Raw genomic sequence first — 72,089 nt, 5'->3', positions numbered from 1 at the left:
ACCCGTGATGCCCGGCCCGTTGTACCCGTGTGCCCGTGACGCCCGTGACCGTGGCTACCTGTGCCCGTGCCTGGGTTTTGCCCGGACCGCCCGGCCCGGCCCGTTTACCAAACACTATGTGATATGGGTGGGGACTTGTAGTTGTCCCTAGGGGTGCAAACAGTCGGATGTGCACGACTTGGAAGTTTCACTAGTACAAAAAACCCCTTCACTGACTGCTCAAATACCCCTACACTGACTGTTACAGTGGCGTCAGTAAAGCCGGCGCCAGTGAAGGTGACCTTTTACTGACTCTTTAAAAACAGTCAGTGTTGAAACCAACACTGACTGTTTTTAGGGCGTCAGTGTTGGATACCAACACTGACTGTTTTTAAAGCGTCAGTGTTGGTGCTCAACACCGACTCTTTTGCAAAAGAGTCGGTGTTGAGAACCAACACTGACTCTTTTTCAAAAGAGTCGGTGTTGAGCATCAACACTGACTGTTTTTAAAAAGAGTCGGTGTTGGTGCTCAACACCGACTCTTTTTAAAAACAGTCAGTGATTAGAATTCAACAGTGACTCTTTAAAAATAGTCAGTGTTGATATTAAAAACGTCAGTATAGACATTAAAAACAGTCATTGTTTGCTCTATAACCGTCAGTGTTGATATAAAAATTTTGGCATGATGCTGCTTATATTTGGGCTAGCCTCCATATTTTTGCTAACCATATATTACTATTTAACATTTATTGATGTTAAACAAAGTATCATACAAATAATTTAGACAACATAATATATTCATTCATCAAAAAACACACAACATAATAGATTCATTCACCAAAAAAAACCAAGCACACCTAACCTACACATCATTCTTAATCCCACCTAAGATAAAACAATATGGTACTGTATGTTATCTCAAAAAACTAAATGGTCCTCCACCAAAATTGAAGACAGAGAGAACCTGCAACTGTTTCTCTGCACATGCTCTATAGTTCAAGATGTCATCAATGTCACATTCTTTTCTCGCAGTGCATACCTATACAAGTATTTAATTAGTCAAAATAAAAGAAATGACAAGGACTATCTTGCATAATCTCAGACTGACAGAGCATTTGCTTATGAATTTTATCTTCAAAAACAGTGATTTTCACAATTAAAAGCTCTGTCATATCTAAATTGATGTAAATAAATTAAAAGGGACTTGTTAGCATAACAACCAGACTTACAACATGTGTAACAGTCAATGTCAGGTGTTGTACCAGTCAAAAGAACAAATGAACCAAGTGAGGCACTCAATTGGTACAAGAGATGCACAAAATGACCAGCATCAGAAAACTGAATAGAACAATCAGCTACAGGGACCAAATGACAAAATCAAGGATACAGTCAAATAAAGGACTTCAAAACACACAATTAGACCAAAAAATTTATATTTTTAGGATTTTCTAAGTATTTATTAAGCATTTTTAATTTTCACATTCTCAAAATACAAAAACTGCTTATTTACCAAATCTGCCCGTCTTTCAAGCACTGTTAAGTGCTGTTCTGCATTTCTAAAAATTCTAAAAATTGGCAAAACCACTTAAATAAAGTATGTGCAGTTATCAAATAAAGTACCTCGTCTCCTGGGTTTCATATTCGGGTGAAGTCGCAAGGCTAAGTTTTTGTATGCCTTTATCTCTTACTGTGTTGCTGTTCTCTCTACCCCTAAAATCTGTTAATAAAAATAGCAATTAATTAGTAATTAATTCACCTAGAGTTATGATGCTATGTAAGTTCAACTGAATTTCAGCTAAAACAATTTAAAAAAATGCCCTTAAACTTTTTTAAAGCACTACAGGCCCTTAAACTTTTTTAAAGCACTAAAGGTACAAACTAAACGTACAGCCCTCAATTTTATCTACCCATTAAATAAAATTCATTTCACCATTAAGAAAGATAGAATCAAAGTTGATTATTTAACATGCCTTGACATAGCTGACACCTAAATCTTTTCTTGTATAACCACGTGCCAGATTTCGCATTATATATTGATTGTAATCCTTTAAGATTCTCATTATGAGATCTGATGTGGAAACCCCATCTGTCCTTTTAGTTTCCATGAATTTACCAATCTTCTTCACCTGTAAGAGAAGCCAAATTTTATTATTGTTAATAAAACTTGAAAATCACAAGTCATTTATTCATTACAATAAAAGAAAAGAGAGAGAGAGAGCATACAAATTCATAGACATCATTTCCAGCACCACTTGCATCAGCATATCAAAGGAGGGCAAAATGAGAAACATGAAGCAAGTTAAAAAGATTTGATATATAAAATTATTATCTAATAAGAGATGTCTTATTATCTAACAAAAAAATGATAGCTATTAATGGAACATAAACATACGGGAGTGCATCATGAGCAACATAACAAATTTTATGCTTGTCAATGATCTCCTTTGTGACAACCCATGAAGCATCAGGAATTACCTCATCAACCCACCTAAAAAAACAAAAAGAAGAGAATTTAAAAGCAAGAAAAGCCTTTGTATATAACTCGAAAGTAAACCTCAATTAAGTGTCGATTGTTGAACATAAGCCTCAAATAAGTAATTGTTATCAACCAGAATGCAAATCAACTTTCTTTGGAAAATCATGACCAGCAAAAGTGACTGATTCTGACAAAGGGTTTCATCAAGCACTAAACACTGATTATAGAGCGGGATTTTGTTCAATTTTGTTTGTTAAAACAGGGTGACATGGCTAACAAAAAGAAAAACGACAAGAAGATAACATTCTTTTATTTGTATTCTTTAATGAATTTATTTAATAGAAGAAGCCTCTTATGCTTGTGCTTTATTAGAATGTTGCTTACTAATTTCTCAATATGACAGTACAATATGGAATAACAGTGAACAAAAAATCAGTAAAGAGAACCATACTCATGGTATATGACCAAGAGGTAAACACCTGAAACAAGAAAATGAATAATCATGACATTAGCTACCCTTAGCAGAATGCAAAAGTAAATAAAAAAATGAAATCTGCATCCAAAAATGAATAATCATGATTACAGTGGCCAATTTTCTTAACAAAAAAATACATTGATTACAGTGGCCAATTTAGGTTGATTCCTTGAAAATTTGACAGATTTTTGGGTTGAACTAAAATCCAGCAAAACAAATTCAAAACTTGGCTCAAGTTGCTTGGAGCTCGTCATCATATATTTGATTTAGTCAATATGAGATTTCGCGAGATATCCTCAGATTTCTCAAGTTAAGCCATTGACTTCTAAAAGACCCAAATATTCATTGGTCTAAGTTGCTAATTTAAGAAAGTTAATTGTAATTTACAATAGAAGTACATATTGCTCTAATTTACAATTACAAGTAAATTTAACATATTATAGAGAGTGCATCAAACCAGTAGACAGACGGTAAGGCGGAGATAGAGGTCTGTGCTTGGTAGAGGTAGAGGTTTGTGCGGAGGTAGACAGACGAAAGGCGGAGGTAGAGGGTTGTGTTCGGATGCTCGATCCTCAGAGGGAGTCGGCGGGGGAGGGTTTGTGCTTGGATGCTCGGTGCTCAGAGAGAGATAGACATCAAGGCGGAGGCATGCTCGGAGGTGTGCTTGTGCAAGGCGTAGGTAGAGCTGTGCTCGCCGAACCTTCTCGTCAAAACCCTAGCTCAAAAATTGAAGCCGAAAAGTACAGCTAAAAGAACCCTAGATTCGGAAGTGGAATCGGACCTAAAATTGATCAGTGTTGGTTCCCCTGTCGTCATCTCCGGCCAAAGAGAGGGAAGGCAGCGGAGAAGGGAGGAGGAAGTGGAATCGGCCCCCCCAAAAACAAAAAGAACGGAGAGAAAGAAGAACAATAGAGAGAAAGGGGTAGGCTGGGCTCGGCGAGAGAAAGAGGGAAATGAAATTTAGAAGGGGAAAATAAGTTTTTCGCGGCTAAAATCGAAACATATAACCGGGAACGAAAATTTCAGCGGAAAAAATCACCGACGGTTTTAAGAAAAAGGGTCACTGTTGAGAGCAACACCGACGGTTTTATAAAAAAGGGTCAGTGTTAAGATCAACACTGACTGTTTTTCAAAAAACAGTCAGTGTTGAGAGCAACACTGACTGTTTTCGAAAATAGTCAGTATTAGTGTCAACACTGACTGTTTTTTGAAAAACAGTCAGTATTGATTATCAGCACTGACGGTTTTTCAAAAAACAGTCAGTGTTGAACACCAACACTGACTGTTTTTTTAAAAACCGTCGGTGATTTTTTTTTGGCAGAAAGTTAAAAAAATTTGCAAAATAATTTTGTATATATAGGATTATATTATATAGATTGAATTTTATTTAAGAGATATATTCTTTGCAAAAGTTTATGAGATAAAAAATATTAAACATAACCAAAATAAATTTTTCGAAGTTCGATCATGTCTAAGCTTCAATCCAACTAGAAGTGTTTATAGTGCTTCGATGTTTCAATATTTCATCCTCTTGATTGATAGGTAAATGAAAATAAAATTTCATTTCATTGCACATCAACCGTTGATTGATTACGTAAAAATGAACGATATGAAATTATTGGCTCAATTTCAAGAGACAAATAACGATAAAATTATATAAAATTGACATTTATAAGCATTATTTGACATATAAGATGTAAAAAGAGTATAAAATATTTATTTTTAATTCTTTTCATACTATTTTCTGTACAATTATTACCTAAATTTAGATTTGTAAATTTATATCCGTTTGATAGGAGATGAATGGTCTTGATTTCAAAGGAGGTGTCCATTTTTGAGATTGTGGGTGGGAGTCCATATCCTCTCAAGTAACTTAATGTATTACATGTGTTCAATGAAATGTTCAAGCCAAAATAGTATATTTTTAATTATTATATTTGAAAAAAAAAAATTAAGGAAAAAATATAAATTAGAATGGAAAATGAAACAAACAAAAATATGAAAAATATACATAATTGTTAAATATCTTCCAAATTTAGACAGATTTATAAATACAAATTTATTATGTAAAATAAAAACCATATTGTATACGATAAAAAGCTTAATAATTAAAGTCAAAATTTCATGTTAATATAATTCTTTTAGTATGTTATACGAAAGATCATACTACTTAATCAATTTAAACAATTTAAATAATTAAATAATTAAACAATTGTACTAGTAATTTAAATGGTTCCAATCGACCCACGGACGACATTTGGGGTGAATCCAATTTGAATGGTAATTCTTTTAGCATGTTCTCTGTTTTGCTTGTGTTTGACATAATTTCAACTATTGGCTTCCCTTTGAGGTGAATCCAATTTTTTCTGCAATAAATATATACACAACATTAGAATAATTTTATGCAAAATTTGAAGTTAGAATTAAATTGAATTTAGAACAACCCACCTTAATTTATGCAAAATTCATATATGCAACATGCATGTAATGCTATCTAATTTGATGTTCATTTACACATCCATCCAAGCGACATAATATAACGAGATCGTAAGGCTATAAACATTACACATTGGATCGAAGCTTACAATTGTTGGAACTCCAATTATTTTTTTTTGTTTTTAAGGTTCCTGGTACTAACATGATCATTTTAAAATAAATTAGGAATTATTTGATTGCAGATCACCCGTTGATTATTCATAAGAAAATGAACGGTCCACAGTTATTAGCTCAATTTGTTTGAACAAATATTGATGAAATTATATGAAATTGATAATTACAAATATTATTTGGTCACAAGTTATGTATAAAAGTAGGAAATATTTTTTTTGGAATTTATTCATATTATTTGCTGTACAAAAATCATAAATTTCATCATCTGCTGATATTGCTACCCAACACTGACGCTTTACCAACAGTCAGTGTTGGTACGCAACACTGACTGTCTTGATAAACAGTCAGTGTTGAGTACCAACACTGACTATTTTTAAAGAGTCAGTATTGCTACTCAACACTGACGCTTTACAAAGAGTCAGTGTTGAGTACCAACACTGACTGTTTTTCAAAAGAGTCAGTGTTGGTACTCAACACTGACTGTTTTACAAAAGAGTCAGTGTTGAGTACCAACACTGACTGTTTTTCAAAAGAGTCAGTGTTGCTACTCAACACTGACTGTTTTTCAAAAGAGTCAGTGTTGAGTACCAACACTGACTGTTTTTAAAGAGTCAGTGTTGCTACTCAACACTGACGCTTTACAAAGAGTCAGTGTTGAGTACAAACACTGACTCTTTTGAAAAAGAGTCAGTGTTGGTGCTCAACACTGACTCTTTTGAAAAAAAGTCAGTGTTGGTACTCAACACTGACTGTTTTTCAAAAGAGTCAGTGTTGAGTACCAATACTGACTGTTTTTAGAGCGTCAGAGTTGGTAATCAACACTGACGCTTGAAAAACAGTCAGTGTTGGTGTTCAACACTGACTCTTTTTTGAAAAACAGTCAGTGTTGATAACCAACACTGACTGTTTATAAAGCGTCAGTGTTGAATAACAACGCTGACTGTTATTTAATAAAAGGGTCAGTATAGTGTGAGCAACACTGATGCTTTGCTTAAAAGAGTCGGTGATTAAGGGTCGGTGAAGGGGTTTTTTGTACTAGTGTTTAAATTTTAATTCCACATGATGTGCACGACTTACTAATCAATTAACTTATTTTATTTTACTTTTAGAAGCGTTAAAATATAAAATTGAATTTAAATTTGTATATAACGGGCTAGTTTATTTAATACAATAGGAAATAGTGCCTTGTAGGAAATAGTATTATGTAATTAATAGGAATAGAGAATAGTGCATTCCATCGACTAATTTTTTTTAATTCTTGTAACTATAAATAGGTATATATGTAAAGCTGAAAATAAGATTGCAATAATACGTTGTTTTCTTAAATCTCTTCTCTTTTACAAAAGTTAACATGGTATCAGAGCAAAAGACTCTGTAACCGAAAAATTCAAAAATCGCAACAAATTTCAGCAAAGCAAAATGGCTCAAGAAGAAGCAATGAACTTCTCGAAGCTAACAAATACTTTTTGCAATGGCAAAAATTACGTATCATGGGGAAGGGCAGCATCCAGGGCCATGAGTGGTCAAGAGATGTTAGAATACACCACTAGTGAAAAGAAAAGGCCAGAAATTGTAGACGCAAACAAACTAACTCCTGACGAAACAAGGGCAAGATAACAATGGAGAACAACAAATGATAGAATCATCACCTCACTACTAAACTCCATGGAGCCGGTTATATCCGACCTCTTTATGATGGCCGAAACAACACATGCTTTGTGAGAAGCGGTAAAAGCTATCTATGGTTAGCAAAATAATTTCTCACATATTTATCAACTTCTACAGGAGATTCAAAAAGAAAAACAAGGATCGAGATGCCATACTAAGTATCTTAGTGCTCTTGATAAGAAACACAATGAGCTTCGATCAGATCGGCCAATAACAATAGATCTGGCTACACTTTAGAAGCGAGCTGAAGAGGATGATATTTTTCAGTACCTCGTGGGTCTAAACTCGAGCTATGAAGCCATAAGATCTATAATTATGACCACGGTACCTCTTCCCTCTTATGCTCAAATTAAAAGTTTAATTCAACAAGAGGAAATTAGAAGACTTGAGATGAATGGTCCACAAACTACAAGCCATGAGGGACACGAGAATCATGTCTTAGCAGTAAAAAATCTCAATTGTAATCAAAACTCTAGGGTTTAGGGTTTAGGATAAAAAAATCCCAAATTTAATCTAAAAATGAGAAGTATATCCACTTTAATAAAGATGGTCACACTCAGTATAGGTGTTGAGATGAGCATAGGGCTCAAAAAATAAAATTATAATTCTCTAATGCCCCATTGCTTCATGCTCAAATAGATGATTCAAACCGCTCAACATGATATCCTCGTTAAAATATGGATGGAGACCAAAATTTATATTTTTTGGAAATTGTTTACTATTTTTTAATATTGGTACAAAATAATTGTTTTTAGATGATACACAATTTCCTGAAAAATAGTGATTTTGTACCTATCTTAAAAAATAGTAAATTTCTTTTACGAAAAATATATAATTTGGTCTCCAATCATATTTTAACATGGATATCATATTGAGCGGTTCAGATTGTCTGTTTAAACTTTCAAATTGAAGATAAAGATGTTGGAGTACGACTGGGGCATGAAGCAATGGGGCATTTGAGCCCTCTAATTTAAATCACACGTGTTTAAAATTAGAGGAACTAATGTTCCTTTTGATAATTAGTAGACGTGAAAGATCAACTAGAGCATTATCAAATCACGAAAATTAATTTTAAAAATGTAGATAGTACATGGTTATAAATACCCCTCTCACCCTCTCTCATTTCTCTCAGCATAAAGAAATTCTTGAAACCTAGCTTGATTCTCTCCTCCTTGTACCCACAGTCCTATATAGCCATGGCTAAATCCACGTTCAACATCGCTCCTGTTTCTGCGCTCCAGAAAAATGAGCTCTACTTCCACTTGTACTTGCACCACACGCCTCTTGGACCAAACAAAAACGAAGCAGATATAGTAGACCCAAAACTTCCTAATTCATTTGGTTCATTGTCTGTTAATGATTGGGCCTTGTACGATGAACTCGGCACCGACGCGAAGGTCATTGCGCGTGCACAGGGTCTGCATGTTCAGACTGGAATGGATGACTCACAAAAGTATCAAAATTATTTGAGCATTGTGGTCGAGGATACCAGGTATTTACTTAAGTTAGAAACTTAGAGCTGATATGAATTGCATGAATTAATTTTCTATTTTCAACTTTTATGGTGCCTTCCTGAATGCGATATTGTCAGGCTGTACATACCTCATGATTTGAATTCTGACACACAAGTACAAGTAGTGTAACTTGCTAACCTATATATGTATGCATGACATATCAAACAGGTTCAAGGGGTCGTCGCTTCAGGTTATGGGGCCTGATGTTGAAGAGGGTGAGTGGGCTATTGTCGGAGGGACCGGAGAGTTCTGTCTGGCACAAGGCGTCATATACAAAACGTTCCTGAAACATCAAAGCGATAGGAATATTATGGAGCTTGATATCCATGCGTTCTACTCCGCGGTGAGTCCTTGGACTCTAGGGGCAGAGTGAATGTTCATCACCAAACTTCGTTCTGGGATTGTTTCGTTATGTCAAATGGGTGTTAATTTGTTGTTTCCAATAATACTACTTCCCATATTGTTGTTTGTGATCTTTTGTTTGTTTTAGTTTGTTTTTATTTCTTGTCAGTTTGTATGATCCCAGTATCCTATGATAGTTTTTATATAATTATGTGGTCTATGTTATTATTGTGCAGCAATCTCATTTACAGAATTAACGAAAAGGTGTGAATAATTTTTTTTTGTTGGAAAAAAATTCAGATTGCAATCATAGACGTGTTAGAATCAAGCAACTGCAAATATAACCACATATAACCTGCTGTCCATTATATTTACAAAACGCAGCAATATAAACTATATCTAAGCCTCTCATAATAGGGCTGGGGTTAGGGTAACTTGGCAAAAAGTGTTTCTGTTGTCGTCATATGTTCTTCAGAGCTCTCCAGTTTCCTCTGGTCCTGCTAAATGAGGTGTCAACACCTCTCCTTCCTCTTCTTCTGGAGCCAAGGTATTGAGTGGTAATGTGGTATAGCATCTAAAGTGTCTGGTAGCCACAATGCTGCTGCTTCCAGCTTCATTTTCTTGTTTAGATTCCATGTTCAATAAATGACATGATTAGCATTTAGCAATATGATGTTTTTTGCAGATTTGTGTGATGCCTGTCTAAAACAAATTTCATTTTTTTAATTTCATATTGTCCAACAGATATCACTATATACAAGTAGAAAATCACTTCCATCAAGTGGATTTAGGGAGAGGGCAAATTGAGTTATATCTTGACATGTATTCCAGTTTGCAGAAAATCTTGACACTCCCTAATTAAAACCATACTTGTTGAATTTTGGGGCATGTAAGGAACAAGTTATCAACGGTTTCATCTGATTGAGAACATAACATACAAGTGGAGTCCACCTTCTATCTATTTTCAATCAAGTTTTCTTTTGTTAGGATTTTCGTTAATTATAGATACAGTATAAATATGTGTCACTAAAAATTGTAATTGAATCTCTTCTCATATTTTAAATAATTTACCTCCCGATTATTTTTGTATAGAATTAAAATAAAATAAAATTCAAAATGTAGCGCGTGGCTGAAATAAACTCAGAACGACCTAGCAGAAATACAGCCTACGTCTGCATATTATCATTTATTTTAGGTAAGACAAATACAAAAGTAGATGCTCTTTTATTAAAAAATGGTAATTTTATTCAGTAATGAGTTCACAAATAAAAAGACTTGCTTATGGCGGAGCCCAAGGTAAGACTTCAAGTAAAAAAAAAAGTAATATCATTTACCTGTAAAGATTCCTTGTGGGGGAGTCGTCTGAATGCGCACCTATAAATTAGGACAAAAGCCACGTGGTTAGGATTTGGAAGTCTAATTTCAACAGATGGTTGGTCGGGCAACAGAACAAAATCAATAAATAGTCATATGATATGGGTGCAAACAGTCGGATATTATCCAACGTATCCGAAATTAGATACGGATATTTGATACTCGAATATTCACGTGGATACGGATATTCCTACTAATGTTAACAAGAAAAGAAAGAAACTTAGCATGTTAACAAGCCAAGTGATATTCCTACTAATGTAGAGGGGCTAAGTGCAAATTAACTTAATATAATTCATGTTTATCCGTTCAAATATTTTATTGGGCTGAAACTTTATCTAAGCTTTTATACTTTAGATTTTTATATCATTAGTTAGTCAAACTATTTTCTACTAGAAATATGACGTAGTAAATTATTTTATTTGTTTATTCGGTGCCACTTATTTCTTTTAAAAGACATATAAAAGACAAAGAACTAATTTTCTCCTTGGGCATATCGGAAAAGGGAAGGAAGCGGTAAGAATACAGAGAAGGTAGATTGAGAGAGAAAATGAAAAACGAAAAAAAGAAGGAAAAATGGTGAAGGAAAGGCAGAAAAAAGAGACAATAAATGAGGGCTGTCAGCAGCCTATGCGGTGGTGACAACAAGGAGACGAAGGTGGATGAAGCTAACAAATTTCAGCAAAGCAAAATGGCTCAAGAAGAAGCAATGAACTTCTTGAAGCTAACAAATACTTTCTGCAATGGCAAAAATTACGTATCATGGACAAGGGCAGCATCCAGGGCCATGAGTGGTTGAGAGATGTTAGAATACACCACTAGTGAAAATATATAATTTCACGTATTTTAAACAATTTACCTCCCGATTATTTTTTTGTATAGAATTAAAATAAAATAAAATTCAAAAGGAGAACCTAGCAGAAATACAACCTACGTCTGCATTTTATCATTTATTTAAGGTAAGACAAATACAAAAGTAGATGCTCTTTTATTAAAACATGGTAATTTTGTATGACTTTATTTAGCATCTTACACTTAATTTTATTTTCTAATGAGTTCACAAAAAGACTTACTTATGGCGGAGCCCTAGGTAAAACATGGTGGAGTCCTCTGAATGTGCACCTATAAATTAGTACAAAATCCATGTGGTTAGGACTTGGAAGTTTAATTTCATCAGATGGTTGGTCGGGCAACAGAACAAAATCAATAAATAGTCATATGATATGGGTGGGACTTGGAGTTGTCCCTAGAGGTGCAAACAGCCAGATATTATCTAACCGTATCCGAAATTAGATACGGATATTTGATATCCGAATATTTTTGTAGATACGGATACGTATATGATTTCAAATTTTAATTATCTGTATTTGATGATCCGACCGTATCCGAATAGCTATTCGAAAATTAATTGCGGATATGGATACATATATGGTTTTAAATTTTAATTTTTCTTATTCAAATAGTAGATATATACTATATAGTTTAATATATAAATTGGGCAGAATTACTCATACTAATTCACACAATTATGACTTTAATTGTATTAGCTAATATAAAGGTTGGGAGTTTGTAGAGAAAACTAAATAGTTGATTTTTTACTAGAAAATTTTGTCTCTAATACATAAAATTTAATGCTACGAGATTAACTGGTTTAATTAAAAATTGCTATAACAACATAAATATCAAGTAAAAAAAATATAATACCCTCTAACTAACAATAACATAGAGCATATACATTGTACTTAAAAAATATTTTAAAAAAAATGTGATACCGCTTATTTACACAATAATTTGATTGGAACTAGAATATTATTATGTAGCTCACTAAGTCTTTTCTCAGTTTAACTCCAAAATTTATTGGATTGACGTCAAACGATAAATCTCAACCGTCGAAACCAATCTACTTTACAAGTGATATGTTTACATGACAAAGTTATAAATTTTTGAAGTAATTTAGTATGAATTCAATCGGTTAAAAGATGATGTAAAATAAAAATATTAAAATTAATAAAAAAAAATTAATGCTTGAATTTATACTATATTAAGTCAAAAAATTATAAATTTGATATGTAAACGCAATTGTGTATAGATAACCATGCATGTAGAATCATTTGAAAGTTGTGAATAATATCAGATATAACATTTAGAGACAGAAAGAGATTAAATTGTTTGTATATATATATTTTATTTCAATTACAAACATTACATGGTATATTAGACTAATTAGCCATTAATGTTTCCTAATCAACTAGTATCAGCAGATTTTATTTTATTTTTTTATGAAAACTCCGTAGATAATTTTATTTATTTTAAGAGTTATAGAGAAGCTGTTACTTGAGATTATACAACATCTTAGAAAATATACAGATGTAAACAAACTAAAAGTACATAAAGATTTGTGCATCCTGTGGACACATATCACTACTACAAAAAAAAAACACTTTTATATCAGTTAGAATCACGTTCCGCCATCGGGTTTCGAACCGTTGCATATCACCCGGATAGGAAATGTGTACCCATATGCCATCGGTATGAGCTGACGAAAATATTAGTTTTTCGGCCGTTAAATATGCCGTTAAAATAGAAACACCGTCATCTCTCGATGTTATTAGCCGTTAGCAAAAGTGTATTATATCATCGGATGTGTTTGAGTTGGCGTTTGCTTGTCGTAGTTTGGCATCTTTTATTACTTTGGATCATTGGTGATTTCTTTTTATATATTTAATTATATATGCCTGCATTAGGGGCTAGCCTCCATTTAGAGTTAGGCTGGGGTGCTATGGATAGAATAGTGGCCTCCCGTGCTACGGCTCAATATTCAAGTTTTCAAAATCCAAACGGTCGATCCGAACCGTTCATCTCATTCTCCATATTAATATCTGCTTGGAGACCAAATTTTATAATTTTCTGAATTTTTTTACTATTTATTAATCCACTTTGAAAATCGCTAATCCAACGGTTTTACTGTTTTGTGCAGCCACCGTTGGATCAACAATTTTGTAAAATACTTAATAAATAGTAAAAAAATTCAGAAAAATGTAAAATTTGGTCTCCAAGCAGATATTAATATGGAGAATAAGATGAACGGTTCGGATCGACCGTTTGGATTTTGAAAACTCGAATATTGAGCCGTAGCATAGAGTCCTCTATGCTATCCATAGCACCCCAGCCTAACTCCTCCATCTATATATAGCAATATATATATAGAGAGAGAGAGAGAGAGAGAGATAGGCTAATGTTCTTTCAGTAGCATATGGGCCGAAATACACACGGTCCAAATTTGAAATTTCAAAATTCAAAAAGTCGATCTGAACCGTTCATCTTGTTCTCCATATTAATATGTGCTTGCAGACCAAATTTTACATTTTTCTTAATTTTTTTACTATTTATTAAGCCACTTTGAAAATCACTATTCCAACGGTTTTACTGTTTTGTTAAGCCACCATTGGATCAGCAATTTTCAAAGTGGCTTAATAAATAGTAAACAAATTCAGAAAAATGTAAAATTTGGTCTCCAAGCACATATTAATATGGAGAACAAGATGAACGGTTCAGATCGACTTTTTGAATTTTAAAATTTCAAATTTGGACCGTGTGTATTTTGGCCCATATGCTACCGAAAGAACATTAGCCTATCTCTTTCTCTCTCTCTCTCTCTCTCTCTCTATATATATATATATAGAGTAAGACTTGGGTGCTATGGATAGCATAGAAGGCTACGGGGCTACGGCTCAATATTCGAGTTTTCAAAATCCTAACGGTTTTGCGCCATATGACATTATCTTTTTCTTGCAATCAATGTTGGCTTCAACTCATGTGTTTTGCGCCATATGTTCAATCTTTAAATTCTCACTCTGAATCTATTTGCATGAGGATTTTTTTCATGTAAAAAAACGACAGTGAATTATATATGTAGATGATTTTAATATTCTGGAGTCACTTCATTCAAAATCTTTAGTACAATTCATTCTCTTTCGCTTTAAACTAAATGTTTGAACTCTCTTCTAGCCATGAGTTTATTTCGATGATTGGATTCTCTTTTTAGAACAACAGATTTGATTCATTTGAATTATTACATTGATTATTGAATTTACAACCAATTTAATTACAAGTTAGCAACTTTCACATTTGCTACTTGATAGTAAAAAAGAAAGATTGCAGTTCCGTTAAATTTGGATATACTTAAACCTGTAAAACAAAAACAAAAATTGCCAAAAATTTAATATCCAAAGGAAAAACCTAAATGTTGTTAACCCAAATAATTAAATTAGAAAAAAAGAATATAAAATTACCGAATTAACATTTGAAGCTTCATTTCATACCACTTTATGGTATTATTCAGAGCAGACCATGTGTGAGTTAGTTTCTCTACCATATGTGTTTTCTTTACATTAGTTGTCTCTTAAGTGAGCTAATGCAGTAATAACAAAGAGAGAGATAGTCGTGACACCAACAATTCTGCAAACTATTTCAATTACAAGTGATTTGATGCACAATTTTGATACCAGATTTGTTGAATTGTTCCTGAAAATTTGAATTAAAATTAAGTAAATAATTTTAGCTTTATTTTTCAAGCAAATATAAATTTAATACATTTTGAAATACCCCTGAACCCCTCACCCATCTCATAAATCAATAAATAAATAAAACCTGATAGAAAATTATAATAATAAATTATTGAGGTGCCAAAATAATAAAAAATAGTTACATAAAATATTTAATAAACATGCGGAAAAATATTTTACGAGCGCTAGCTCCTATATATTTAAGCATGTTATTTGCTAATTGTTAGCAGTCAAGCTTAAGCATTTCTTTAGGCCCTACCTTCATTTGTTTTCTCCAAGATCTTAAATCTTTTGAACTTCACAACCTTGAAAACTATATATATAAACATAAAATAGTGAGTTACTTATTACATATTATTTAGTATCTCAGCACCACTATAAAAAGAAAAACATGAAATTCTATAAACAACAAATATATATAGATGACCTAGCTAGCAAAATCATTTGAATATTGTGAATTATGTTAGGTATATCACACAAAAGACTAAACAATGAAACTAGACTTCATTAAAGCATGAATAAAATTTTGTAATTAGTACAATCTTAAACAAACAAAAATGATGATTTTTCCAGCCTTTAGAGGTGAGACTGGCCTGGATTTACTTAAATGGGCCATGAGCCTTCCCTGTTTTAATTATTATGTACTTCTATTTCTTTTGTGTTTTTTTATTTATCAGAAATTAGTTGTTATTTCCATTTTTGTCCCAATAATATTCTCTTAGAAATCATACCACATATTTAATTTAATTGAGAAGGTATGTCAACCATAGGACAAACACAAATTATAAAATGATCTCGTCTCATTATCAAAATATGAAGATTTAGTATCTGAATGAAATATTAAAAAATTACCAGAATTAAGGGAATTCTTATATATGAAAAAGAGAAGAAAAACATCTAGAATTACATAATCATAAGATTCTGATATTGCAACGTTTAGGAGAAGGTTTTTGTACCAAGGCTTTTTATCATTTGCATTTCATGTTTTCCCCGTATGTAACAAATCATCTCCGTTTTGGTACTTAAATTGAAAAAAAAAAAAACTGTAATAAAGGATATTTTATTGTTTGCAGATACAAGAGAAATTTGGCATAATTACTCATACTGAGGTAATTCTTTTAATTTAGAGCTTAATAATTTACAGAGCAAAAAATTATTGTTTGTAGATACAAGAGAAATTTGGCACAATTATTTTTTTAATTTAGAGCTTAATAATTTACAGAGCAAAAAAAATATCAACATCCATTTTTTATATTAAAAAATTCATTAATACTAAGTAACCAATTTCAAAATATCATGTATGTGTTTTAACTGTTTCTCTTTCCGTATCATAGCAAAAAAATTATGAACATCTACTTTTATATTAATAAATTTAATTAATACTAAGTAAATACGAATTTCAAAATATCATGTGCGACCAAATCCGACCAACAAAAAAAAGCAGAAGACCCAAAACTATCACGAACCAGTAAAAAATTAAAAAATGCTTACAATGTTTAATACCAAAAAATAAACTTATATGTTGTTAATCCAAAATATATTTGAAAAACATGTAAAATTATCTTATTAACATGGGCAACCTCATGGGAGACCAGCTAACGAACCTAACGACATCCTGAGCAGTTAAGATCATCGCCATGTTTCGCAACCAGATACTTTTCCTTTGCAATAAAAAAGAAAGATACAACCGTGATACCGTGAGTTCAACAAGGTAGGTCAATTACATGTGGTTTCATGCTCAACTCCACTATTAGATTTGTAGAATTATTCCTGAAAATTTACATTAAAACGTAAATTAATACATTTTAAAATAGCTCTGCCCCCCCCCCCCCCCCCCCCCCCCAAATAAAAAAAAATTAAACATGATAGAAAAATATAATAAGAAATTACATATGGTGTCAAAATAATCAAATATAATACGAATATAGATCTATTTTAAATAAAATTTGATACAATGGACTAGAAAAACAAATTGCCTAAATTTTAAAGAAGATTAATATATTCAAATATATTCATCGATCCTAGTCTCCAAAATTTGCATTTGTCAATAAAAAAAATCATATAGATTACTTTTATTTATCATTTGATTTGAATATTTATTCATGTAACGTATTTATAATAAAATTTTATGAGTGCTTTAATATTTAAGCATTTTGTGAAGGCCTACCCTTATTTGTTTCCTCCATTATCTCAAATTTTGTGAAATTTACAAGTGTAAACACTATAAATATAAAAATATGAATCGCTTGTTAGAAATTAATTTATCCAATTCATCAGCACAACACTATATATAAAACACAACATGAAAGTTTATAAATAGCAAATATGTATAGATGACCTGACAAATCATTTAAATGTTGTGAATTGTGTTAGATAGATCACACAAGAGGACTAATTAAACAGTGTCACTAGAATTCATTAAAGTATGAATAAATTTTTTGGAACAATCTTAAACAAACAAAACTAATTAATAATGTTTTTTGCATAATTAGCTCTTAGGGGTGTCAATAGTACCTTTTTAGCCGTTTACTCGACCCGTAACGTAATCGATAAGGCGGATATGAGTAACGTTTTTTTTTCGTTAGCTTATTGGGTATGGGTATGGATAAGAATATGGGTAATGACTATTTTGTACCCATTACCCTATAGGATAATGTCACACCCCGGAACAGGGGGTCGCGCAGTTTTCGCCAGTGTTTTAAAATGCGGTTTTGTTCATGCATGCAGAAGGCCACTGCATGCCGCATATGCGGTATGCGGACGCATATGCGGATTTTCATGCGGATTTATATATATATATATTGTTATGTTTATGTATGTGGGCCTACTTCTAGGAGTATGCGGGGGGTGGCAGGGGGGCGGCAGCCCCCTGCGAGCGTTGTCTGAGGTTACGAAGCCTTTAACCGACGGCCCAGATTAGTCAAATTTCATGAAAATCCTTTAACCGACGGCCCAGATTAGTCAAATTACCGATCAAGATGGACGGTCCAGATTAGTCCTTTTTCACATAAATTTTAATTAAAATACAATCATACTATCATATGATTTGATTTAAAACAAGTTTGGTTCAAATCCGATTTAATTCGGCTAAGTTATACCCAAAACAGCATTTTTCAGAACCCCATTGCGGCCCGCAATAGGGCTGTTGCGGCCCGCAACAAATTCCAAAATTTCCAGCCTCCGCAAATCGCCTCTGCCTCCATTCATTGCGGCCCGCAATGACCTGGTTGGATTTTAATCTGCGAATTTCCCTCTGTCTACTCTCATTGCGGCCCGCAATAAGGGTACTGTTTTTCATTCCTTTGCCCATTTTCATGAAATTTCACCCCGTTTTCAAACCCGATCAAATCCCCGTATAATTAAACAATTATTCCCCATTCACTAGAAATTTTAATGACATTTAACATGCAATTTCAACATTTAAGTCATAACAACAATTTAAAACATACCGTTAGGGTTTTATAACATAATACGGTTCGATAATAACCTATACATCAAAATAACCGACTACGGGTTCAACTACACATTCAAAATGGGCATAAAAGGGTTTGGCATAACCTATTAGCCCGGCCTATACTCACGCGTCGAGCCCGAGTCCCACTTCACTCGCGTTTACCTACACATATCAATACAAAGGGAAAAATTCCCCGAGGGGAGGGGGTGAGAAAAACCTGTCATCCGTTTTCTCAGTGCGGAATTTAAAAGGGCTACTGGATTTGTTAGAAATCCATCACCAGAACTAAATACACTAGCAAAAGGGTATCTATTTATTTATTCACCAATAATAATAAATGCACATGTACCGGGAATAGATTCAAACAGATTTCAATTCACATCTCATCAACATCAATCAACGAATTTCCAGAAAGATTTGGTTTCACAGATATAATATATATAAGTCTGGTTATGAGGTACAGATATCAACTATCGATCACCTCCGGCTTAACAGTTCTATTTTCTGGTTTCAAGTCATACAATCTCATCAATTCATCACTTAAAATATACACGGGCATATTCCGCGAATATGCAACAGAATATCCCTTTTCTCTAAAAGAAATCACTGACACTTTCACTGAATCACTGAACCACAGTTCTACCTAAAATTACACTGCACTTCCCTTACCCAACCGGTACTGGGTTCACTAGGGCCATTCTCCAGATGCGCATAAGGGTCCTGGATAAAAGTCTAGTAGCTAGCTAGACTTTCCACTATGATACACTGTTCACTTCACACAATCAATCCAAGTCATACTGTGGTTCCACTCACTTATTCAAAACGACAGATCAACAATCGATAAACCGTACCAACATGAGAATCATAACAGTTATACAATTCAATTACACTAATATCACAATTAATGCAATGCGGCAACAAATGCTTTCAATCAGAGATTCAACATGCTATGCACAGTTTATTTAAATCAAGCAATCAACATAAATATAATAATATGCACCGTTATTTAGTTCTACGAATAAACCCCAAAACAGATCCCGTGAACCCCCGCACCTGGTTACGTAGGGCACGTAGAGGGTCCGCGATCTCGCGACTCGGTAAGCTCGTCAATCCCGCTAGCCGTGCTCGTTAGGATCTATCCATAGGTCAATTTATTAAATTCCGGCACTTTTACAATTTAAACCCTAATCAATTTTTGGGAAAATCGGTAAATTGGAAATTTGGTTGCACTTTGGAACACGGAATCAATCAATTTACACTATAGAAACAACAAAGGCACGGAATAATCAGTTTGGTACGATTCTACGGGTTTTCACCGAAACCCTAAAAACACGGAATCAAGAAATGAGAGAGAAATAGAAAGGGGAATTACCAATGGAACGGATGGATGTGCGAGGTTTGAGCTCCTCTTCTTAAATCTCCGTTTTCGGGCAATACGGTCACCGGGGGAGGGTTTAGGGTTGTCTCTCTCTCACTCTCTCGTTGTCTTTCTCTCTTGGCGGAAACAAAGGAAAAAAGAGAAGGGATGGGGGCGCAGGAAAGGAAAGGAAGGAGGGGAAAGAGGAAAGAATGACAAGGGCCCCCACTTGTATGTGGTCTTTTTGCAAAATAAACCCTCCACTTGTTCGATATTGATTAAATGATTTATATAACACCTATTGCTCCTCTTTCTTAACACAACTAATTGTATAATTATTGTTCACCATCCACGTCACTAATTTCGTATATACGTATATATATATATTATTCGATTTAACCACTTATTATTTTAATTAAATCTGAATTTTAAAAGTTCACAGTGTTACAGATAATTATAAAATCTAAATATATATTCAATTCATTTCCAACCCACCTAAATATATATTCGTGTTTAGAAATTTTCTTTCTTTATAAAAAACAATTTAATTGAAATTGATTGCTTATATATATTTATTTTTTATTAGAAATACAATTACATTACATATGAATTTTTTTATGTTTAACTTCTAATATAATCTACCATTTGTCCATCACTAGTGGAAAAACTGAAATCAGGATCGGCTGTATGAACCAACCGATACTAATACCTATCTGGATCGGTTTTATCAATAAAACCGATACTAAAAACTAATGAAAGCACAGCACATGAACTAATTGGATCGGTTCCTAGCTAAGAACCGATCCTGATACTATTTTTTTTTTCAAAGATGGTTCTGCAAAAAAAAAAAAAAAAAAAAAATAGTATCAGGATCGGTTGTTTATAAACAACCGATCCTGATGATAACTCCCTATATAACCTGCTTAGGGTTCTTCTTATTTTCATTTCGCGCCTCTCATTTTCAACTTAGCGTCTCTCTCGGTCTCCGTATCTCCCTCTCAAATCCTCTCATTTTCAACCTATGTTGGGGAGGTGTTTTTTCATGCTTTGATGATTCAACTGTGTATGATCAATTGGATGTTGCTAATAAGGAATTCGAAAGAAAACCGGTACGGAAGAGGGCTTGGTCAAGATTTGCAAGGAAGAAGAAAACAGTACCAATCGAGATTGCAGGAAATACAATGGACTGTGAGATGAAAAGGCACAATTCTGATAGAAAAAAGGTTAGTTGTTTGTTTTTCTTTACTGTTTTGCATTGCCTTTATTGTGAATTAATGTATCATCAATGTTCTTAGATTGTTTAATTGACAAAACACAAATACAAGATAGATCTGGTCCAATCTAATTTTTCGAGGTAATTATTTGGAGTTTTTGGAGGGAGGAAAGGGTGTTTTCTGGTTTTTTTTTTTTGGTTTTGCATAGCAATGTGTTTTCTGGTAAGTGGTAACAATATTTTAATTTATATACGTGACAGCGGGAATTCACACAATAATTGAGTTGTACTGCTGGTTTTATGAAATATAATTATTATCAGGAGTCTTAATTCTCTGTTATCTAATTTGTGAAATAAAAAAAAAAAAAATAGTATCAGGAACGGTTGTTTATAAACAACCGATCCTGATACTATATTTTTTTTTTCAAAGTTGGTTTTGCAAAAAATAAAAAAATAAAAAAATAAAAAAATAAAATAGTATCAGGAACGGTTGTTTATAAACAACCGTTCCTGATACTATTTTTTTTTCTTTTTTTTTCTTTTTTTTTTTGTAGAACCAAACTTTAGAAAAAAAAATAGTATCAGGATCGGTTTTTTATAAACAACCGTTCCTGATAGTTATTATCAGGATCGGTTGTTGAAACAACCGATCCTGATAGTATCAGTATCGCCTTCATCAGGATCGGTTGTATTCCGATACTGATATGTGTATATAACCGATCCTGATTCCATATTTTCCACTAGTGCATGTGTATTTCCTAGACGATAATTTGTGTTCAATTAAGTGATGTTCATTGATAAACTTGTTAAATTTTCTACTTATAGAACTATCAAAGGTATCTCCTATTTTATCTTCTTGTTTCCTAAGAGCATTAAAGTCCCCACATAGAAACCAAACATCCGTTGTGGAATCTCTAACAGTTCGTAATTCTTCCCAAAAAGCTTTCTTAAGTCTACTTAATTAGAACTGGACCGTAAACGATAGTAATTTGCCAAATAACACTATCACTTTTATTTTCAATAATAACATTTAAACAAAATCTATGTAGAGAGTGTTGTATTATTTTGATTTTATTGCTATCACAACAAATAATAACTGTTCCAGTGTTTGAGGTGAGACCGGCCTGGATTTATTAAAATGGGCTTCATGCCGTACTTCGGTAAGCTGCTAGAATTAGAAAATAAAGAAGTAATAATAGCAATAACTTTTTCTTTTTTTTTTCAAAAATAACATTTAGCTAGTTTAGGATTCGAAAATAAAGAAGTAAAATAACAAAGTTTGTGAAGTCCTACTTTTTCATTCACTGACCAATTAGTATACAAAAGAAGGAACTCAACTAATTTTACTTTTGCATTGTACGATCAATATCAGGTTGTCTACACAAAATATTTTTTTTATTTTAGAGCTGAAATGTTTACAGAGAAAAACGTTTTCATCCACTTTTTATTAAGCAATTTCATTAATACTAAACAATCAATTTCAAAATATCATTTTTCACTATTTCTCTTTCCAAGATCTAAAGAATTGATCTTCGTCATCAATCTATCATGTTTAGTTCTCTTTTCTTATATGGGATCTCCTCAATTTCTAAGCCTTTCCTTCAAAAAATTCTCCTCATTAATCAACTCTTATAGAATTTGGGTGGCAAACTCAAAAACAACTCCTATTTCTTGGCATTATGTACAAGCACATCATAAGCTTCAGAGAATGTGCATTGATCAAATCCTAGTTTTACAAGTTCATCGCAAATAATTTTGGGTGTATACTTCCTCTGCACAAAAGCACAATCATAAAAAGGTTGAATGAATATAGAGATTGAAACAGGCAACAACATTTATAAAAAATGACAATTCGTGCACAAATTTTATTTACAAATCATACATAAAAAAATAGATTTTATCAAACCAACTTGATTGCTTTGTTTTTTTACAAAACCATAAAAACAGAGATGCCATTTCGGTCTCTCTTTTTTTTTTTGAAACTAAATTGTCATTTCGATCCCAGCCATTTTTATGGATTTCGAGAAAAAAATACATTGAAAAATTGTAAAAATATCTCGGATCAAATTGTCATTTTAGTCCCCCCAAAAAATAATTTTGGACCGAAATAGCATTTCAAATCTTATGAATTTAAAAAAAAAAAATCATATTGGCTTCATAAAAATATTTTTTTAATTATGGTTTATATAAAAAAAATTTCCTACGCATGCTAGAAAGGTGGAATGATACCTTAACTATTTTACAAACATACATTTAAGCCACAATATTCAAATATCAATTCATGTACCCCATGACTTACTTCATTAGTGCGCAGCGTACTTTCTGCAGTGCTATCATTAAAGCCGGTTTGCGCAATCAGAATTAGATTGTTTTATTCGCTTTGCTTCTCATTACGATTTCCATCATATAACTTAAATATATATCCCACACTACAAAGAAGAAGAAGAAAGAAATATACTATAATATCATAATATTACTTTTGCAACTACAAAATTTCTAGCTTAATTATCCTGTACATTCTTTTGCTGTTGCAATAATAAAGGCATATATAGTTCAATTGATTGATTTTTCAAAATTTCATAGAAACTTAATTATGAAAAGTGACTCCTATAAAATGAATTAAATCTTCAGTACCTTCATAAGTTTCTTCCAATGTCTCAAATATTTTGCAAATTCAATATAGATTTGCAATTTTTTTTTTTGTATACAAAGCAATGTGAATGTTATGATTTATGATTCATTTAATGTAAATGTGTGAATAGGTAGAAACGATCTAAAAGTCTATATATAATTTACAATAACTAAAATAAGAGAATCATTTAAAAATTGTGAACATTGTTAGGTGAATCACACAAAAGACCAACCTACGAAATTACATCACGAAAATATTAAAAATTATATCAATTGACCTCAGACTTTACTTCATCATTTTCATGTTTTATGTAATATTTGTAAAACTTTTGTCATTAATGAAATAGTTGGTTGGCATTCCCAATTGACTTTAAAAAAATCCAAAATTTTAATTTTGAGTAAATTACACAAATGGTACTCGTAGTTATTTTCATGTTAATTGTTGTTTGATGACAAAATTCGCAACAAATTCAGTACTAAAATTGATTCAACAATAGATAAAATATATATAAAAATAAAATCGGTGGATGTTAAATTATTGATCAATTTGATACAAATTGAAAAATTTTGATGGTCAAAATAATACTTTTGAAACTATAATGACCTAAATGAAAAGCGATATACTTTAAAGACAAAATAACATATTTAAAATTATAATGACTAAAATGATAATAAAAATTATCAAGATGGTTCGAAAGATGCATAATTGGCTATAAACTACCGTAAAATGGGGTTGAAGTCATTATTTCTCTTTGTGAAATAATTGAAAATCCTGAAATTAACGCTACGGGCTTTTCGCATTATTTCTGGATTAATTAGGCATCAATTAGCAAAATTCTGAATAAATATGACATCTACTTGATCTTAGTTCAATGATCAATGTGCCATTGTTCAATAAAAAAGTTTAATTATTCATAGGTTGGACATCTACTTGTCCTCTTCCTCTTGAATGGGATGAAAAATATCCTGTTATTTGGAGCCATGTTCATGGGAGAGTATCTCTGCAGAGTATTCTCTGTGGAGCTGTGCGGAGCTTTTAATCTGGTCCGTTCGTTTTGATAGGACGGACCAGATCAAAGGAGGCCCAAATTTTGAGATCTGATCTGGTCCGTCCGATCAAAACGAACGGACCAGATTAAAAGCTCCGCACAGCTCCGCAGAGGATAGCGTTCCCCATGTTCATAGGATCTAAAAAATTAAAGCTTCCTTAAGAATTGAAGATTTTTGTTTGATTGACTTTATTAAACAAAATTCTGACAATGAATAATTTAATCAAAAGAGGTTGATGTACAATTGGCAAATGTGTAATATATGTTATAACTATATAAATTTGAGTGATTAGATTGACAAACATTTTTTTTCCCAACAAGACATAATTTGGTGTTTTAATTATAGTTTTGTAAATCGGAACAGAAGCAGAATTAATAATTTGACCGTAGAATCGGAATCAATTGAATCAGAATGTATCGGTTGAGTCAACTCAATAACTCAATATTTTTATTTAAAAGAAATGTGTTACAGAAATAGAAAACAATTATAAAAATTTATTTTGTCCAAAATATTACTTTTGTTCTCTTCGATTCAGTATATTATTAAAAGGAAATTATTGTCGTACATAATTAAGTATTTCTGAAATTAATTTGTGCATTTGATAGAAAAAGTAAATGTAAACAATAACATAAAAAGATGCAAGGGTCATCTTAGAATGTCGGCTTTCACTTTAGATTAAAATTTGACCTGAAATTCGGTTCGGATAAGTTTATATTTATACAAACGGGCCGAGTTCAACGGGCTTTGGAGGGCTCGTTGAACGAGGTTTGGAGGGCCTGTGTGCGTCCAACCTATTATTATAAATCTAACCTGAAATTTCTGCTTGAACCGACCGATTAAACCGAACCCAATGAACACCTCTAAATAGGAGGTCAATTTCATGTCATAACTGAACACTTGCCAACTTTATTTGTTACAAATCCACTGGAATATCAAAGTTCAACCCAATAGCGTAGCCTATAGGTAAATAATTCCAGGCCTAATCTCGAATTTGCTCAAGATAAAAGACCTTTGTTTCTGAGGAGCAATAATTATATATTCAAGGGATCCGTTGATGTTATTTTCTCTTTTTTGTATTCAAAATCTTTGCAGAAGCTGCGAACTCGTAAAAGAGAATCGAACTCTCGATTTTAGAGTAACCAAAAGTCTTAAGACTTTTTTCCTAGCTAATTATGCTACCTCTCTTTTCGTTAGTTTCATTCTTTTAATGAAATATAGTTTTGTTGGATAAGCTTTTTCATGTGATTTATCTAACAATGTTCACAATATATATATATAAATAGTTGTACTGTTATAATTCTTCAAACCTTGTTTATATATATTGACATTCAAATAATTTTAGTTTATAAAAGAAAGACACTCAAATAATTTCTAACACCGTTGTACACATGAGGATTAGATCATGAATAATAAATTATAAAATATACATTTTTTATATTTACAATTTGGTGCTCTATTAAATTTGAAAATATATATATGAGAGCTATTGGAGGAAACAAATGAATGTAGTCTTTTTTATACTTTTTCTCGGAATTCCTTTTCCGTGATCAAGATTTTTTTTTCAATAAAAATAATTACTTAACTATAAATTTGTCGTTCAAACATAAAATGCTACCACTATAGAAATCTGTTTATATCGAAAATCCCATAATTCATGTACATATAATCTTACATTATACTATTAAACAGTTAAATATTTGTGAAATGTAGACGCTAACAATTAATTTGTTTAATTGCACAAAAATTTTAGATCCCCGAATTAGAGACTCCGTTCTATCCGGATTTTGATTTTTTTTGATGATTTGGAAAATGAAGATCATTTTATAATGATGAAAGCATCGGTAAGAGAAAGATCATCCTATCTGGTGGTCTAATTACACTGTAAATCAACATTATTTACGGCATTTGACACCAATTAATGGTGCTTGTTTAATTCTTCAACAACATCGAGTTCAAATAGTTGATTTAAAGGGCTCAACATGTTCTCCATATTAAATTGTGCTTCGAGACCAAATTTTATGTTTTTTGTAAAAATTTTACCTTTCTTTAGAATTTTTGAAAATCATTGTTTGTCAGAAATTTCTGGACCATAAAAAAATAGTGATTTTAAAAAAATATTTAAATGGATGACCGAACTATATCAAGAGATTATACATAGGGAAAATGACCTGGTGCGGCACGATACATTACTGTGGAAATGGCACAAGGATGGACTGTTCACAGTAAAAACTTTCTACAATGGAATGATGCAGGGACCGTATGTAAAGCAAAGGATCACCACAATTTGGAAATATGGAGCACCAACAAGGGTAACAATATTCATATGGTTAATGATGAAAAATAAAATTCTCACAATTGATAATCTGCAGAGGAGAGGATGGAATATGGCTAATAGGTGTAGTCTATGCAAAAGTCAACAAGAAACGGTGGCACACCTCTTCTCAGGATGTGTGTATACCAAAGCGGTGCTGCAAAACATAAGAAGAAACTATGGATCAATACCAAACAACTCAGATTTTGCAGAAGGGAACTTTAAAAATGTTATTCTAAATGGAGCACAGAAGAATATGGCAAGATTGCAGATCACCACGGCATTTGTCATATGGAGAGAAAGGTGCAATAGGATATTTAGTGAAAAACAAAAAGAACCTCGGTACCTGGCAAGTGAAATAATCGGAGAAGTGTCAGCTTGGTTTGGATCCGACAGTTGAAAGGCAACAGTACACCAAAACAAAAATTAGTATCTCAGTTATAGGGGCTCATTCATTATTTTCAGTCATTTATTTTTGGTTTCAGTAATCTAATCGTACTTACTTCTTTTACGATTTTTTTAGTTATTTTTAGCTTTGTTTTATTGTTCCTTTCAAAAATGTAAAACCGACACAACTTGTGTCATGATTAATGAAAATTGGAAGCTAGACTTCCATTTTTTCTTGTCAAAAAAAAAAATTTAAAAATAGCAAACAATTTCCAAAAAATGTAAAATTTGGTCTCCAAGCAAATTTTAATATGGATATTAAATTGAACGGTTTGGATTCGTTGTTTGAAAATCAAAATCAATAATTTATAGTCCAATGTACAAGAGAAACTATACATTGCAATGCACAAAATAAAAAAAAAATATTATAACATTATAGTATGTTGCATTGACACCCCTACACACAAGAGTATAGAACCTGTGTGCCATATATAAAATAAAGTTGGACAAATTAATGATAACGAATTATTAATGAATACAGTAGTTAAAATATGTCTCATTGTTTTTTTTTTCTCTAATTATGTCTTACTTTCTTATCTCTATTTTTTAAGAATATGGCTAATATAACATCAGTGTCATTTTAGTCTATATAACACCAACTCCAAAACCTATCAAATCGAGTTCAAATGGTGAATCCAAACCGTTCAAACCGATCTACTTCATTAGTTGTGCGTTTACATATAAAATTTATAAGTTTTTGAGTTTATTTGATATCAAATCAAGCGGTCAAATGTTTGAGTTTTTAAGTTAATTTTAATACATTCATTTTTCAATTTTTTGCCACTTGATTTGATACTAAAATAACTTGAAAATATAAAAAGTTTGCATGTAAACGCATCACTCATAAAGTAAATTGGTTTGAACGGTTTGGATTCACCATATGAACTCAATTTGATAGGTTTTAGAGTTGGTGTTATATAGACTGGAATGACACTGATGTTATATTAGCCATACTCATTTTTTAAAGTTAAAACAGTCAATCTGAATAGCTCAACATAATCTTCATATTAAAATATATTTGTAGACCGAATTTTATATTTCTTTTGGTAATGGTTTGGTACAAAAATCACTATTTTTAAGAAGATTTTGGACCGACCATTCAAAAATAGTGATTTTGCACCGATCTAATAAACATAGTAAAAGTTTTCAAAATATATAAAAGTTGGTTTTGAAACACGTTTTAATAAAATTATTTTGAGCAACTTATATCAATTGTTTAGACTTAAAAATAAAATACAAATATATGAGACATTATTTGAGTACCGAAACAATGGAACTTTCCCTACTATAATAAATAATATTTTTTGTTGACTGACTCTCTCATGCATATCTTTTATTTAATTAACACGCTACCTGGTTGTCGAATGAATTGATGATTTAAACTTGACGAGTTGACTTGACTAGCTAATCCCATCATTCACACGAAGATGGGGACATATATAACTATATTTTAACCAAATTAAATGATTATTACACATAGGATATATTTTTCCTGTTTTAACCAAATTAAATGATTATTAGACATAAGTATGTTGCATTTCATTTTTTTTTATAAAATATTCAGTAAAATTATGAAATTTTTAAATAATTAGTTTAAGTACGTATTTGTTTCATTGAGTAGTCTGATCAATTAGAGTAATTGGATATAGCTAATTAATTAACAAAAAAATAATACAGGTGTAAGGCAAATTAACTATAATTAATTCTCTATATATATGAAACCCGGCCGTATGAACATGTGATAATTTCATTACAATACATCAAACAGGTGCATGCGTATGAACATTATAATGTGTTGTGATAAGAATCAACTATTTCTAAGTGCTTTTACTCAAAAATAAAAAATAAAAAATAAGAATCAACTACAGCCGTTGCAACGGGAACATATTATAAGATTGAATAGAATATGAACATACATTTTTGTTTGACATTCACACAAAATAAACAAATATTTAAATGAAAATAAAAGACACAAATGAAAAAAAAACGGAAACCCAAATAATAAATAACAATAAAAGAAGCAACATCGATCAAATGAAAAAAACGGATCAAATATAACATGAAACAAATTCTTGAAATATCATTACGATTTAATATCTAATTTTCTTCACAAGCAAGACAAGTCATTAAATGATTTAGAAGAGAAATGATATGTAAAAAAACAAAATTGAAAAATATATGATTGAATGATTCAAGTAAGAATTTTCTCTATATATATATTCTTGATGGAAATTATTTTAACAATAAAAATTTCTCTACACAAAATTTCTAGATATTATTCATTTTATCTCCAGATCAGAAAGATATGATTGTTTCCATCAGCATAAGATCTGCTATTTATCTATTCACAGAGATAAAGTACTCTAAACAAAATCTGAAAAAATATGATTGTTTCCATCTTCATTATCAAAATTATAGAGAAAAAGAAGAAATGAATAAAGAAAATAATAGAAGCAAAGTATGTCCAAATTAAAGTCCTTTAGACTGCATCAATGTCCAAAGGTTTTCTTGACAGTCCGATTAAATTTTAATTGTAATGATGTATTTATCTATGTTTGAAACTTGAAAAGGAAATAATATTAGTTTTATTTTATTATGAGAAGTGAAAAATGTACTAGATATCTCCGGTATCTTTCTTTTTTCCATAAAAGCATTAAAAGTAAAAAAATTAATAAAAAGTATCACGTGTCTCCTTTTTTTTAAGAGAAAGAAGCATAAAAAATTTAGTGGCTATAATAACACCTCTTTTACTTATGGCTTTCGCTTTTTTTTTTTGCATTGTAATTTTCAAAATTTATATCTTCACATTAAATATATTTTAAAAGTTTATAAGAATTTGCATCTCATATTTATTTATAAATTTAAAGAAAAAAAATTAAAATTTGGACGATATATATAATGTTCGTGATTTTTAGAATTGACAACTATATATTTTATATGTAATTAGTTCATAAGGGACATTCATAATAACAAAAAAAAAATAACAATTGATGAAATTGAAAGTTTTATTTACTTAAGTATTAAATTAAAGTAAGTTGTTTTTTTGTCGTTGTTTTTTTCACAAGATTATTTTTTTGGATGCTGATAATTATTCCCATATTAATTTCCATAACTATCATGGGGTACCATAAAAACTCCAACACTGGTTTTTTTTCGAAAGTATTAATATTTACGCACATAAGTATTTATGCTTAAGAACGAAAATATTTATACTTATAAGGTGAACAATTTTTATATAAATAATTGTATCTCCAACCAAATCTCAAACTATATGGGAGAACCATTCACGTTTGTAGAGGTGAATTTTTTTTATCTCATTTCAATCTCGTCCATATTTATGATGATCTATGAAAAGTTTTGCGAATCTAAAACTACGAATGTCTTTCATGTAATTTTCTTTTTCAAATGAGATCAATGATGACATACTTTTGGGCTCGTCGTCATACAAGTATTTATATCTATACTTGCAAGTATTTTTTTTACATATGGCATTGACTAGCATATAAAAGTATTAGAGTGAGTCTATGCATGGTACTATGCATATCACGGGTTGTTACTGTGCTACGGCTCTATATTCGAGTTTTCAAATCCTAACGGTCGATCCGAACCGTTCATCTTGTTCTCCATATTAATATGTGTTTGGAGACCAAATTTTACATTTTTTTGAAAATTTTTTACTATTTTTTTAGATATTTAGAAAATCACTTGATCTGAAAATTCTGGACCATCCAAAAACAGTGATTTTCAATAAATCTAAAAAATAGTAAAAAAATTTCAAAAAATGTAAAATTTGGTCTCCAAACACATATTAATATGGAGAACAAGATGAACGGTTCGGATCGACCGTTAGGATTTGAAAACTCGAATATAGAGCCGTAGCACAATAACAAATCGTAATATGCATAGTACCATAGACTCACTCAAAGTATTAATATCAAATATTACAAATATTTATATACTAGAGTGTTTATATCTAATATAAAAAATACTTGAACAATCACTTCATATACATTTATCGTGATGAATAAATACTTGATGACTAGTATGATTGCCTCCTAATCAAATCATACTAAGCAAAATAATACAAAAAGGAAGAGGGAAACTCAAGTCCCCATTTCGCCATCCATCCAACGAGTAAACCAAAATTATATATTAATTAATAAGGGGTTGCAACTTCTGGGAAGTAACCATATATATATGCTAGAAGAATATAAAACGAAATAAGAGTCCACACGGTGATGTCCCATCCAACATCCCTTCAAAAAAAGAAAAAAAGAAGACTAATTAGTGATTGGATGACTGTCCAATGCTAGGAATGTGAACAGATTAATTAGTGATTTCCACACGTCCATGAGCTATACTTAATCAGTGACTAGATATATTAATTAATGACCAGTATGCATGACTGCCTCCTAATCAAATCATACCAAGTAAAATATTACAAAATCTAAGAAGAAGGAAATCAAAGTCCCTATTGCGCCTTCCACCCATCACCAATGCGGGGTCCATATATAGATCATATATAGCACATTAATTACTTGTGGTAGGTGAAATAGAAGAGACTATATAAGGAGCAGTCGAAGACGGGACCAAGGAAAGCAAACATTAAAATTAAATCCAACATCAGCTATTTAGCTAGCTAGCTTTGCTTTCTCTACCTGTCACTGCCGATCTGACTGATGGACCAAAGAAGCATCAGCAATTCAGTTAGCTTAGATTCCTCTTCCTGCCCATCTGTTATCCTCATGGACCGACAGCTCTTCAAGGCATGCACCAAAGGTGATCTCAGCCTCTGCATCGACTTGATTAATGCCAACCCTGATATCCTTCTCTCTACCACTCCTCATTACAACAACTGTCTTCACATTGCCGCCATGCTTGGCCATGAGGAATTCGCAAAAAATGTCTGGTGCAAAGCCCCTTCCCTCTTCTCCGGCTGCAACATTGATGGCGAGACACCACTGATAGCTGCTCTGATGGCGGCTAATGCTCCGTTGGCTTCTGATATCATCACTGCTGCAGTACAATATATGCAGAATGACGATTTGGAGGCAGGGAGGCCGTTGAACCGCATGCTCTTGAAGGTCGATAGGTGCAAAGAAAATGCGTTGCATCAGGCAATGCGCAATGACTTTGAAGAACTGGCACTGTGGCTCTTGAACCTAGAGCCGAAACTGTCCGAGCAAGTTAGCAACACAGGTGAGTCGCCAATGTATATGGCAGCCCGCAGAGGATCTTCTAAAGTAGTAAAGCAATTGCTAGAAATCCAATCTTCAGCGGAGTGTGGCCCAACAAATGAATCTGCTTTGTATGCTGCTGTGAAATTTGACCACATAGGTTTGTTACTTACAAGCCCAATTCTGTGCATCTTATTTTTCATCCTAATTAATTAGTGACTTCTTATGCAATTGGTATTTGTAGTTAAGTTCTTATGTACATCAGTTGAGAAAACTATTATTTTGAGCTTCTGATTTCACCTAATTTGACTTGAAATATTTGTTCAAATTATCTGAAGTCCACCGGTTCATAGTCAGAAGACCAAAAAGTACTCATTTCGTTTCGTGAAATTAAGAACTCTATGATGCACAGTACCTACCCCACCACTAACCTCACCTCACTATGCCCTCACCAACTCTATACGTTGCTATAAAGGTCCCTAATCCATCTCAGCCCGTTGTCGCACCTTGTCTCCCAGCCTCTGCTCAAACCCTAGATCAAGCTGCTATTGCCATCGCTCTAGATGAGCTTGGAGCCACTATCGTTGCTCTCTCCATGCATTTGAACCACTCACATCTCATCGATTCTAGTTGTTTTAGTAAATTTTGTAATTTTATCGTGACATGTACTGTCAGGTATAGTTAAGGAATTGTTGGAAGGACGGCCCCATCTAGCACACCATGAAAACAACAAAGGACGGAATCCGCTGCATAGAGCTGTAATTGGCAACAATCTCGAGCTAGTAAAGATATTTTTAGATTATGATCCCAATTTGGCATATATTAAGGAGGCAAGCACAGGAAATACTCCATTTATTATAGCAGCGCAAAGAGGTCATCTGTCAATTGCAATAGAGATCATGAGTACTTGCCCAGACTCTATTTATACTCCAGGCAATGATGGAGAAAGTGCACTCATTCATGCTATTATATTTGAGAAACCAGATTTAATCGACTACATACTTAAAACACCCCAGCTTCATCGGCTTATTAACCAAGCCACCAACAATGGCAGTCTTCCCCTGCATCATGCTGCTCGCAAGTGCGACCCAAAACTCCTTCGTTCATTACTAACCCATCGACGACTGGATTACACTGCTGTTGATGTTTGCGGGCATAGTGCAGTTAGTGTAGTTCATATACAGAAACCCTTATGGAAGACTTTAAAATGGGTAAGTTAATTAATTTTCATTGTCCCTAGCTACGCACCACACTTATTAAAATTTAGTATTAAATTTGTACAGTTCCTTAATTCCAATCATGTTGTAGCTATTGTTGGTCAAGAAAGATCATACAAATATTTCTCTTATTCTTTTTTTTTATTTGATGTCACAGAATGAGTCATTCACATTGTTGTCAAATGCAATTCCCTCTGCATCAACTCACCAAATAAGAGATAACGCAAAACAGACAATCAAGAATCAAGCAAAAAAGGAGGTCAAGTCACTTACAGCACAGTACACTTCCAACACATCTCTGGTCGCTGCCCTTCTCGCTACTATCACTTTTGCTGCTGCTTTTACTTTGCCAGGAGGATTCAGTAACGATGCCTCAAATGCTGGGCAACCCCTTTTTGCAAGGAAAGCAGCTTTTCAGGTGTTCCTCATCTCTGATACCATAGCCATGTGTTCTTCCCTTGCTGTCGCATTTCTCTGCATTTTGGTGACATGGGAGGACTTAGATTTCCTTCTGAATTACCGGAAAACAACGAGGGCGCTCATGTGGTGTGCCTATGGGGCGACTGCACTTGCGTTTGGTACCGGTTTGTTCACAGTGATAGCCCCCAACAACTTGTGGCTTGCAATTCTCATACTGGTATTCTGCACTATCCTTCCGTTCCTTTCCAAGATCATCGGCGACTGGCCTCTATTAATGCTTCGCTACAGGCTTCGTGGTCTTTTTCGAGAAGACCTCGTTCCAAATATTTGAAAAAGTGAAATTACTGGGAACTTTGGATTTTTCAATCGTATCTTTGAACTTTGAATTCCAATGCTATGGTTTCAATTTGAATGTAGTAATTATTTTTCCTAAGTCCTAACAAAGGTTGGTTCACCTCTCTTCTAGCTCCTACTCCCTCTCGTCTCATAATTTATAAAGCAAGGTTCTTGGCCCATTTATGTAAACCCATTTATAATTTATGCAACCTAAAATATAAAATTTATACTGTAATTTACTGTTATTCTACAATTTGATTAGGATTAAAAGCAAAATGTTATACCAAATCCTGTAAAATGCTATCAAATATAAAAACACTTTGATGGGGATTAAAAGAAAAATATAATTTCCAAGTATAGGGCAATTCTATCTAGTATAAAAACAAAAAAGAAATAAAATATTTTCTCATGTCCATAGTATTACCATGCAACATGCACCGACATGCTGGAATTTTGGTTGGAAACGAGAAATAAGGATGCAATTTGGAAAAAAAAAAAAAAAAAAAAAATATATATATATATATATATATATATATATATATATATTTAATAATATTTTTTGAGTGCTCCAATATTTAAGCATATTTATTGAAAATCAAGTTCAAACATTTCGTTAAGTTTTATCTATATTTGTTTCCTTCAAAGTCTAAAAAAAATAAACTTTGGATCAAGATGCGAAGCATAATTGAAAAAAAAATCATCATCTAGTATCTGTTCAGCTGAGGAAGATTAAGCTTTCTTAACGTTCCTTAAGTCCTTAATTCACGTTAATCTTGCCGAACAGGATTTCCTTTGACAAGATTAAGAATCCCTCCTTAAAACGAAGATGATTTGATACATACGGGGAAACATGAAATGCAAATTATAAAAAGCCTCGGTACAATCCTGGTCCTAAACTTTGTCATATCAGAATCTTATGATTATTTATTTAAGATTATGTAATTCTAGATTTTTTTTGTTATAATTAAATAAGAATTCCCTTTAATTCTGCTATTTTTTAATATCTCATTCAGATACTAAATCTTCATGTTTTCATAATGAAACGAGATCATTTATAATTTGTGTTGGTCCTATTATTGACATACTTTCTCAGTTAAATTAAATATGGCGTATGATTTCCAAGAGAATATTATTGGGACAAAAAAATGAAAATAATAGCTAATTTCTGATAAATAAAAAAACACAAAAAAGAAATGCTTAAGCTTGACTGATAACTATTAGCAAATAACATTCTTAAATATATAGGAGCGCTTCTAAAATATATTTCCTGATGGTTGCTAATTATATTAAATATAGATTCATGTTTATTAAAAAAAAATTCATAATTTTTTTGAGTAGAACTAGGGTGTTCTTAAGTTCACCAAGCCCTTTGATATCTTGTAACCATTCACCATGTTAGTTATTTATTTCCATTTTATATATCTAATTTTATACCTTGATATATATGTATGTTAGGCCTTGCACTGGATTTGCTGAAGTTCTGACACGATATACAGTTGTCTGCTAATAAATGCATTCACAGAAAAGACTAAATTGTTTACTTATTGTAATAGTTTAGTTTGTTTTATTATACTTTAGTTGTTGATCCTTACTGATAGGTTAGTTGATTACTTAATCATGAATGTGTAATTCTTCTTAATTACACGCAATTTGTGACCTAATTTCTTGTATCATTATTTTAATTTAACCCATTTCTTGCTTAAAATAAGGTTTTGAAAGTTCAAATTATGTTCAGCGCACCTCATAAATTCAAGAGCTGTTCAGCTAGCTTCATATCAGAACATTACTTCTAAAAAGTAATTTTGAAGTAGTTGTGAAATAGGGTGGGTTGCAAAATGCTAGAATAATTTTATAAATTAATTATGTGGATTTTGACTGCTCGAAAAGAACAGGCGAGAAGCAAACGAACCCCAATTAATATTAAATGGTGGCGCTATTAACACTGACTAAACCCCTTTGCACAGTGCACAACCAAAGTTCAATTCATTTTGGATGATTTTGCCTGCTCAATGGATTATTTAAATAATATATAATTACTTCGTGCATGCATATTTTAATTTGTTTTAAATGGAAACAATCAATGAATAATTAGTGCATAATTGTCGTGCCTTTTGATGTTACTATAAATCAGGAAGGTAGTTAATTTAATAACCCTTTCATATTCATATGTGGATCTGACCTTGAAAAAATTTCTTTGGTGAAGTATCGTTTCTTTGGGGAAGCAGCAAGCAGCGTTTTTTTGGGGAAGCACCGAAGCAGCATTCTTGGAAGTGGTGAAGTAAACAGACTGCATTTTTTTTTTTTTAGTGGACCACATTTGAAAATCGCACCATCCTCCAACAGTAATAAAAAAAAAAAAGCTGAAATCTTTATCCCACCCGTGATATATACACATTTATTTCTTTAGACTAGGTTTTCAATCCGCTAACCCTAACCCGCTTTCTCTCCCGTCTCTTCTCCACTGATTTATTGGGATTCGGAGACCACCTCCTCCAGATTGCTCATTTCCTAGACTCCTCCACCGTTGCAGACTGAAGTCCAAGGCCAAGCCCAGGGGGGGATCCGGGAGCAAGACCGGTTCATGCCGATAGCCAATGTGATTCGGATCATGCGGCGTGTGCTCCCTCCTCACGCCAAGATATCTGACGATGCAAAGGAGACCATTCAGGAGTGTGTATCGGAGTACATCAGCTTTGTTACCGGTGAGGCCAACGAAAGATGCCAAAGGGAGCAACGCAAAACCATCACGGCTGAGGATGTGCTCTCTGCCATGAGCAAGCTTGGCTTCGATGATTACCTTGAGCCGCTGTCTGTGTACCTGTCGAGGTACCGTGAGTTTGAAGGGGACCAACGAGGGTCGATCCATGGCGAACCACTCACTCTCGTGAAACACAGGCATCAGATGGCTACTGGACCAATGATGGGACATGTCATGCCGCAGCATGCGTACCCAGGGGCAACTCAGGTGCCACCGCCACATCATCAGTATCTGTTTTTTGGAGAAAACGGGATGCCTGATGGGTACTACAGAGGGCAAGGAGTGCATGAAGACGGCGATTGTGGGACCGACGGCCCAAGCACTCCACATACCCTGCCACTTGTGAGCAACCTTGATAATCATCATGATAGTTCTAACTATGATAATTTCAAGTAATCAGGGACAAACTGCAAGCATGCAAATTGCAAATGCATGCATGCTCTTATGCTATGTGTTAGAGTTGTGTGGTACTTAGTCTGAATTCTGGGTTTGATGTTTTTGGGTTGGCGGTAAGAGAAATTAAATGGAGAGGGGGATTTTACGGGGATGAAGTTTGGGGGTGTCTATCAGTATGGTTGTCTTAGAAGGCGTCGTTCGTACATGTCGAGGTCTCATGTATCAGTTGTGTGTGCTGTTCTCTATTTTGTGTTCTTTTGTGTTGAAGTAATTGCTAATTAACAAAATAACTTGACTGCTTGTTGGTTTGGTTTAATCTGTCAGTGATGATTTCCTTCATTTTCTTTTTATTTCTTTTAACAACTAGTGCATGCAGGTAATTAATTCAAGGAATAGTTATCTGAAAAAATCTGTTGGTATGGCACTTTAGAAGATCTGCATTATTTAAATATATAACGGTAATATTATGATGCCCTCTTTCACTGTATAGAAACTAATTAATGAGCATTAAATCCAATATTTACTATTGCGAATTTAAAATTAAATCAGTTATTTTTAATTTTGTAAGTTAATTTGGCAATAACATTAATTGCAATTTGGAGATATATAATATGTTACTGGTATCGAACCCATGCATTACAATGGAGACATATTATAAAATAACAAAAAATTCTTATACAAACTAACATCTCTCTTATATTAAGTATGTTGATTCGTGAAAATATTTTACTTTAGTTTCTAGCTTAAAAATGAACATCCAATAAATTTAATTTGTTAATTAGTTATTTTAGACGTTACGAATATAAGAAAAATAACTTATGGAATTTTTATAGGTCCACCAAACGTTTTAAAAAAGTATCTTTTAGACATCATTCACTCATATAAATTTGATATTAAAAAAATAATCATGCATCGTCTTTTTTTGTAATTTTAAATGTGTAAGATCCAATCCAAAATAATTTGGCTTGAAATATTTGTAGTTTTAAATATGTAGATAATCGTCTTTTTCTATACCATTTAGATCAAGTTATTTTCTACCTATCTAAAAAAATGTAAAAAATTATAAAAAAAATATAAATTTTGGGTTGAAAGTACATATTCATATGGAGATCATGTTGAACGGTTTGGATCGACCATTAGGATTTTGAAAACTCAAAATATTAAGCCGTTGCACGGAGGTCCTCTATGATACACGTAGTACTGTACATAGCCAACTCCGGAGTGAAGTATTTGATTTGATATTTTACTTTCTGGTAAATGTAGAAGCTATTAAATTTAATAGCTTTGGTAAATTAATGTAATTGTCTTTTTATGAAATAAGTCTGGAAAATGATATAAAATATACAATTGTTGTTTTACTTGCTGTATTTTAATTAATACACAGTTGAATATTATTACTCATGATAATTGATAAGTCATCATGTAATCTTAAATCATTATTCTATTTATTTGTTCTCATGATGTCCCACAAATGTGATGTCATTAATTTTTTCCAAAAGAAAAAAATTGAATATATAAAATAATTACTTTATTAAATATTCACAAAAACTTCTGATCTCATAAATTCACCACGCGTCTTATTTTTCTTAATCTCTCTTCTCCGATTAATTTTCGTTTTATTTTCAAAATTTCTGTTGATTCATTTTTGCCTGTGACAATGATTTGTAGCGTGTTAATTTAACGACTCCAGATTAGTCCAACGATTTGTTTTCATTTTAAATTGGTTGTTTATAGTATTAATGAAAAATTTTAATAAAAAATAGATGTTGGTGAATAATTTTGCTCTTAAAATTTTTCACCTCTAAAATAAAAAATAACTTTTTAAGACAACCTTTATTTTATTGAAAAAGAATTAGCTCAGTGTACCTTTATTTTGGTTTGTTTCTGAATAGGACGAGTTGGAAAATGCTTCTAAATGATAAAAAACGAAATAATAATAAATTTGTGATAAAAAAAAAACACAAAAGAAATACATGTACATAATAAAACAGGGAAGGCTCTTGCCCATTTAGATAATTAATCCAGGCCGGTCTCATGACCTCTAAATATTGGAAAAACTATTATTTTGTTTGCTTAATATATATTGTACTAATTAAAAAATCTTCTTCATACTTTAATGAAGTATAGTTTCGTTGTGTTGTGTTGTCCTCTTAATTGTGTGGTCTATCTAAACACTATTGACAGCTTTCAAATGATTTTACAAGATTATTTATACATATGTGCTATTTATACACTTTTATGTTGTCTCAATTATGTTGTCCTAATGAATCGGAGAAACTGAATAATCTATAATAATTAATTAATTCACTTATTTATTTTTATATTGTTTTTTCACATTTGTAAAGATTTAAGACTTTGGAGGAAACAAATAAAGGTAGAACTTCACAAAATGCTTAAGCCTGATTATTAACAAACATGCTTAAAAATTGGACCACTCATAAAATATTATTAAAAATACCTTACATAAGCAAATACTCAAACCATATGAAATGGAAACTAATCTATATAATTGTTTAATGACAGATGCACAATTTGGAGCTTACGTTTCGTTGGTGACTAATACTGGATTGTATATTTCGGAATTCAATGTGTTAATTTGCATATTCGTCTGTCAGTTCTCACTTTCTAGATATTATAATTATTAAGCATTACTTTGGATTAGTAAAATTTATTATGTTAAACGTTATGTATTTTCTTGAAAAATGTCCCTCAGATGTTCGTATATATATTATCATCACTTATTAATTTCATATTTGTATTTTACAGAATGTAACAGTTGTCCTCTTGTGTGATCTATCTAAACACTATTCACAGCTTTCAAATGATTTTGCAAGATCATCTATACATATGTGCTATTTATACACTTTTATATTGTGTCAATTATCTTGTCCTAATGAATCGGAGAAACTGAATAATCTCTAATAATTAATTAATTCAGTAATTTATATTTATATTTTTTTCACATTTGTAAAGATTTGAGACTTTGGAGGAAACAAATAAAAGGTAGAGCTTCCCGAAATGCTTAAACCAGATTATTAACAATTAAACTGCTTAATAATTGGACCACTCATAAAATATTATTAAAATATCTTACATAAGCAAATACTCAAACCATATGAAATGGAAAACTAATCTATATAATTGTTTGTTGACAGATGCACAATTTGGAGCTTATGCTTCGTTGTTGACTTTTCAGTGCGAAGATGTGCCTCTGTTTCAAAAGGCATCCCGCTGCCCTGCCATTCTTTGTTCCCTGCCCCTGCCATTGCTACTGCTGTCTAGGAGCCAAATATGAAGAGTTTTTTTTCATAATTGTCGTAATTCAGCTAAATATCCAACTTTTCTGTTAGTCATGCTTGAAACATATGTAGCATGATTTTTTCATATTGATGCTCTATCTCTTTGTATTATATCTGGTCAGCAACATGTGTGAAGGTTTATAAAATAAATTATATGTATGCAATTTTTTTTATTGATAATTGATTATCAGATTGATAAATGAAAAGGTCCTCTTTAGTATTTCAAAAAGAACATTATGTTCTATTGTTGTGCTAATTGTGAATATCGTTAACATATTAAGTCATGTTATATATATTATGAAACTTTTTGTTTGTATGTCTTTTTTCAAATTTGAATTTAAAAAAAATATATTATATGGATTTTGAATTCTCGAATATTCACATCGAAAGTGTTGTTCTTTGTCACCAGATCAAAATTTCTTTATGTTGAAGTCCATCTTTCTTTGGCTAAGTCGGTGACTTGGTTATTTCTAAACAATTGAGATAGGTCGAGTTTCTTGTAGTCTAAATTTTAAGGTTTTTTTGGAGGTATTTTTATTAAGATTTGCTGGTACAACTGTAAAGTGTGAAACTGGTAATTGTAGAAAGGCCCATATTCCGAGTAAGAGCCTAGGCCTGATGCACCTCAATAAGCATACCCGGATCTGACAACTGGAGCAGACTCAGCAGAGCTGTTGTGACCATTTGGATGAATGTGTTGCAACTCCATTTGCACACCAGAAGGGCGAGTCTGATCCTCTAAAGTAACTCCAATTTTGAGTTTATATTCAAACTGTTCGATCATAATTTGAAATTTTGAATCAATCTGACTTTAGGTGAAATTTACAGAGTTATTTTAATATTTGTACCAAAAATAATCTGACATTCCGGATCTAAACTCCAAATTTAAGTTACACATATTTTGCGTGACCGGTGTGTCTGGTGTTTATTTGAGCATTGAGATTCGTGCAGAACGTATTTGAAGGGTTGAGATTTTCTAAAAAGCACGCAACATATGAGATATCTTTAGAGGATGCGAATTCTTCCCAGAACGACCCGCTTGTTCTGACTCGTCTAAATTTGACTTACTTCGTTTGATTCAAGTACTATAAGCTGCTTAGTTCTGAAGGAATTATAAATCATTCTAATAAAGTTTGTGAATAATTTATTTTTAATATATTTTTGAATGAATAAATGAATTAGGAAGTTTCAAATTATTAACAAGTTTTGTAAATTTTATGAATAATTCATTTATTTGTACCATTTCTTTTAATAAACTTGAATTTTGATATATTTATATATACTATAAATAACAAATTATTTGTCAATTATATTGGTATTATAAATTTTAGAAATCATCGAGTTATATTCAAATATTGAACATATTAATAGATTATAAACAGTGAGCGAATGAAATAAAATATTGTTAAAAAAGTTGATTTTTTTTTTTTTTTTTTGAATGAGAGAATTTATAGTGTGTCTATATAAACTTCTAAAATAGTCAATGTCCCCATTAAAATATCATAATTTTCTCATAAAACTTCACACGTTTTCTTCAGTGTTATTTTATTTATTTAATCTTTTATGCAGCTATTTTTAAACTTTAATTGACATTTATGTAAAAGTTACAGTAATTGTTTTTTGGTATCAACGTATCATGCAATTGGGTCTCAAAGACACCACTTTTGTATGTTTTAGTTAGAATCCAAATATGGATGACATTATTTAGGTGACCAAATTAATTGGAAAGGCCTTCGATCAAATTAATTTGACAATACGGTAAAGATACATGTTTTAAATTTGAACGTACCAACTATATGAAAATAATAAATATATGTTTACACAACATATTCATGATTATCAATAGACAAATTGTGTGAACAACCAATAATTATATGCGCATGCAAACAAGCTGTATCATTTTCTTGGGTTCTAGTGGCATACTACTTTTGAGAGACTTATTTGATTGTTCAAATTTATGATATGATAATTAACATTGTTATTGTTCTACTTAAAATTTAAGAAATTATTTTTATATGATATTGGAGCAAATTAATATTAATATCTACATTTTATTATGATATGAGGCAGGGGATGCAAAATGGAAAAAAATGGAAGCATACTAAGGTAACTTTATATCTGAAATTTTTGAATCAATTTTTATGTTTTGCTCAAATTTTATTTTTTTTATATTAAATTAATTCTTTGATTTTATTTTTTTCAGACAGTTGTTTCTGATAAGCCAATTGAGTGATATGGCAGCATAAATTACATTCTTCAGCCATTATATTCATGAGAAAGCATTGCTTGACTTATAATCTATTATTTCCAATTATATTTTAATATAAAATTTACATAAAAAAACAAATGTTTGTATGAAATTGATCCTATATTTAACATTCGCTGAAATAAAAAATGATAAAAAATATATTTATGAAACATTTGTGTAATTTATTTTAAATTAAAATTGTGAAATTTTTAAAAATGGGTTGGGAGTTGGGAGTTGGGACTGCCTACCAATTATTTCATTAATGACAAAGTTGTATAAATGTTCAATAAAGCAAGGAAAGGTGGAATTAAAATCTGAGACTCTGATATCATTTTCATTCTTTTATGTGGTGCAATTTTTCAAGTTAATTTTTTTGTGTGATTCATTTAACAGTGTTCACAATTATTAAATGATTCTCTTGATTTTAATTTTTCAATATTTGTTATATATAGACTTTCGAAGATGTCTTATCCTTTTGTATGTTTACATTGAATGAATCATATATAAGTCATAAACTATACAATGTTTTGTAAAAAATGAAGAATCTGAAATTTTGGATAGAATTTGCAAAATATTTGAGATGGAAACTTACGAATGTAGTGAAATTTTAGTTTGTTTTTTCGAAGTTATTTTTCATAATTAATTTTCTATGCAATATTACGGAATTAATCCATTGAGCTATATATATGCTTTTGTCATTGCGAATGAAAAAGGATGTTCATTCTGTGATTCTTTTTTATTGCATAAAATCTTAACAGTTATTAATTTTTTTTTTCACTGCCTCAACATATTAGACTACATTAAATGCTAAGTTTGTTGTGAACTATAAGCCTTTTTATTTGGCTATGATTGGTGGCAATTTAGAGTACTGTGGATTATGTAAGACCGGAATGGAAAATAATATAATTTGCACTCTGTTTGTGATTTATATGAATAAATCGGTTATCCATCAAATGATCAAACTAGAGACATGCATGAATTGTGATTATGTAAAAGGATGTTCATCAAATCATCAAACCATCAAAAAGGATGTTCATCAAATGATCAAAATAATATAATTTGCACTCTGTTTGTGATTATGTAAGACCGGAATGGAAAATATTATCATAGTTGTTAGAGCATCTCCAATCCAGCAATTGAAATTAATTGCTAAATTAACAATTATGAAAATTTTAAAAATTAAGCAATCCACTCTTACATTGGTGCAATCAACCAAACAATTGAGAATTAAACATTTGACCAATAAAAATTTAACATTTGGCCAACTCATCTTTAGAAAATGATTTCTTATTAAGCAATTCTTTCCAACAATTGTTAAATAAGCAATAGCCATACAACCTAGCAATTACAAAAATAATTGACACGTCAGCAAAAACAATCCATAAACAATCACTGTTAGAGATGCTCTTATAAGGTGCACAACATGCATGCATGAAACAAGACATGAATTGCATGATAGTTATCATGAATAGAACCATAAACATAGAAGTTGCATTGATATATAAACTGGTTTAAAATTCAAATCTTGGACTTTGATCGGTCATGTAAGTCATGCCACGTAGGCGCCGAATTTGTGGTAAGCTCATAATTTTAGATTATGTGCATAACAAAAATTGTGTAGACGTTCGTGGTAGCACATATATAATAAATCACATTTATAATCATTCTGAGTCCTTGCTTAATTAATAACAATACATATTTTAATAATAATATCATTTACTAGTTATTTCATTATTCTTAATCTTTCTTTAATTAAATCAAATTTCGATTTCAATAAATTGTCTCGCTGTCAAAGAGTATATAATTAAATTGCAATATTGTAAAGTCAATGTTCCAACTCAGAATTGATTTTGAACAAGACAACAGTCATTGCAAAGATGATAACGAAGTTCGGCAAGTAAAGATTTACGTCTTTGGGATACCGCAACCGACTCTTGACACGTGACCTTTCTATTACCCAATGAGAAAAAAAATATAAGATAAAACCGGTAAGACCTCACAACACTCGGATAGTCGACTCGGCTAAAAAAAAAAGGAGCACAAACATACAGACTATTCTCGCAATCATACATCTTAGACTACCAAGAGATAGAATGTATCACCTAATACAATACAATATAATACGTGAGACGACACAATAGTGTCTGGCAGACACCCCAGGAGAAAAATTACAAAAGACTCCCTGATTGACCAAATATACAAGCGACACCCCTTAATTTATCAAATATACGACAGATACTTAGGGTCAAAGTAGGAATAATCGGTATCGAGATCGGGATCGGTCCCGGCCGGTATCGGCCGATTCAGATCGAAAAATCGGACTTTTTGGCCAGAAGCTTGTTTTACACTAAAAAAATAGGAAAAAATTGATAAAAAATTAATTTGTCAATAATTTATGTTTAGATAAATGATTACAATCAAATAATCCACTAATACAATATAATATAAGTATTAAAACTATAAACACACTTTTTCACTGCCAGAAACTATGTCGTGCTGACCAGATCACTTCATCGTCGTTTATATTATGATAAAAATGAAGATATTGTTGTCCGGAACAAAAAAAAAGACATTATAGAACCAAATGAAAGATTATTAACATCTTTAATCACGGGTCCATATTTCACTATTTCAGCATAGTTGATACTTGATACTCTATTTAATCAATGAATGTGACGAGTTTTCAAAATGTGCATAGTTTATACTCTATTTAATCAATCACGGGTTCAAGTTTTCAGACGAATAATGACCAAAATCGGATCAAAATAGCAGAAATTGGGCAAAAAACAAAAAATCCGTGAGAATTGGCTTAGGATCAGATCAGAGTCAGCCGATACCGATCCGTATCAGCCGATACCGATCCGTATCAGCCGATCCGGATCGGTATCGGCCAATTATTCCTACTTTGCTTAGGGTGCTAAATTATTAAGATGTGATATGTATAGGTATAAATTTCTCCAAGAAAGGAAGACTATTTTTAGATAATATAGGCCCATTCAGCTACCTTTAACGGGCCCAAAACTAAAATCCGAAACCGCCTCCGCTATCACTTAATTACTGAAAGTGGACTCTAGTAAAAAAACATCCGCTTTTTATCCTCCTCTTAGTCGGTCACTCTCACCTCCTCTGTTTCATGTACAACCGGAGGCGCAGCTGGAGGCCGTGATACCATTAGTTAATATATTGTTAGCTAGTTACATTGTTGAAGTACTACATGCATTTGGGTCACAAGTTCTATCAATATAATAATTAATTTAGACCCCAGCGGCCCAACTCCACAGGAGTCCGGATCCCCCTGTCCTGTAATAACTGAAACTTTGAGTTTGGATCTGAACCGTCTGATCAAAATCCAGAGTCCAGACTAAATCAGCCCGAGGTGGGTGCATGAGTCTCCTTTAATATTTGTGCTAAAGCAGATCGAACGGTCTGGATTCAAACTCAAAGATGGAGGTACCTTAGGTGATGTGACTTTTTGAATTTTTTTATTATTTATTAAGTATTTAACAAAATCGCCATATTCAAACCATTGAATTTTTGTATCCATCTTAATAAATAGTAAAGAAATTAAAAAAAAATGTAAAATTTGATCTGCAAGCACATTTTAATATATCCATCATGTTGAACGATTTGAATTGACTGTTTGAATTTTGAAAATATAGAGTGTAATCCGGTATCACTAAAAAAGGATGTAAGTGATCTCTCCTCTTCATAATTAACATTATGAAGTTTGACAAATTTTTAGCACACCTTTAGATTCAAAGATTTCTCTTTCAAGTGTTTGCAATTTTATTTTGTGCATTAATTTTGTCAATTTGTTCTCTTTTTAAAATAAAGTGACAGAAGCCTTTATTAGGATAAACACGCATATATAGTTTATCTTGTTTTATTAAAATAGAATGTGATACAAGCACTTGTACATTAATTGCTCCATGCAAACAACAACAACAACAACAGAAAGCTGATTAAACAGTACTGGTACAGCATAAACAAAAGAAAACAGCACAGCGGATCAAGAAAAATAAGGAGCACTCCAAACTACGCTCCCGCCATTAATTATCTTTATTGATTTCTCAAATCACCATCACTTCCTCTGCATGCTTTTTGTAATTTTAGTTCACCCTGCATTATATATATGAAATATGTTCAATCAGTAAAATGATATATATATTTTGTAATGTATATTGTGCGTCACCTTTTTCCTTGCTTAAAAAAGGACAACTAATAATTACTCTATGAAACATCCTTGATTACTGGTGTAACAATTAATTAATTAAGCCTTTGATTAATGAAGTTAATTAAAGGGTAATTTTAACAAGTTTCATACTTTGAGCAATCGGTCGAGGTGCTGATGACATACGGCACACTGACACCGCACTTGCCGGGGAGACCAGAGGCAGCACCGGCGTTGAAGCTCACACTCTTGGCAAGGTTCTTGAGGCAGTTACATGCCGTCTGGCGGTCGGCACCTGTTGCAGCCTTCGCATTCAGGCTCTTCACGCCACTGCAGCAGCCTGCAGACGGCGAGCCCTGACCACTTCGTATATATGCCATGCATGGGGAAACAGAAGATGCCACCTCACCACATGTAATAGCACTCACGGCATGCGGTGCGGTAAGGAGGAGGATTGCAACTGTCGCGGCAGCGACGGCACGGATGTCAAAGCAAGCCATTTTTTGGTGGTGTAATTAAAAAAAGATTTGAGAGAATTGTAATTTGGAGTGTGAAATTAATGTGATGTTGTTGTGTTGATGTGATTTCAAAGGAATGCAAGGAGGTGTTTATATAGTCATCAATGCAAGTATGTATTAACTTGGAAGTTGCAACTGTGCTGGTAATAATTTAATGAGGCTGTTATGTATCTTCATCATTGTACTATGATTATGACAAAACACCTAACTGTTTGCAATTGTTGCCAAACTTGTCACTATTAACTATTAAGCATTAACAATTCACAATTACTTGCAACTCATGCAAGTTATTTAATTATTTGTTTCATTCCTTATATGTGATCCAATTTCTCCATCAATCCCTAACTTAGCCTTTAAATTATTGCTTTAATTAAGCTCATCTGTAGGCACAAGCAAATCTTTGTATAATAATATAGTATTGTTAGAATATATACAGGGATGGGCTAAGTTGCTTTATAAAGTATGGGCTTTCTTGTGTTTTATGTCTTTTTGTGGCGTTTTCAATGTTCAAATAGTTAATTTAAACTATTTAATATGATTTTTATATCAAAATGTACTTGGAAATCAAATTTTATAATTTTGAGAAATTTTTACTATTTTCATTATAATTATTATAATTTTTTTTTGTTGATGGTCTAAATTTTTTGAAAAGTGACTTTTAAAAAATCTAAAAGAATAATTTTTTTTTTCTGAAATATGACTTTTAAAAATATAAAATTTGATCTTTAAGTATATTTTAATATGAAAATCACATGGAACGGTCCTAATTGGCTATTTTAATTTGAAAATAAAAATAAAAACGTAAATTACAAAAGGACCTATGCTTTATGAAACTTCTTACTTAGCCAATCCCATGTATATAAATGCTATCGGATTTCCTTTGAACTCCTAAAATCTCCCATATATCAGGAACCACATATATATAACAAAATAAATATTTTATAGTACATAAATTAATCATGCTTAATTAATTGATTACTCTTACCAGGACTATGAACCCTTCCTCTTATGCATGTTATAGCCTTATAGGTATACCATTCATGAGGAGCAAATATTAACTTATAGTAAAAAAATAATTTCTGCACTGTACATTTGTAGTTCCCTCTAAATAAAAAGGAGGTATGTTAATGTACATGAGACGATGAGATGTCACGATTAATGTCGTTTCTTTTTTTTTGAAAATCGGGCAGAGGCTGCCAGATATGTATTTATGTAAATAGTTCAAGGCATACAACACACCCTATGGGGAGAGGGGGGGTTTCCGATGGGCATCGGACCAAATCCTGTTCGATGGGGGGTTTAAACCGTCAGATCTGCTTTAGGATTCGCACCCACAATTTCGCGTCTGCTTTAAAATCCGTACACACGAATCCTAAAGCAGATCTGACGGTTTAAACCCCCCCATCGAACAGGATTTGGTCCGATGCCCATCGGAAACCCCCCTCTCCCCACCCTATGACAGTATACATGTGCTTAATCTCCCAACTCAAAAAACATCTCTACATCCCTAGCACATGAACTGTTCATACCCAAAAACAGAGCAAAAACAAAGTAGCAAAGCAAAAATGAAAAATGATAACCACTCAGCAGAACTTTTCCCAGAGTGTTGACTCGTGGATGATCCAAGCTACAATTGTATCTGCTGAATCACATCTTCCCTCAAAGATTCTGCTGTTACGCTATCTCCAAATGGCCTAGACTGTGCAGGAAAAAAAGGTGGACCATCTATGTCTTGCTAATGGTTCAAAAAATCGGCCGATTCCGAGTCAACTGGGAATCGGACAGGACCGAGCCGAGTTTTACCCGATTCTCGGGTCTATGAGAGTTTCTCAGAAAAATTGGATGAACAGTGACAGAATCGGCCGATTTTTCGCTTTTCCGGCCGAGTTACACCGAGTCAAGCCAAGTTACACCGAGTTGAGCCGATTTAAAGCAAAAATTTCCAATTCTCACTAACCTGGACTGCTGTGCTATTCGAATTTCATAGGAGGAGTCTCAATCGCAGAAGAAGAAAGGCGGAGAAGAAGAAAGGCGGAGGAGAAGCTGTTAGCTGTGCCAATGGATTGCCATTCGATTTGAGTGAAAGGCGTAGAAGCTGTGCCATTTGAGTGAAAGGCGACAGAAGAGAGAAAGGGGCCTTGCCCCTTTGTTTGCGCGGACGGGAGAGAAGGGAAGAGAGAAAGAAGAGGGTCTGGGGGGGGTCCACTGTCAGTGAGGGAGATAAAAGAGAGGAATGGAGGGGATTTGAAATGGATCCGAAATTTCTATTCATTTGAGTTAAAGTCCTTTTGTCATTCAATCCAAATCAAGTGACTAGATGATTTCAAGATTTGTGCTATTTGTGATCCAATGGTTCAACCAATTCAGAATTTATATGAACTCACTTAATTTGTTTTATAATTTATTATGGTTGTAAAAATTTCGATCCAAACTCTTGTAAAAATTTACGATTAATTTGCACGAATAATTCACATTTTTATCTTTCAAATTTTAGAATTCATTTTATATATATTCATACATGATAATTGGAATAATTATATTCCCAATAATCTAACGAAACTTGTAAATAAATTTTCAGATTTTGAATTTTCTCAGAATCCGGATAATTTAATATCAATTAATATATATGTATATATACATATAATTATCAACTCACATCTTTACAATTCCTAAATAAATAAAATTATTCGTACAAAACTTGTATATTTATTCTACTAATTACAAACCTATTTATTTATTTACACAAATCATTTTATTTTAATTCAAATTCTCATTTTATTTATATAATTTCATAAATTATTTATATCTCAAAATTTTCAATTTATATTTTAAATTAATAATATAAGTTCTAAACAATCATTGGATTAATTAGTAAAAAATTTATTTGAGTGAAAAATTTTAAATTTATCATGATTAATATTTATTTAAAATTTCAGGATGTAACAATTTGAGTGTAATATTGTCTTAATTAACATAGTTTTTTTACAAATTACTTTTATCAATTTTTTCCTGCTTTTTGGTTACAAAACAAGGCTTTTGCCAAAAAAACCCGAGTTACTGATCTTATTCTTCCGATTCTGGCCAATTCATCTGATTCTGATTCCATGGTCAAAAATCCGATTCCGATTCCGATTCTGAGTTTTAGAACCATAGTCTTGTTGTCCTTGTTGTAGGCAAAACAGAGGAATGGAGCCATGTCTCAGTGACTGAATGTGCCACCTGAAGGATGTCTGTGCCTAGGAAGGATGTGACTTTGCTCCAAATCAATGAAGCATATCGGCACTCAAAAAATAGGTGCAAGGCAGACTCCAGGTTGCACTCATCGCATAGAATGCAATGCGACTGAACTGTGAATTGTCTTCTCAGCATGTCATCTGCAGTGAGCGTTTTCCCCTGTAGAAGCATGATTAGAAAAAATTTAACAGTTGGAGGGATCTCGTACCTCCATTCCCGGGTAAAGGGCCATGCTTCCCTTCCTGCACATCTCATCATTTGGTATAAGGATTGAACAGTATAGGTTCCAGATGCCGACCATCGCCAGGTCAGCGTGTCCTTGTGATCAGTGAAGTTGATGGTTTGATCTTGGAAGATTTGCTCATCGTAGGCCTCTCTTAATGACAGTGAGGCTCTAGCTCTTCTAGTACCTGTCAGAGCTAGTGGTTCTTCTCCCCACTTGTCATACCAGTATGACACCAAGTCACCTGTCCCTACTATCCAACGTACAATTGAGACATTCACAGAGGGACCAAATTGAATCAGATCTATTAGTTCAGCGACTTAATTCAACCAGATTTATTAGTTCAGGGACTTAATTGAACCAAAAAAAGTAGTTCAAGGGCTCAATTAAAAGCGAGCAGAGAGTTTTGATAGATATCAGTTCAAAGTTGACCCAATTTTAAATCTACACAGTTCAATCGTTAGATTGGTGAGCATAGTAATACTACCTTCACTCGTATATATTTAGAGAGAGAGAGAAATTGATTAATATCAAAATGTTTGTTTCAGAGTTGTTGTGCAACTAATTGGTTTTCCGATTTTTAAAGTTCAAATGGTCGATCCGAACATTAGATGTGATCTCCATATTTTAATGTGTTTCGAGACAAACAATTTCATTTTTTGAAACTTTTTTACTATTTATTAAACAAGTTTTAAAATCACTGATTTTAATAAACAATCAAAAATTTCTAGATCATTGAAAACAAAGATTTTAACACTGGCTTAATAAATAGTAAAATAATTTTTAAAAATTAAAAATTTGGTCTCCAAGCACATTTTATTATAGATTAAATGTTGAACAGTTTTGATCGATTGTTTGACTCTAAAAATATAAAAAACTCAAGCGTTTATTTCCACGACTTAGAAACAAACATTTTGATATTAGCCAACCTCTCTCCCCCCGTATATATGTCTCTCTCTCTCTCTATATATATATATATGAGTAAGGCTATGATGTTTTCCAACTCAGAATTGATTTCGGGCAAGGCAACGGTCATTGCAAAGATGATAACGAAGTTCGGAAGTAAAGACTTACATCTTCGGAATACTGCAACCGACTCTTAACACACCTTTCTATTACTATTACCCAATGAGAAAAAAAATACAAGATAAAACCAATAACACCTCACAACATGCGGGTAATCAACTCGGCTAAAAAAAGGAGGAGCACAAACATACGGACTATTCTCACAATTATACATCTTGGACTCCCAAGAGATAGAATGTATCACCTAATACAAGAGTTAGGCTGGGGTGCTATGGATAGCATAGTGGTCTCTATGCTACGGCTCAATATTCGAGTTTTCAAAATCCAAACGGTCGATCCGAACCGTTCATCTTATTCTCCATATTAATATCTGCTTGGAGACCAAATTTTACATTTTTCTGAATTTTTTTACTATTTATTAAGTATTTTACAAAATTGTTGATCCAACGGTGGCTGCACAAAACAGTAAAACCGTTGGATTAGCGATTTTCAAAGTGGCTTAATAAATAGTAAAAAAATTCAGAAAATTATAAAATTTGGTCTCCAAACAGATATTAATATGGAGAATAAGATGAACGGTTCGGATCGACCGTTTGGATTTTGAAAACTCAAATATTGAGCCGTAGCATAGAGGCCACTATGCTATCCATAGCACCCCAGCCTAACTCCTAATACAATACAATATAATACGTGAGACGACACAATAGTGTCTGACAGACACCCCAGGAGAAAAATTACAAAAGACCCCCTGATTGACCAAATATACAAGCGACACCCCTTAATTTATCAAATATACGACAGATACTTCGGGTGCTAAATTATTAAGATGTGATAGGGAGTGAGTCTATGGTACTATGCATATCACGGGTTGTTACCGTGCTATGGCTCTATATTCGAGTTTTCAAATCCTAACGATCGATCTGAACCGTTCATCTTGTTCTCCATATTAATATGTGTTTGGAGGCCAAATTTTACATTTTTTGAAAAAAATTTACTATTTTTTTAGATATTTAGAAAATCACTTGATCTGAAAATTCTGGACCATCCAAAAACAGTGATTTTCAATAAATCTAAAAAAATAGTAAAAAAATTTCAAAAAATGTAAAATTTGGTTTCCAAACACATATTAATATGGAGAACAAGATGAACGGTTCGGATCGACCGTTAGAATTTGAAAACTCGAATATAGAACCGTAGCACGGTAACAAATCGTAATATGCATAGTACCATAGACTCACTCTGTGATAGGTATAGATATAAATTTCTCCAAGAAAGGAAGACTATTTTTAGATAATATAGGCCCATTCAGCTACCTTTAACTGGCCCAAAACTAAAATCCAAAACTACATTCGTTTTTTATCCTCCTCTTACTCGGTCACTCTCACCTCCTCTGTTTCATGTACGACCGGAGGCGCTAGCTGGAGGTAATGTGATACCATTGGTTAATATATTGTTACTTACATTGTTGAAGTACTACATGCATTTGGGTCACAAGCACAGGAGTCCAGATCCCCCTGTAGTAACTGAAATTCAGCCCGATCGAGGTGGATGCATGGGTCCCCTTCAATATTTGTGCTAAAGCAGATCGGACGGTCTAGATTCAAACTCAAAGTTTGAAGTAACTTAGTTGATATTACTTGAACTCCACAAATTTTGTATAATTTACTCTAAATTAAAATTGTGGATTTTTTTTACAGTCAATTGGTATTGCCAACCAATTTCATTAATGACAAAAGTTATACAAATATTACATAATGAATGAAAAGGAGGAAGTAAAATCTGAGGCAAATTGATATCATTTTTAGTCTTTTTGTGTGATTCACCTAACAATGTTCACAATTTTTAAATGATTTTCTTGTTTCAATTCTTGTATCGTTATATATAGACTTTCATATCATTTCTACATGTCTGCACATTTACATTGGATGAATCATAAATCATAATATACATTTTTTTTTTTGTAGAAAAAAATTGCAAATCTATATTGAATTTGCAAATATTTGAGACATTGGAGGAAACTTATGAAGGTACTGAAGTATTAATTTGTTTTCTAGGAGTAACTCTTCATAATTAAGTTTCTATTCAATTTATATTGAGAAATAAATCAATTGAACAGTGCCTTTGTCATTGCAACTGAAATAGAATTTAGAGGATGAACTAGGAATAATTATGCAGTAGCAAAAGTAATATTCTGACAGTATAATATATTTCTTTCTTCTTATATGCAGTGTGGGATATATATTAAAGTTGTTTGATGGAAATCCCAACGAGAAGCAAAGCGACCAAAATAATCTAATTTTGATTGCGCACAATGGTTCTTATGAGAACACGGTAGAAAGTACTCTTTGTATTAATGAAGCAACCTAAGTCATAGGTACGTGAATTAACATTTGCACATTGTGGCTTATCCAACAAATTGGGGCCGAAATGTATGTTTATAAAATAGTTAAACTATCATCAACTACTAAATTACAGCAAGTCCAGGAATTATCCTTTTTTATAAATGTTGTTGTCTGTTTCAATCTCCATATTCATTTGACCTTTTCATAATTGTATTTTTGTGCAGAAAATTAAAAGTACACACCGAAAATAATTTGCGATGAACTTGTTAAAATGTAATTTGATCAATGGAATTTCTTTGATCGAGGCTTATGATCTGCTTGTACATAATACCAAGGTGTCTAAGTTTGAAGAATTGTCACTCAAATTCCGCAGAAGTTGGTTAATGAGGAGAATTTCTAAAAGAAAAGCCTTACAAGTTGAAGAAATCTCATATAAAAAAACAAACTAATAAATGTGGTCTGAAAAATGCTCCCATTTGAAAACTGAATGTGATCCATGGATTCTTTATACCTTCTTTATTTTCAACATGATGGAAAATAAAAGTAGTTGCATCGGATTCAGAAAGAGAAACAGTGAAGACACGTGTATGACATTTTGTAATTGGTTCTTCAATATTAATGAAGTTTCTTAATAAAAAGTAGATGTTGATAAAAAGTTCTGCTCTGTAAACTGTGTACCTCTAATATAAAAAAATATATTTTTAGACAACCTGATATTGATCTTACAAAGCAAAAAAAAAAAAAAAAAAAAAATATATATATATATATATATATAGAGATGGGCTATGGTGCATTGCAATGCATAGGCCATGGTGTGCATTGGACCATAAATCACCGATTCAAAGTTCAAATGACCGATCCAAACCGTTCATCTTATTCTCCATATTAATATGTGCTTGGAGACCAAATTTTATATTTTTTGGAATTTTTTTACTATTTATTAAGCCACTTTGAAAATCGCTGATCCAACGGTGGCTTCTGATTTTACTGTTCCAAACAGTCACCGTTGGATCAGCGATTTTCAAAGTGGCTTAATAAATAGTAAAAAAATTCCAAAAAATATAAAATTTGGTCTCCAAGCACATATTAATATGGAGAACAAGATTAACGGTTTGGATCGGTCATTTGAACTTTGAATCGGTGATTTATGGTCCAATGCACACCATGGCCTATGCATTGCAATGCACCATAGCCCATCTCTCTATATATATATATATATATTAGCTATACTAATTGGTCAATGAAAGAAAAAGTACAACTTGACAAATTGTTTTTGTTTTACTTCTTTATTTCCGAACTCTAGAGTAACTAAATGTTATTTTTGAAAAAATAAAAATTTAATGCTATTACTTCTTTAGTTCCTAATTCTAGAGTAGCTTACAGAAATACTGGAACAGTTAATTATTAATTATTTGTTGTTTATTTAAGATTGGGCTAAATAAAAAAGTTCTTTCATACTTTAATGAAGTCTAATTTCGTTGTTTAGTCCTCTCTTGCGTGACCTATTGTTGGAGATACATAGCAGCCCAGCACATTTCACATCTAACTGTTGAATCAATTCAGATCAATCGATCAGCTGATACTGTAATATTTGGTATATACTCTCATTATGGAAATCCAAACGGCTAGTAGTTGATTAGGAAACATTAACGGTAAGGTCCGGCTTTGAATGAGATTCTATCCAAAGCCCTTTGGACAAAATCCAATTCCATTCAAATAAAATATTTACAAACAATTTGATCTCTTTCTGTCTCTAAATGTTATATCTAATATTATTCACAACTTTCAAATTATTCTACATGGTTATCTATACACATTTGCATTTACATATCAAATTTATAATTTTTCGACTTAATATAGTATAAATTCAAACATTAAATTTTTTTTATTAATTTTAATATCTTTATCTTACATCATCTTTTAACCGATTGAATTTATACTAAATTACTTCAAAAATTTATAACTTTGTCATGTAAACATATCACTTGTGAAGTAGATTGGTTTCATCAGTTGAGATTGATCATTTGATGTCAATCTGATAAATTTTGAAGTTAAACTCACAAAAGACTCAGTTAACTTAATAACATTATAGTCCACTCAAATTATTGTGTAAATAAGCGGTATCACATTTTTTTAATATTTTTTTAGTACAATATATATGTTCTATGTTATTGTTAGTTAGAGTGTATTATATTTTTTTACTTGTTATTTATGTTGTTATAGCAATCTCGTAGCATTGAATTTTCTGTATCAGAGACAAAATTTTCTTGTAAAGTATCAACTATTTATTTTTCTCTACGAAATCCCAACGTTTTTATATGCTAAAAAAGTTAAAAGTCATAATTGTATGAATAATTAGTACATGTAATTCTGGCCAATTTCTTTAGAGTGTTTTATTTTCGATTAAAGTTTGACAATATGAATCTTTCATGGAAATGAGTTGCTATACGGAGAAATTAAAAAAAAGAATTGAAAATGACAAAGCCTCGGTAAAGAAACCAGCTCCTAATCTTTGGATTCTGTCATATGCCAATCTTACAGGGATTTAGTTGAGTAATTGTAGATGCTTTCTTCCTTTGTTTTATTAATAAGGATTATGTTAATTGTGATAATTCATTAATATCTCATTCATAATTTAATATTCATCTTTTTATAATGAGAAGAAATCATTGATCATTTGTGTTGGTCTATGTGTGAGGTACCAGGAAAAAATATTATTGAGACCAGAAAAAGAAATAACAATCAATTTCTGATAAAAAAAAATAACACAAAAGTTAAGAAGTACATGATAAAACAGAGTTGGTCTAGGACCATGAAGTAAAATCATGCTGGTATCACATCTAAGGATGCAAAAATCATTAGTTTTGTTTGTTTAGGATTGTTCAAAAAACTTATTTATATTTTAATGAATTCTAGTGACACTGTTTAATTAGTCCTCTTGTGTGATGTATTTAACACAATTCACAACATTCAAATGATTTTACAAGGTCATCTATACATATTTGCTATTTATAAACTTTCATGTTGTGTTTTATAGTGTTGTGCTGATGAATTGGAGAAATTAAATAATCTCTAACAAGCGATTCATATTTTTATATTTGTGGTGTTCATACTTGTATAGTTCACAAGATTTGAGATAATGGAGAAAACAAATAAAGGTAGGCCTTAACAAAATCCTAAAATATTAAAGTACTCATAATTTTTTATTATAAATACATTACATGAATAAATATTCAAACCAGATCAAATGATAAATAAAAGTAATCTATATGATTTTTTTTATTGACAAATGCAAATTTTGGAGACTACGAACCATGAATTAATCTTCCCAACATATTAATTTAGGTTATGTTTGGTTACAATGAGAATTAGCTATTCTTGATAATAAACTATTTGGAACAATATATATATATTCAGTGTTTGATTGTGTTAGAATAGCTAGAATAGAGAACTAAACTTGTTTGTCTTATTAGAACAAACAATTCTCACAAAATATTAGAACAAGCTATTATAATAAAAGAAACACCAATTTTACTATTGTAGCTATTCTAATATTGCAAACAAAAGAGAGCATCCGTGTTGTTCTTGTTGTATATCTCTAAGTTTCCATTTTTTGAATAAAGCTATAAAGTATGTCATGATTTGTATTGTGTCAAGCTTTTCATTTATGTATGTCTTAACTGCACTTTTCTGTCCTGCAATTAATGCTTCAAGAAACAGTAGAGTTCCGGTTTGAAATAATAAGTAAAATTGCCTTGCCCCTTGATTAAATGTGAAAATTGACACATTTTTTTTTTACTAGTCCATTGTATACAAATTTTCTTGAAAATTGATCTATATTCATATTATATTTGATTATTTTGACACCATATGTAATTTCTTATTATATTTTTCTATCATGTTTAATTTTTATTTTTTTATTTTTTTGGGTAGAGCTATTTTAAAATGTATTAATGTACTTTTTAATGTAAATTTTTAGGAATAACTCTACAAATCTAATAGTGAAGTTCAGCATGAAACCACTTGTAATTGATCTACCTTGTTGAACTTATGGTATCACTGTTATATCTTTCTTAGTTATTGCAAAGGAAAAGCATCTGGTTGCGAAATATGGCGATGATCTTACCTGCTCAGGATGTCGTTAGGTTCGTTAGGTGGTCTCTAATCAGATTCCACCGGTTAATAAGATAATTTTACATGTTTTTCAATTATATTTGGATTAACAACATGTAAGTTTTTTCTTTGGGTATTAAATATTGTAGGTATTTTCTAATTTTTACAGGTTCGTGATAGTTTTGGATATATTTTTTTTTGTAATGTAAGAAGGAAAAAAGACTTAATTTGAATATTGTTATTAATGATAAGCCAACATGGAAGCTTAAATTTTTTTTTTTTTAAGGTTAGTGGCTTTAAGTGTCTACTAACAATTTCATTGATAAAAAAAACAAACTTATGAGTCAAATAACTCTCCTTTCTAGATATAAACTCATTTAATCTCATAAAATCTCGTAAATTACTCTAATTACCTAATGCTACATATTTACTCTTAAATACCCTATTACCTCTTTCTTCATCTCTTTTCACGACCGGATCAGCTTTTGCTCCAATGGCCGGATTTGCTCACCACCGTGCTCTGATTGAGATGGAGTTTGTAAAGGCTCTACACTTCGAGGTTTGACAATACCGCGCTCTCTTTCACACTTCTCTTAATTCAAGAAGATAGAGATGAGAGAGAGAAAAAGGTATCGCTATATCGGAAGTGAAAATTAAAAGAGGTGAGAGAGACGAAATGAAAAAGTGTGAAAGAATAAGGATGAGCGGTGGCAGCTAGGGTTTTTAATTTCTCTCTTATTTTCCTTGAGAGAAAAGAACAAAAAAGCGGATCCTTAAATCATTATTCTATGTGTTAATTTGTTGTCATGAGGTCACACAAAATAAATATCATTACTTATTTTCGACAAAAATAAATATATGATGTAATTACTTTAAATATTCAGAATACTTATGGTAACATAAATTGAACCGGCGTCTTTTCTCTCCTCGGCTTCCTCTCTCTTCCCCGATTAATTAATTTTCATTTTACTTTCAAAAATTTTGGTCAGATATTTGGAAAGAGAAACAGTTAAGACACGTACATGATATTTTGAAATTGGTTACTTAGTATTAATGAAATTTATTAATATAAAAAATAGATGTTGATACATTTTTTTGCTCCGTGAATTATTAAGCTCTAAATTAAAAAAAATAATTATTTTAGACAACTGATATTATAGTATAATGCAAAAAGAATTAGCTCAGTTTGAGTAATTATGCCAAATTTAACTTGTATCTACAAACAATAAACTATCATTTATTACAGTGTTTTCTTTTCATTTAAGTACCAAAACGAAGATGATTTGTTACATACGGGAAAACATGAAATGCAAATGATAAAAAGCCTCGGTACAAACCTGCTCCTAAACTTTGTCATATCAGAATCTTATGATTATTTATTTGAGATTATGCCATTCTAGATTTTTTATTTTATTAATAAGAATTCCCTTAATTCTGGTAATTTTTTAATATCTCATTCAGATACTAAATATTCATATTTTCATAATGAGACGTCCTATGGTTGACATACTTTCTCAATTAAATTAAATATGGCGTTGATTTCAAAGAGAATATTATTGGGACAAAAAAATGAACATAACAACTAATTTCTTATAAGTAAAAAAACATAAAAAATAAATAAAAGTACATAAAACAGGGAAAGCTCTTGGTCCATTTAAATAAACCAGGCAGGTCACCCTCTAGAGGCTGAAGAAATCATCATTTTTGTTTGTTTAAGATTTGTACTAATTACAAAATTTTATCCATATTTTAATGAAGTATAGTATCATTGTTTAGTCCTATTGTGTGATCTACCTAACACAATTCACAATATTCAAATGATTTTGCTAGGTCGTCTATATATATTTGTTGTTTATAGACTTTCATTTTTTTTTAATAGTGGTGCTGAGATACTAAATAATATGTAATAAGTAACTTACTATTTTATGTTTATATATATAGTTTTCAAGGTTGTGAAGTTCAAAAGATTTAAGATCTTGGAGAAAACAAATGAAGGTTGGGCTTAAATAAATGCTTAAGCTTGACCGCTAACAATTAGCAAATAACATGCTTAAATATAGAGGAGCGCTCATAAAATATTTTTCCTCACGTTTATTAAATATTTTCCATAATTATTTTTTTATTATTTTGGCACCTCAATAATTTATTATTATTATTTTCTATCATGTTTTATTTATTTATTGATTTTTGAGGTGGGTGACGGGGTCAGGGGTATTTCAAAATGTATTAAATTTATATTTTCTTGAAAAATAAAGCTAAAAATTACTTAATTTTAATGCAAATTTTCAAGAACAATTCTATAAATCTGGTATCAAAATTGCGCATCAAATCACTTGTAATTGAACCAGTTTGCAGAATTGTTGGTGTCACGACTATCTCTCTCTTTGTTATTATAGCATTAGCTAACTTATGAGACAACTAATGTAAAGAAAAAACAAATGGTAGAGAAACTAACTCACACATTGTCTGCTCTAAATAATGCCATAAAGTGGTATGAAATGAAGCTTCCAATGTTAATTCGGTAATTTTATATATTTTTTTCTAATTTATTTGGGTTAACAGCATGTAGGTTTTTCCTTTGGATATTAAAGTTATTTTATTTTATTTTTATTTTACAGGTTTCAGTTATGGGTATCACTTCGGCAGAACTGGCACTAGTCATGTAGAGCTATATATAGACAAGTAGAAGTATTTCATTTGATATTTTACTTTATGGTAAATGTAGAAGCTATTAAATTTTATAGCTTTGGTAAATTAATGTAATTGTCTTTTTTATGAAATTAAATAAGTCTGGAAAATGATACAAAACTTCTGCCTATTAAACTTCTGGCCTTACTTTTCTTAATCTCTTCCTTGTCTTTCTCACTCTTCTCCGATTAATTTACGTTTTACTTTAAAATTTTCTGTTGATTCATTTTTCTCTGTGGCAATTAATGATTTCTAGCGTGTTAATCTACAGACTCTGGATGGGTCCAACGATTTGTTTTCTTTTTAAATTGGTTGTTTAGTATTAATTATTTTTTTAAGAAGAAAATAGATGTTGATGAATAATTTTGCTCTTAACATTTTTAACCTCTAAAATAAAAAAAATTAACTTTTTTAGACAACTGATACTTGATCGTACAATGAATGCAAAAAGAATTAGTTCAGTGTTAAGGACGAACCGGTCAGTTCAAAGAGAAAAAAAATACAACTTGACAAACTTTTTTATTTTACCTTTTTAGTAATAAATTGTCCCTGAGAATGGTACTTTATTAAAATTTATGTTGTAAATATAAAAAATTTAGGATTAATGATTTTTATTTTAGGCCGTATTTTTTATATTTTGTTTGTAAATATTATAATTTGAATTTCATGACTACTGATAAATACTGACTGATAGTTTAAAGGGGGAATTTCATGTATCCCCTCAAAAAAATGTAATATTATATATTCACCCCTCAAAATTTTATAATACCATATTTATCCTTCAAAATGTTAAAAGCTCACATATTTAGATAATACATATTTTTTTCTAATAAACGCCGGCGGGTCCCACAAAATAACTTTTCTAAATAATATATTTGTAATACAAACATATAGCGGTTTTCTTTTTGAACAAAAGAAGGAAAATGTTGTTTATTATTTTTTTTTCTTTCATCATCAGCTCTGCGGCCATTAAAAAATGACAAAAGCCTCGGTAAAAAGACTGCTCCTAATCTTTGGATCCTGTGACCACTCAATTTTGATAATTCTTTAATAATTTTTTATTGTCATTCAGATACTAATTAATCTTCATCTTTCCATAATAAGACGAGATTATTTATCATTTGTGTTGGTCCTATGGTTGAGAACTTTGATATTTACTTTCTCAAGTGAATTAAATATGTAGTTTATTATAAAATAATATTATTGGGCCAAAAAAAAAAGAAAAAACAATAAATTTGTGATTAAAAAAAACACAAAAGAAATACAAGTACATACTGAGAAAGATGAGGTAGCACAATTGGCTAGGAATAAGTCCTAGAGTTGTTGTACCCAAATGTCGAGAATTCGATTCCCCTTCACGACTTCACAGCTTCAGCGAAGATTTTCAAAAAAAAAAAATACAAGTACATAATAAAACAGTGAAGGCTCTTGGCCCATTTAGATAAATCTAGGCCGGTCTCATGACCTCTAAAGATTGGAAAAACTATTATTTTGTTTGCCTAATTTTGTACTAATTAAAAAATCTTATTCATACTTCAATGAAGTATAGTTTGGTTGTGATCTATCTAAACACTATTCACAGCTTTCAAATATTTTTGCAAAATCATCTATACATATGTGCTATTGATACACTTTTATATTGTGTCAATTATCTTATCTTAATGAATCGGATAAATTGAATAATCTCTAATAATTAATTAATTCACTAATTTATATTTATGTTTTTTTTCACCTTTGTAAAGATTTGAGACTTTGGAGGAAACAAATAAAGGTAGAGCTTCACAAAATACTTAAGCCTGATTATTAACAAACATGCTTAATAATTGAACCACTCATAAAATATTATTAAAAATATCTTACATAAGCAAATACTCAAACCATATGAAATGGAAAACTAATCTATATAATTGTTTATTGACAGATGCACAATTTGGAGTTTACGTTTCGTTGTTGACTTTTGTCAACGGCTAATAACATCCAATAGACGAGGCTTATTTAACGACCGGAAAACTGTTATTTCGATCTGTCCCTAATTTTCAACCGATGGTGTTGGGGTTGAATGCCATCGGCTCAAATCGATGGCTTATGTGTATACATTTTTTATCGGGGAGATAGGCAACGGTTCAGAACCCGATAGCGGAACGCGATTTCAACTGATAGTGAAGTGTTTTTCTGTAGTAGTGTTCCCAATTAACATGTTAGTTCAAAGGAGAGAATCAGAGAATAGAGGTGACTAATATAGGATTTGACATCATTGCTATACTCAGTGGATCATGATCCTTCATGACACAATGTGATAGTACCTATATTATCCAGATTGTATATTTCGGATTTCAATGTGTTAATTTGCATATTCGTCTCTCAGTTCCCACTTTTTCAATAAAGCATTCAATTATGTCTTGAAGAAAAATATTTGTATGTCAACCTTTTCTTTCAAATCTTATTTTATTTATAACTGCATCATATTTGTTTTCTAGAAGCATGCTAATTATCATTCAAAATTTAACCCTTCTAGCTAGATTTGTACTGATCAATTAATTGTAGGTGCCGGACATACTTTAGGTGTGAACCGAATTTTGTATATAATTTACATCTAAAACAAACAAAAATCCACCTCTGCGTCATAGTTGGTATGCAATTCTTCTGAAACAAAAATCCACCTATTAATGGCCTTGGTTGAAGATTGTACCAGGTAAATGATCTTTTTCATACTTTCCACACGATCTAGTTTTGTTTCCTTGTTGTGATTTATCTAACACCATTCACAATTTTTAAATGATTCCGCAATTTCATCTTTTCTTTGCTATTTATAGACCGTTATGTTTTTTTTGTATATGCTATGCTGATGAATTGAAGGAAGTACACAATCTTTAATGAGTAATTAATTTACTGTTTTATATTTGAAGTGTCCATGTTCGTAAAGATTGTAACATTTGGGATATTGGAGGAAACAAATGAAGGTAAAATTTTCCTTTTTAATTTGTATTTGGTTTTACTTAACAAAATGTTTATAGGTTAGTACATTATTGAATAGTAACACTTTCATCAAAAGAAAATCAATAATTTATTTTCACAGAAACATAATATTACTAATCATCTCTCTGATTGTGCATTGGACAGGGCATGTTAAGAAGAAAGTAAAGAAGGCAACTGCAAATTGAATGCCATAAGTCATAATTCAGAAATGCCCTTCCACTTAGGACTTTGGACCCTGTGATGCCTTGGACTTTCTGACATGAAGACACTGTATTAGACTTTCTCATCTGAATTTTGAACATACGAACATACGACGTCCTTCTATACTGAGAACATAACATTTGTTACTCGATGTAGATCAAATTATGTTTTACCCATGACTCAAACTCGGATCAATTGAGTATACTAGGAGAAAACAAAAACGACATGATTTTTTATTATCTCATGTATAAATTAATCTTTTATAATAAAATGAGATGATTCACCATTTGTGTTGGACTAGATATGCTCTCTCAATTGAGTTAAATGTCATTGGAGAAAAACAAATAAACATAATTTTTTTCTTAAAAAAATAACACAAAAATATAAGGGCTCTTGGCCCATTTAAGAAAATCCGGTCTCACCTCTAAGGCAAGAAAAACCGTTATTTTTTTTGTTTAAGATTGTACTAATTAAAAATCTTCATACTTTAATAAAGTCTAGGTTCGTTGTGTAGTCCTCTTGTGTGATCTAACTAACACTATTCATCACAACTTTCAAATGATTTTACAAGGTCATCTATACATACTTTCTATTTAATTATAGACTTTCATGTTGTTTCAATATATTGTTGTGTTGAATAATAAAAAAATATTAAATCATCTCTAATAAGTAATTCACTATTTTATATTTATGTTGATTAGGCTTGTAAAGTTCATAAGATTTGAGGTTTTGGAGAAAACAAATCAAGGTGCGTAGAGCTTTAACGAATTGCATAAGCTTAATTATCATGCATCTAACCAATATACTTAAATATTAAAGCACTCATAATTTTTTAATTAAAAGTAGGTTACATGAGTAAATATTCAAATCTTATCAAATAAAAAGTAAAAATGATTTATATAATTTTTATTGGCAAATGCAAAATTTGGAGACTACGAATCATTCCAGACGTTCCAACAAGTTAATTAGAAGGAGAGCATCCGAATAGAGACTAATACATGCATATTTATACTTTGCGGATTATGATTCTTTGATGACAAAATGTGATCAAATTAATTATAGATTTTTTATCTTCGAAATTAGCACTGTTATATGTTCTGGTTGTATAATTCGGATGTCAATGTCTTAATTTGCATCTTTGAAAAAAATTGTATGCAGCTTTATCGAAAAAAGATCAGTGTTTATTACTTCTTTTTTTCAATATTATATTTGATTATTTAATTGGAACCTCCGTAATTTCTTATTGTATTTTCTTTAAATATATTAATTTTATGTTTACTTGCAAAATATTATTAAAATTATTTACTATCAATACAAATTTTCAGGTACAACTCTTTAAATTTATAATGGGTATCAAATCACTTGTAATGGAACCAGTTCGCTGAATTCTTTTGCGGTCGTGACTACATCTTCCTTCGCTATTGCTGCATTAACTGCGATAGAAATTATGAGACGACTTATGCAAAGGAAAAACATATGGATGTGATACATGGTGATGTTGTCAGATTTAGATGATGTGGTATCGAAGGACCACAGATTTAGATGATGTGGTTTTTAGACCGTAAAAACTATAGTACTATCAAAGTTATAGCACGCTCTGTCTCTTTATATAGAAACTCGGGACTAATGTAGTGGTGGAAACTCCGTCTCTTTACATAAAAACAAATGATTAACTTAAAAGATTATTTTAGATATGTTTTATAAACCGCTTAAGATGTTGTTTTTACTGGGTAAGTGTTTTTACTGCATTATTTATATTTGTTACTTGTTAAATACTTTATTTAATAAAAAGTTGTAATAGTCAGATTTATGTTACTGAATTTAATTCTTTTATACAGATATCAATTTAATTTATTCAGTTATTTTTAGTTATATCAAAACAGAAAGACTTAAGACTACCAATATTATTACCCATGAGAAGCCATCATGGAATCTTAAATTATTATTATATTCTGTGTGCTAGTTCTCATGATGTCACACAAATGTTATATATGTCATAACTTATTTCAAAACAAATGAATATATAATGTAATTACTATAAATTTTAAGAAATTCTTCTGGTCTCATAAATTGATCATGCGCATGTTTCTTTTTCTTTTTCCATTTTTTCTTTTCTCGGCTAACTCTTTCTTCTCTGATTAATTATCGGTTTACTTCAAAATTTTTGGTTAATTTTTAGTGTTCTCTGTGGCAATGATTCTGTGTCTTTAGTGTAGCGTGTTAATTTACTGATCCGGATGAGTCCATCAACCTGTTTCATTTTTATATGGGATAAGTAGGTGCAGCTGATTTGGAAAGAGAAACACGTCTATAATATTTTGTAATTGGTTGCTTAGTATTAAGGAAATTAATTGCTTAATAAAAATTGATGTTGATAAAAAAAAAATTTGCTATGTAACTTTTCTGCTTTAAAATAAAAAAATAACTATTTTAGACAACTGATCGTATTTCTTTATTTTCAATGAGCTGTGACTTCTGAATAAAACGAGTTGGAAACTGCTTTTCTATACTAAGTACAACTTGACAAACTTTTTTATTTCCAAATTGTAGAAAGAAAAAAAAAGTTTAGTGCTATTAATACTTATTGCAGTCAATACTTAAGAATACACTCGTGAATTTCCAATGTGGGAAATTTTTATATATTAAATTGAAACTAATTTGGAAATAATACTATATTTATTTGCAAAACTTTTAGATATATATAGAGAAAAGGCCATGCTTCAAGGTTTCTGATAATAAGCTCAATAAAATTTTGTATAAAGATGTACATAATTTAATTTGTATTAACAGATAAAAAAGTTGGAGAAAGCGATTCATTTCAGAAAACAAGATTTTAATGTTTTTAGTTTTCTTGATTCACGCCCGTAGGCCAAAACTTTTACATCCATCTGATCCATTCTATGCTTTACAAGATAACATCCTCAGATAAAAACACTAAAGACTCTAAACAGGAAAAACAACTATTCCTATTACACTGGTAAAGGCGAAATAAGGTGTAGTCTGTAATTCTCCATCCTCTAATTCTTCCCTGTTTTGGTAAGTTATCCGATAAATCATTTTGCTTTCATGGAATCCAACCACTGGAGAAGTTTCATGTTCTCTTGATCTCTGCCCATGCCTCATAGATTTCTTTGCTAGAGCATGCCACTGCCAAAGATTTATATATTATCTGTAAAGAAGGAGCACTCGGTACGCCACAAATTGCTGATCGGTACAGCAAGCAAGGACCTTAATTTGCTGATCGGTACGCCACAAATTGCCCCTTGTCAAACATCACAAAGCCAACCCCTCATTCCCACTTGTCATCCCAAGAACCATCTATGAAGCAGCACGTGATTCCTCTGTTTTTTGGTTGACTCTGTTTTGCAAGCGGCTCGACTCATTAGCAGCCCTTCAAAAAACCACCAAAATTAAATCAAAATAAAGAATACAAATATTGCAATTAAAAAAAATGTGAAATGTTCAATTTAGCATCTTGACCATCTTCCAATCCACAAAATCTTGTTGAGCCAGTGGAAACTTGTTTGTTATGCTTTGTATATAAATTATCATGTCATGGATTTCAAAGAAGAGGATCATATTAATTATACGGGGTCCACAAGCTCTAAAAGTTATAGGAAGGTTTTCAATGCAAATATCAACATTCTTTTTTGGAAAAAATAACCCTGTGCAATTTACGATGCTGCACAAATAGGTAGAACAACAATTAGTTAAGGTCAATTGATATCATTTCTATTCTGTTGCGATGTGTAATATTAATTTTGCATGTTAGTCTTTTTGTGTGATTCATCTTAACAGTGTTCACAATTTTCAAATGATTCTCTTTGTTTCAGTTTTTCAATATATATATATATATATATATATATATGTTATATAGGCTTTCAGATAGATTCTACTTGTATGTATATTTACATTGGATGAATTATAAACTATACATTATTTTGTATAAAAAAAATCTGCAAATTTGGATTGAATTTGCAAAATATTTGAGAACTTAGAGAAAACTTATGAAGGTATAGTAAAGTTTTAGTTTGTTTTCTGCAAGTTACTTTTCATAATTAAGTTTGTATGCAATACTGAAAAATTAATCAATCCATGCAATAATTAAGTTATCAATCAATATTCTCATATGCGATTTCTCTGAAGCATAATTTTGGTTATATAATTTGCACTTTGTTTGTGATATTTATGACTAAATCGATTCTGAAACCCCGAATGAACAAAATAAAAAATAAAAAATAAAAAATAAATTAAGGACCCTCTCATACATTTTTGTATCCGAGTCTTAAACATTACTGAGCATTTTTAAATTAAAGAAATACCCCTTGCATTTCATAAATAGCTGCAAGTACCTCCTAGCAATAATTTTTTTATTAAAAAAATCAAACATCATCCTTCTTTTTTTCCTTAACATTCCAACAAAATCTTTTTTTTGAAAGCAACTTTCTTCAGAAATGATGTAGAGACAAGGAAGGTCAGTGTTCAGTTTACGTATTCAGAATCAACTACTATCATGGTGTTTCTGTTAAAAGATATGTATATTTGATATGATAATATTGGAGTTTACTCTGCAACCCATCGAATACATGGATAGGCTTTTACAAGGCATATGATATTGGGTACGTACATAATAAATTTCGTGACTGGCATCTTCTTGACTCAATAGAGCCATTAGTTAACCTTTTTCGGTGCTACTTCAAGTTCAGGATTGATGACATAAAAAATTTCTGCATGTCGTATGATGGTCCACATAGCTGAAATGTGAAATTACTAGAATATGGACTATGTACAATTTTTGTTGTTCTTTTTGTGTTTTGCTAATCAAAGAGTGTGTTAGACAACAAGTATGAAAAGTCCTTTGTTATTATATATATATATATATACATTTTTTTTTTTTGCATGTTCACTATTTGAATTCTTTCTTAACAAGAGAAATTAAAAAATATATATTTAAAAGTAAGTGTCAAAGAACAATTTGCTTGAATCACTACGATCAATCAGGTGCACTATTACCAATTCGAAATTGTTGGTTAAGTATTCTTTGATCCGCTTAATTGCTCACTTTAATTTTTGGCATAATAGCTGCATGCTCGATACAGCAAGCCATATATATTAGTATTGAATTTGCTGATATCATTATTGCAGTGCTCTTTGTTGATTTCTCTAGTGGTGTCTTTAATTTTTAGGCAAAGATTATTTTCTGAATCAATGATTCTGCGTGCATGTTATCTTTAATGTTTAGTTTTAAAACAAAAATATTGTAATGTTGTGTGCATTTATGCTAAATGTCTGTGTTATTAGAAAAGTCATATTAATTCGGTATATGATGTTAGAAAAAAAATTATTGCTGTTAGGGTAAACTAAGATCTCTGACAACAAAATTAATTTTCTGAAACAGAAATTATTAATTAGAAAGGTAACTGCTGTGGATTCATAAGTGCTAGTTCTCTGTCTATTATTGTAACTGATGGCTGATTTTATTTCCCAATGATCTTCTTAGACATTGCTTGTGCTTGATTGCAGTCGAATTCAGTAAAATCAGATGAACAAATTTGGAGTTGTGATTGTATAACAGTAGAAAAGTATGTTACGATGAAGCTTGACCACTGCTTCCAGTCAGTGCCAGCATGTTTTTGCAATTCAGTATGGTGTACCAGTACTGTACAGTGTATCAATACCAATACCTGCACCAGTTCTGCTTTCATAAACCCTCATTGGTGCCTATTTTTCTAACAGTAGGAGAGTTATATCAACATTAACTGATACGGAATAACCAAACAAATTTAGGTTAAGTTCCCAGAAATGCAAGCAATTCCTAAAGCCAACAAACTAGGTTAAGTTGCTTCTAAAGGAAATTCTCAATATGTCCCAATTTGCCTAAAATGAAAACTCAATTGTTCTAAACTAATCCAGCTACATTCCAATTAAGCTTAAATTAAATTAATTTGTTCTGACATTTCAGCTTGATTTTGGCAAAGAAGGATTGATTAAAGTCGGTGAGTGGGACAATCTTAAAACCGGCAATGTTATATATAGCTCCTAGGTTTATTTATGTAGTAGCACCAAAATCACTTTACTTTGTAGTTTGTACCAAACTGAGCTTATAGCAAAGCTGCCTGGCTTTGAACTGATATTTTTTAAAGTCATTGAATAGAAACCAAATTTCAACTTTTTGCCTTCTGACCTTATTGTGTGTTCAGGCTAGTACTGGTACAACATTAATTTGGTACTGTACCAGTTTTGGCATCAGCTGCAGCTGATGGCATAGTTATGCTAAAAGAGACATGCATGCACTTCATCCCATTCAACGGTAATTTATAGAACTTATGTGAGCCATTCTTAATTAGGAACCATCTTAATTGTGGGAAATTCATGATAACTTTGTTTATAATTTCAGACCTTATAATATTAATAGAAGTATCTAATTTGCACAAAATTGATCCTACATTTAAAATTCACTTAAAAATTATATTTTTCACCTATCATGGCATCATTTTTTTAGCATTGAACCTACTGCGGCTGTTGTCATCAAACTTTACTCTAAATTAAAATTGTGGATTTTTTTACAGTCAATTGGGACTGCCAACCAGCTATTTCACTAATGACAAAAGTTTTACAAACATACATAAAGAATGAAAAGGAGGAAGTAAAATCTGAGGCAAATTGATATCATTTTTAGTCTTTTTGTGTGATTCACCTAACAGTGTTCACAATTTTTAAATGAGTTTCCTTTTCAATTCTTGTATCATTATATAAAGACTTTCATATCGTTTCTACCTGTCTACACATTTACATTGGATGAATCATAAATCATAATATATACATTTTTTTGTATAAAAAATAAATTACAAATTTATATTGAATTTGCAAAATATTTGAGACATTGGAGGAAACTTATGAACGTACTGAAGTTTTAATTTGTTTTCTACGAGTAACTTTTCATAATTAAGTTTCCATGCAATTAATATTAAGAAATGATTCAATTGAACTGTGCCTTTGTCATTGCAACTGAAATAGAATTTAGATGATGAGCTAGGAATAATATTTATGTACTAGCAAAAGTAATATATTCTGACAGTATAATATATTTCTTTCTTCTTATTTGTAGTGTGGGATATATATTTAAGTTGTTTGATGGATATCCTAACGAGAAGCAAAGTCACCAAAATAATCTAATTTTGATTGCGCATAATGGTTCTTATGAGAACACGGTAGAAAATACTCTCTGTAGTAATGAAGCAACCAAAGTCATGGGTACGTGAATTAACATTTGCACATTGTGG

The 72,089-nt window shown here is 31.5% G+C and overlaps 4 protein-coding genes across 4 annotated transcripts; 2 read left to right on the top strand and 2 right to left on the bottom strand.

The window, feature by feature from the left end:
* Positions 1-723: 723 nt before the first annotated feature.
* LOC144545445 (choline-phosphate cytidylyltransferase 2-like) lies at positions 724-3,746 on the bottom strand. The gene is made up of 7 exons (XM_078294023.1): positions 3,665-3,746; positions 3,388-3,547; positions 2,372-2,467; positions 2,203-2,245; positions 1,950-2,105; positions 1,600-1,696; positions 724-1,018 (listed from the first exon to the last, which is right to left on the bottom strand). Exons 1-6 carry the CDS (start codon positions 3,744-3,746, stop codon positions 1,664-1,666), a joined length of 570 nt encoding a protein of 189 aa, XP_078150149.1. The 3' UTR covers positions 724-1,018; positions 1,600-1,663.
* Positions 3,747-8,404: 4,658 nt separating this feature from the next.
* Positions 8,405-9,572, top strand: LOC144545444 (dirigent protein 7-like). Its single transcript, XM_078294022.1, has 3 exons — positions 8,405-8,700; positions 8,891-9,065; positions 9,540-9,572. Exons 1-3 carry the CDS (start codon positions 8,405-8,407, stop codon positions 9,570-9,572), a joined length of 504 nt encoding a protein of 167 aa, XP_078150148.1.
* Positions 9,573-32,142: 22,570 nt separating this feature from the next.
* LOC144545619 (protein ACCELERATED CELL DEATH 6-like) lies at positions 32,143-34,608 on the top strand. Its single transcript, XM_078294183.1, has 3 exons — positions 32,143-32,800; positions 33,316-33,851; positions 34,015-34,608. The coding sequence occupies exons 1-3, from the start codon at positions 32,143-32,145 to the stop codon at positions 34,606-34,608; spliced, it is 1,788 nt and encodes a 595-aa protein (XP_078150309.1).
* Positions 34,609-47,159: 12,551 nt separating this feature from the next.
* Positions 47,160-48,084, bottom strand: LOC144545420 (non-specific lipid-transfer protein 1-like). The gene is made up of 2 exons (XM_078293991.1): positions 47,639-48,084; positions 47,160-47,433 (listed from the first exon to the last, which is right to left on the bottom strand). The coding sequence occupies exons 1-2, from the start codon at positions 47,983-47,985 to the stop codon at positions 47,424-47,426; spliced, it is 357 nt and encodes a 118-aa protein (XP_078150117.1). The 5' UTR covers positions 47,986-48,084; the 3' UTR covers positions 47,160-47,423.
* Positions 48,085-72,089: the final 24,005 nt, after the last annotated feature.

The sequence above is a fragment of the Carex rostrata genome, chromosome 28 (assembly GCF_964058835.1).
Source record: "Carex rostrata chromosome 28, lpCarRost1.2, whole genome shotgun sequence".
NCBI classification, from domain to species: domain Eukaryota; kingdom Viridiplantae; phylum Streptophyta; class Magnoliopsida; order Poales; family Cyperaceae; genus Carex; species Carex rostrata.
Note: the sequence above shows the minus strand (reverse complement) of the source record. Positions and strands in the feature narration are given on the sequence as shown.

Coding starts and splice junctions, on each gene's coding strand:
- LOC144545420 (XM_078293991.1), bottom strand. CDS start 47,985: ATGGCTTGCTTTGACATCCGTGCCGTCGCTGCCGCGACAGTTGCAATC.
- LOC144545619 (XM_078294183.1), top strand. CDS start 32,143: ATGGACCAAAGAAGCATCAGCAATTCAGTTAGCTTAGATTCCTCTTCC. Junction 32,801..33,315: donor TGTGAAATTTGACCACATAG/GTTTGTTACTTA, acceptor ATGTACTGTCAG/GTATAGTTAAGGAATTGTTG. Junction 33,852..34,014: donor TATGGAAGACTTTAAAATGG/GTAAGTTAATTA, acceptor TTGATGTCACAG/AATGAGTCATTCACATTGTT.
- LOC144545445 (XM_078294023.1), bottom strand. CDS start 3,746: ATGACGACAGGGGAACCAACACTGATCAATTTTAGGTCCGATTCCACT. Junction 3,548..3,664: donor TCTTTTAGCTGTACTTTTCG/GCTTCAATTTTT, acceptor TCTCTCTCTGAG/CACCGAGCATCCAAGCACAA. Junction 1,697..1,949: donor TAGGTGTCAGCTATGTCAAG/GCATGTTAAATA, acceptor TTTTATTAACAG/ATTTTAGGGGTAGAGAGAAC.
- LOC144545444 (XM_078294022.1), top strand. CDS start 8,405: ATGGCTAAATCCACGTTCAACATCGCTCCTGTTTCTGCGCTCCAGAAA. Junction 8,701..8,890: donor ATTGTGGTCGAGGATACCAG/GTATTTACTTAA, acceptor CATATCAAACAG/GTTCAAGGGGTCGTCGCTTC. Junction 9,066..9,539: donor TCCATGCGTTCTACTCCGCG/GTGAGTCCTTGG, acceptor TATGTTCTTCAG/AGCTCTCCAGTTTCCTCTGG.